Consider the following 72,089-nt stretch of genomic DNA (forward strand, 5'->3'; position numbering starts at 1 on the left):
CCCATCAAGTACGTCCCAAACCCATGGTTGGGAACTCACAATCACTAGCGAGAATTGCCCTCTCCCCGGCTAAAGGCCATAAAATATCCACTACCAGCATATATCGTTGATTCAAAATCAAACACCAAACTTTAAGATCAAGTAAAAGACCAAACTTTAAGATCAAGTGCTACCCGACTTCACAAAGTAAAATTTAGGCTTAAAGGAGAGAAAAATTAAAATCCTAACTTATAAAAAAACAAAATACCTTCTTCGGAAATTTAAATTGATCGTGTACCATGTCTTCATCTCCACCTCCTTCCTCCACCTTCTTGTTTAACCATTGATAAGACTTCTAATTAATTCATCATCATCAGAAATCTCGTCCTCATTGTGTCGCCCATCATTTTGCCCATCACCTCTTTCATTAGTGGGAGGTACGGGAGGAACCCGTTCGTCATTTAGATGGAGGTGTTGCATGACCATTTGCATCCGAGACCGCATTTGACACTCGAAGGATTTATGTCGCTCGTCCATCTGTTTGATTTGCTCATCTTTTCGTGCAAGTTGGTCTTTGACCAATTTAATCTCTTCATCCTTCTCTTCAAGCAAATGTCTCGGTTGGGTCATTTCGTCCTCCATACATGTCCTCTTTGAAGCGGTCATACTAGAGGACGAACTCCCAGCCGCTTTTCTTGTGCACACCCTTAACATGGATCCCAAGCCGTATATTGTCCCACCCATTGCCTTCATCCACAATGCACGTTCGTCAGATTCTGAAAGTTCATCCGCACTCCCACTTTCACCGCCACTAGCCGTACTCATTAATGACTCATCATATTTTTCCTACATCAACAAAATAGATATGAAAATTAAATAACCGCATATATCTAACTACCATAAACATTGAATGCATTCATGGTTTTCAAACCGTGTTTCCATAAAGTCAAAAGTACATAACCTTACATACCTTAATACATTTCGCTCGGTTGTTAGTCCATGTCTTATCTTTTTTTTGAAATGTTCGCTCAAATGTAGCGAAATACGTCGGCTCCATCCCCAATTCATGTGCCTACAAAATTAAAACACAAATGAGCAATTAAATTAACTTAAATTAACCGACCACATATTTATTAGAACTTACCATCCTTTTTCTATGCTTCGCAACGTTGATGGAGCCCCCAAGATACGTCGCGGACCCTTGAGAAGAACAAGAAGCTCGATTCTTCTTGTTCCGTTCACTCCTTCCCTTATTTTTTTCACTTTCCCAACTTGTCTTCATTTCCGCCCAATCGTCACCGGTGATAAAATCTGGCTTCACATTTTGTGTCTTTGCTCTATTCATCACATTGCGAATGTGATCACCAACTTTTTTCTTAAAAATTCTTCTAATTTCGTCCTCATCCGATTCCTCCCATCCGAACTTTCACCGTAATCAATGGGAAAACAACCGATTTCATTTATGTCGAACTTAGTTTGTGAGAAAACAAAAGAACAAAACTTACCTTGAACTCATTCCACCACAAATCCTTCACTTGTCTTGGAGCGGCACTATAACTAATCCACGACCCCCTCCAATAGTTATTCACAATTTTATTAAGTACCCGCACCACCCGCAGAGCGTCGTCGAATCTACAAACAAGGACAATGCAATTCACATCCATATGTAAAACCAAATAAATGGATGACCGTAAAAAAAAGTACTTACGAATCTCCAAATGGCCTTATCACGGTCTAGCTATCTTCTTCAGGTGTGCTTCCCCCATCATGTGAGTGTTCCACTGAAGAAGGTGGAACAGAAGCACGTGGAATTGAAGTAGATTCAAGTCGGATGGGTCCTTCAGCATGTAGTGGTTGAGAGTGAGAGGAAAGGGCTGGGGACGAGCCGGAGGAAAGGGCCGGGGACGAGCTAGGGGAAAAGGCCGGGGACGAGCTAGAGGAAGGCAAAGGTGAATGGGAAGCGCCTGGTCTTCCTTGTGAAGATGTGCCACGGATGTGACCTCCACGCTTATACCGACGATTAAAAAGGTTAGACAAACATAAAAAAAAATAAGAACATGTATTAAGGACACATAATGACGTACATCATGAAGCTTACCATTTTGTTTCGGAGAGTAAGTGAGAAGCGTAAGGAACTTGCTATCGCCTCTAATATATACGAAGCTCTGACACCAAAGGAACATATTGAAATCTTGTAGTCATTAGATTCGATGAACAATAAAGAGGAGCATATTACATGACATTATATACTTGCCTATCTTTTGTTTGGTTTTTACCAAACAAGCCCTTCAATCAAAGAGAGTCCTTGAATAGGGCTAACAATATCTCTCTCACATAGAATGAATACAATCCAATCGATAGTACCTTTGTTATTTAGTCATTATGTAAATAATTTAAAAAATTGAAAGAAATTATTTATCTCATAAGCTATAGATACCAAGATTGAAACCTGTGTTTTACCTCTTCAACGGTCAGATTTAGATGAACGTATATCACAATTGGCACTCCTATAAAGTAAGCGGCTCTTCCTTCCGATTCAATCTCTGACTCAAGACAGGCGGCTATGCAGCCAACACTCCCACAAACTTTTTTGGGGCACAAGGAAAAATCATTAAGTACTAGATAAATGTACAAAAGAATACAAGAACAAGCAGAAAATGATAACCATTTAGCAGACACATGGGAAAATGGAAGGAAAATTTGCTATACAAAAAATGACCATTATCACAAGATGAAGCGAAGGCAATTCAAAGCTGAGATGCTCATTGACCTTCTGTGCATGCTGCAACTAATTTTTCACGAAGCGGTGGTCCATTCTATGTATGTACAACTTCACTCTTTCATTGTAAACCATGCTTTAACACCGTCATTGATCGCATCAGCTTCAACAAATAGAATGTATCAAAAATTGCATTGGGCAAAAGCGCGGTGCTTTCGACTAAAAGGAATTCGTCTTTTAATGCAAAATTTGTAAATTTGAATCCCAATGTCTTTACAACATCATTCAATCAGCTCTTAGCGTAACAAATACCATTTTTATAAACTGCAAACATCACAATATTATAGATCTATAGAGCCAACAACAGTAGCATTATGGAACTTGGGACCAATTCTCGAGTCCTATTTAGAGCGCTTTGCATACCAAAATTGACAGAAAACCTATGAACAAGAGCAATTTCGAAAATGAAAATCCAAGAACGGAGATCTGTTTTTTTTTTTTTGTTAGTAGTCGCATGCTAATTCACGACACAAAATCGATATCACCGGACCAAAAGCTTTCACCTCAAGCTCGAACAATGCGGCGAATAGAAAGAAGAGCAACAGATCCGAATAACATAATGCCTATACATCCATCCCAACGTAGCCACCGGATCCGACTCAAGTGAGAACTCATCGTCACGCATGGATCCCAAAAAGAAGGGAAAGGATCGAAAAATTTTCAGGTTGAATGCCGCAACACGATACCTGGTTTTCGTGTGCAGCAGAGTGGACCCACAACACCAAAACCGAGCGGCGAGCAACGAAGGAGATCGAGCGGCGAGGGCGAGAGAGCTTGAAGGAGGTGACCCAAGGAGATGAGGTGAGGAGGCGAGGTGAGGGAGGCGGCGAGATGAGGGCCCGAGGGGAGGGTGGCAGCGACGAGGCGAAGATCGGCGTGGAGGGGACGGAGCGAGAGATAGACACGGGACAGAGAGGAGTTGGAGAGGAGACGCGCGACAACAGAGCAAACTCAGCAAAGAGAGATTGGAGAAGCTGGGAGAGTGACCTAATTGGGAATTAGCCCTCTTTTTTTTGCGACGAAATGCTATTTTCGTTGCAAAATTTGCCACGAAAATCGCCTTTCGTCGCAAAAATTTGACACGAAAAGAGCATTTTGTGGGAAATTTTGCGACGAGATAGATTTTTCGTCGGAAATTTTGCAACGAAAAAATTTTTCGTTGCCAATGTTGCGACGAAAATGATGTTCGTCGCAAATTTACTGCGACGAACATCATTTCGTTGCAATTTTCTGCGACGAAAATAGCCTTTCGTTGCAAACATTTGAGACGAAAATAGTTATTCGTGGGAAATTTTGCGACGACATAGAGTTTTCGTTGCCAATGTTGCCACGAAAATGATGTTTGTGGCAAATTTTTTTCCACGAAATTCAGATGTCGTTGCAAAATTTGCAACGAAATGCTATTCGTCGCAAATATTTGTGATGAAGTGTAATTCTCGTGGAAAAATTTGTGACAAACGGAAAAAACAAAAAAACCCTAGCCGCAAGTATAAATAAGGCCCAAAAAATTGCCCAACTCTCTGCGCACGAACTAAATCTCAATTTTTCTCCACTTTTGGGCCACACAAAAATATATCAAGTCCTTTACCCAAAAAAAATATATATATATCGAGTCAAGTGATGAACTGGACCAAATACATAAAATTCAAAACATATTTAACAACAACATCATAAAAGTCGTCACAAATGTGCGACGAATGTCCTATTAGTGAAAGTGTCAAAAATGCTAATCTTCATCTTTGTCTTCGTCTTCGTCTTCGACTTCATCTTCATCTTCGTCTTCATCTTCATCAAGACTATCATATTCAGCCTCTGTCTCGAAATCAGATTCTTCAACGCTTTCTACATTTGATTCGCGAATTTCTTTTGGATCCACATCTATCACAGCTCCGCATGGATCTCGTAAAGTCGGAATGTTATATTCTTCAACTTCAATAATGTTACAAACTTCCTCTTGTTGATACGTTGTATCCTTCCGGTGTTCTTCAATTTTTCTTCGTACTTTGGTTTGACATACAGCCCACCAATCGGCTTTGTCGCGTTTCAAACTAGGATACGGTGCATAATATACTTGAATTGCTTGTTGTGCCAAGACAAATGGTTCATATTTCATATGCTTTTTCTTGTGATTTACTTCAACCAAATTAAACTTCGTATGCACCTTCATTCCTCCGATGGGGTCGAACCACATGCACTTAAATAACATAACTCGCATTAATGGTCTAGGGTGCTCTATCTCTATGATTTCATCCAACAAGCCATAAAAATCATCTTTCGCACTACCACCATTAGATGACCGAACACACACACCACTATTCATTGTGGCTTTTCCCATTCCGTACTCTCGAGTGTGAAAATTGTACCCGTTTATGAAATATGCTGGCCAAGTTCGTACCATTCTTTTTGGACCCCATGATAAATGATACAGCAATCCTTGATCTTCGACTTGATCATGTGTCTTGTGAACCTGAAGTCACACACGCAAAGTCAATCATATTTTTTTAATTAATGATTTATAAAATATTAATAACTTGCTTTTTGTTCATAGACAACTTACATGTATTTTGAACCATGCTGTAAATTGTTCATCGCACAAACGGTCGAACTCATTTGGTGGTAGTCCATACATTGAAGTTCGAAAAATCCTATCAACAAATACCATATATATATATATATATATATATATATATATATATATATATATTAGCGAATGTTTGACACACAATAAATATATTTGCAAAAGTACACTTACTCGAAGTATGGCTCCACTTCGGACAGGTTCAAACAAAATATATGTATGAGCTGCCCGCCATTCTTCGTCTGTTAAGTAACGAGACTTACATGCGCCGCTTGATCGACCAAGATAATTGAAAATAGAGAATGATTTGCAATTGGGATCAATAGGCCCCTCATCATTTCTTCCCGCTCTCCGCCTCTTGCACCGCACGTGCGGCTCAAAATAGTATGATGCAAATGTTGTCACTTCTTCCATAATATATGCATTACAAATTGAAGCTTCAACACATGCCTTGTTCTTCGCTTTTCTTTTCAAATGATATAAGAACCTAGTTCCAATAAGGAAAAGTTCATCAAAACATAATAAGTGATAGAGTAATTTCAAATTTATTAAAAAATATATTTTACCTCTCAAATGGATACATCCAGCGAAATTGGACGGGACCTGCAATTTTGGCCTCAAAAGGCAAGTGAACTAAGAGATGCTCCATTGAATCAAAGAACGATGGAGGGAATATCCTTTCTAAGTTGCAAAGAATGATTGGAATATCTCCCTCCAGCTTCTCCATGTGTGATACTTTTAATACTGTTGAGCAAATATCATGAAGAAAATTACTTAACTCTGTGATGGCACCCCATACAAAGTTCGGTAGAAGTTCCTTGAAAGCTATTGGAATTAGTCTTTCCATAAATATGTGGCAATCATGGCTCTTCGGACCTGTCAATTTGCATTCATTGAAATCAACACATCTCCCGATGTTCGAAGCGTATCCATCGGGAAATCGTACTGATTTCAACCAGCGACAAACAACCCTTCTCTGCTCCCTGTCCAATGTGTAAATTGCTTTTGGTTTTGGTCCCCTACTGCTTGCATCCACATCTAGTGCTGGCCGATCACAAATGACTCTCATATCTTTTCTTGCATTCAAGTTGTCTTTTGTCTTTCCAGTGACATCCATCACAGTATTCATGACATTATCGAAAACATTCTTTTCTATATGAATGACGTCAAAATTATGACGAATAAGATGGGTCTTCCAATATGGTAAATCCCAAAATATACTGCGCTTAGTCCACTTATGTGCGCTTCCGTACGCAATAGTCGTGCCATAGGGGTTTTCAACAACCGTCGGAAAATCATGCACTCGCTCCCAAATTTGATCACCAATCAACCTCAATGGTGGAGGTGTTCTTTCAATCCTATTCTTGATAAAATCTTTCTTATTCCTTCGGAATGTATGATTTGTCGGCAAAAATTGTCTGTGACAATCAAAATAGCTGGCCTTCTTACCGTGCTTTAATCCGAATGACTTTGATCTCTCCATACATATCGGACATCCTAAGATCCCAGTTGTACTCCATCCAGATAACATCCCATAAGCTGGAAAGTCATTTATCGTCCAAAGAAGTGCAGCCTTCATTACAAATGTTTGATCAGTAGAAACATCATACGTAAGAACACCTTCATCCCACAGCTGTCGTAACTCCGCAATCAATGGTTGCATATAAACATCTATCAATTTTTTCGGATTTTGCGGGTCGGGCACAATCAACGTCAAAAACATATAAGGTATCTTCATGCACATACCAGGTGGCGGATTGTACGGAGTTAGGATAACTGGCAAACATGAATAACTTTTTCCCGATTTTCCAAATGGAGCAAATCCATCAGCACAGAGACCTAACCTAATGTTTCGAGACTCCATCGCAAACTCGGGATATGTTCTATCAAAATGTTTCCATGCTTCTGCATCCGAAGGATGACACATCAAACCCTCCTCGGTTTCATGATTTGCATGCCAATTCATGTGTTCAGCGATGGCTTTAGACACATAAAGCCTTTGCAATATGGGGATTAAGGGCAGATAAAACAATTACTTACATGGTCTACGCTTCTGATAACGACCCCGCCTCCCGCTAATCTTGTACCTTGGTTGGCCACGGAATTTGCAAGATTCGGCATTTTCATCATCCCCCCAATATAACATACAACCCGTACTACATACATCAATCCTTACCTCTGGAAGACCTAAGTCATCCATTAGCTTCTTCATGTCGTAAAAATCACCTAGCATGATATTATCGCGATGCATTGCTTCTCGCATTACGTCAACAAAAGAGTTGAAGCAATTCTCGGACACATTATGCTCCGCCTTGATGTTTAATAGTCTTTACATCACTGATAACCTAGTGTGGTTGTCACAACCTGCCCATAAAGGTTCATCTGCTGCTTTCAACACTTCACAAAACCGATTAGATGTAAAAGTTTCATTGTGCACATTCTCATCAAAACCTGTTACTTCCGCCTCTTCCATTTGTGATGCATAGCTATTACCCACTTGTTCAAATGTAAGAGCAAAACTAGTACTCTCATAGTTCAATTCTGAAACAAAATTCTGACCAGTTGCATCAATCACCATTCTCTGATATCGGTTCAATTGATTATAATAGCTACATTCCTCTCTAATTGAAAATTGGTCACTTGTTCCATATCCTTCATCAAATATAAATTGTTCACCATGGCAAGTCCAATTATAATAGTTCGGAGTAAACCCAAATCTACAAAGATGTTCTCTAACTTTGTTACACACATGAAATTTATTATTACTGCACCTTTTACATGGACACCTTAACTTATTTCCATCCATCAACTCAAATTTACCACTAGCAAACTCCAAAAACTGTTCCAACCCGGTACAAAACTCATCGGTCAATCCTTGACGTCCAGGTAAGTTCTTATTATACATTCAAGCCCTCTCTCTTTGCATGGTGTCTGTATAATAATTAAAAAATCTCTTAAAATATTTCAATACCATATCTACTATTTAATATTCTTAATTAAAATCGTGAAATTGTAAAAATTAAAATACACTCAGCCACGAAACAATTACTTCCAAATTGAAAAAAATGAAAAAAAAATACCATTTCAAGAAGCGACTAAAATATTTATAATGTAAGTGATCAATTTGATGAGATTGCAAGGTCCACGCGGATTGCGAGACCTTCAAATGGACACGTATCTTAAAAAATAAATTACTTCAGATTCATGAAGCTTATGACAATTGATAGAAGAAAATGATGAAATAAATAACAATTTATTCTACGATTACCATAAGATGCGAATTTAGCGACTACACCCTAAAGCCATTGTTAATTTTGTGACGAATATTATTTGTTGCTAATTAGCAACGAAACAAGCGATTCATAGCCAATTAGCGACAAAAAAATGTGTTCGTCGCTATGTAGCGACAACATTCAACTTTCATCCCAAATTTTACGACGAAACTCGGTTTTCGTCGTAAAACAAACCGAGCCTATTTTGCGACGACAAACCGTGCTCGTCGTGAAATTTGCGACGTATTTTATTTTCGTCGCAACGTTTTACAACGACATACATTTTTCCTCACAAAATTTGCGATGAAAGTCTATTTCGTCGCAAATTTTGCGACGAAAGTCTATTTCGTCACAAAACAACAAAGCATAGTTTGCGACGAAATTCAGTTTTCGTCGCAAATTCGCGGACAAATTTTCACCTAGCACCTACAAAAGAAGAAATTCATGCAAGTCCGAGACCCTATATGAACGTTTTTTCGGAAAAATGTCACAAATATTATCGCTAATCTTGCATTACTACACATACACGTTAACTTATGAGCTCAACTTTACTTCGCAATTTAAAAAAAAAAGTTGCAATGTCAACAAGGCTTACCCAAGTATCCGCTTCAATATTTTGTAGGAGAAAGTGCTCAATTTGATGAAAATCACAACATTCGCTTGGATTGCGAGATCTTCCAATAGACACGTATCTAAAAAAAAGACAAATAAAAATTACTCAACTTTCATGAAGCTTGTACCATTTGATAGAAGAAAATGATGAAATAAAGAATAATTTATTCTATGATTACCATAAGACACATATAAATGGACAAGCGAGAAGAGAGAAGGCAAAATGAAGAGAGGAGACAGCGGTCGAACAACAAGAGTGCAGACCGGAGAGAGAGAGAGACAATAGTGCGGTGAGAGAGAAGGTTAGGGAATTTTAAAGAGGGAAACTTTAATCAGACACAAATTTAGCCACGAAATATTGCAATTTGCGACGCAAAAGTGTCGGTGGGGTTTAGAAATGATTTTTAGCGACGAAAACTGAATTTTGTTGCAAAACAATCGAGCCCAATTGCGACGAAATTTTGTTTTCGTCGCAACTTTTGCGACGAAATTTATTTTTCGTCGCATTATTTCCCACAAATTAATATTCATCACAAATTTATTGCGACGAAATTCAGTTTTCGTCGCAAAATTTCCCACGAATTAATATTCGTCGCAAATTTATTGCGATGAAATTCAGTTTTCGTCGCAAATTTTCCCACGAATTAATATTCGTCCCAAATTTTGCAACGAAATTTAGTTTTCGTCGCAAATTTTCCCACGAATTCGTATTCGTCGCAAATTTTGCGACGAAATTTAGTTTTCGTCGCAAATTTTCCCACGAATTCGTATTCGTCGCAAAATTTTGCGACGAAATTAGTTTTCGTCGCTAAATCTGTGACGAAATTGTTTTTTTTGTCGCAAAATTTGTGACGAAAAAAAAATTTCGTCACAAATGAGCAATGAAATGTTCTTGTTGCTATTTTCGTTGCAAATTTGCAATGAAAACTCAATTCGTCGCAAAATCCGTCGCAAATTTGCGACAAATTTTTTCTGTCGCTAATTTTCGTTGCTAAATCAGTTTTTTTTTTTTTGTAGTGCAACTTTACATTCCCGCATTTTTCAATTCTCATACTTTAATCGTAGTTTTGGATACTTCCTCATCGATTAGATCCTAGCATCATATCTATCTATCATCTCACTTTTTGGCGATTAAATTTCGACAAAATGTTTTGTGCTTTGTTATGGATTAAATCCCAATGAAGCATATCAATTTATTGTGATCCATTGAGCCTCTTGTTCGGAATCGCCACGGAATCCACTTCTTCTTAATAAAATCGAAGAAACAACATTCAATCAAAGGTATTTCGTCAACAATCATTTCCATCGAAACATCTTTTTGGCATGCCTGGTGGGACAACTTGTGGCTTGATTTGAGGAAATTCAATGCCAAGAGCAAGGAATCATCTAGAGCCTAAAAATACCGCAAAAAACGATCTCAATGGCGGTGATAGGTTTGCGCACTCTGGATCTTCAGCCGTTAACCAAACGGTAGAAGAAGGCCGATACAAGTGTGGCGACCTCCCAATCCCACCACTTGCTTACTAACTACATGCTTTGTTTTAATATGATATTACATAATATAATGGCGCATGTGAAAGCTTAATAAACTAAAAACAATGAGACGACCATACAAGATACAAGTGTATGTAAAACAGATGGCAAGCATGACGCCTTAAGAGTATGGCCTTGCGGGTTTACTACCGGCACCTGTTATAAACAAACATTCATTCACTCATAACGGAGTCATCCAATTATACAATCTATATATATATATATATATATATATATATATATATGCTTGTGTACACCTTCCTTTTTAAAGTAAAAGGTACACTAGAAGGATTTCAAAAGGTAACATTCACTTTGGAGTACTATCCACAACCACCATCGATATGCTCCATCGCCATAACATATCATCCATAGAACTCCAGTACCTAGGTATCTCGAAAAGGGTCAACAACTAAATTGTGAGCCAAAGCTCAGCAAATAGAGTAGTAAACCAACCGACTAAATTATCTATCGAACCGCAAGATCATGGAGCCATTCACAAATTCACATGCGCCAAAGCAAAGTACACAAGGTACCATCGGTAGTATCGTTTATTCACAATTCACCCAAAGACACGGTCTAGCTACCCAATTTCACGCATTATCCATAGTATCAAGCAATTCCTACAACATAATACGTAGCTTGTCCCTAAGACTAGACGCCCGGACCTCTATGCAGTCCCCATCCACCAATTGTCTCAAGTTCTTCTCATTCAGAACATCTCAACTATTATAGTCGGTTGCCCTCGCCTCATGAACACAAAATCCAACAGAAAATTCATCATCCAAACCACAAAACCACACAAACAAGCCTCCCGGGCTTTAGGCCGTTTGCCCTTCATCCGATACAGCGCTCAATTCACCTCGTTTCGATGGCATATACAATGATAAACTCGTAGATCTCAATTACCCATCCCTCTAAGATACCAAATTAGCGAACTAATCTCACGTGCAAGGTCGTTTGCTTGGCCATGCAAGAATACTTCAATTCGACACTAAATTCAGCTCGGATTGCTCCATTTCACCTAAACTAGTTACGATAGGAAATCTAATGGTAAAGGTTACTAAACTACTTGCATTAGGATCATGTACGAAGAAACGAGAGTTGAATCGCCGTTCGAATAGGGTTAAGCCGACACTTTTCCTCCTTAGCGCACGCACAAGAGTGAGACCGATGGATGGAACAGATGAACAGCAATGAGGGTCCGAGCACGAGGCCTAGAGAAGTTCATGGCATCGTCGACCAAGCCGAGGAGTCGCCGGTGCAAGAGCGAGAGGGAAAGGAGTCGAGCGTCGCTTGGGCGGAGCGCATGGGGGAGCTCGGTGAGGGGGTTCCACGCAAATGAGACGGGAAAAATTTGGGGGGGGGAGAGTTGCTTAAGAGGGTTTCGCCCTCAAAGCGCAAACCAGACTTGCTCCGGGACCGATCACATATAATATCGCTCGATTAAAATTTTACCAACGGCCTAATAAAATCACCACGCCCAAATACCACGCTAATATTAATATAAAATCTGTCACTCCAAATAATACTAATCCCCCAAATCCACATTTGTGGCTAATCCGAGCTCGATAAGTACTAATCCGTTTGTAACTTTAGTTAAGCTGAAATTCAGGCCTTCACAACGAGGGCAGATTTTTCCCGATATCTTACTGAAGATCAATTGAGAGAAGTTGCACTAAATCATATGTTGGCCACCATGAGAAGGATGTTCGAGGAGCAACAAAATGAGCTGGCTAATCATGTAGTCAATCATCTTACTCGAGTGCTCAAACCCATGATCACATTGTGAAAGAACTTGGTTCAAGGCTAGGATCATCAAGTCAAACATTTCCAATGCAAGGAAGCTAGGTAGCAATTGGGTAAGTACCATCGATCTCCTCTTCTCATCTAAACAATATCAGTAATTTAGACCAAACAAAGCGTTAATCGAATTGGTTCAATTCAAGGTAATGCTACTGAAAATAACGATGTAATGGCAAATCAAAGTTTGGTAATGCCTATTGATGAAAATTCATTACCCATATTGCTTACGACCCCTGAAGTTGTGACTTGGCCTGTGGAGAATGAAATCCCTCTACCCGATGGGGGAGTATAGCCACAAAAAAATTGGTGTGGGTTAACCCACCGAACATCGGTGTAATGGTACTATCAAATATTGGTGTGGCTACACTACCAAATCTCAGTATGGTCAATCAATCAAATTTGGGATATATGCCAAACCGACCCCAAATCCCAATGAATAGCTAGGCTAGATCGCCTACTCCTCCTAGGGGATAGAATGCCCGGGTCCAACAGGGTCAACAATTTCAACAAATTCAAGACCCTCAAGAGAATCGATTATTGGTTGAGCCTACATCGGAGATTCTATTGCGGTGAATGGATATGGATGGGGTTATCCTTAGGCATATGTATAGGAAACCATATCTTGAATGGCTCAATAACCAGCCATTTTCAAGAGACTTTGAAATCGTTGAATTTGCCATTTTTACCAGCAAAGATGAACAATCGACTATGGAACATATTTATCGATTTTAGCCCAATGAAAAGAAGTAGAGACAAATGAGTTTTTAAGATTTATGTTATTTCCTTTGTCTTTATTGAAAAATTCTTTTGTCTAGTACACTGGCTTACCACCTAATTTGGTGTGCAATTTGGCGGAGATGGAACAACAATTTCATTCTTTTTTTTATCTATCGATACCGAGGTATCGATTGCTAATTTGGCTACACTCTATCAATACAATAGCGATTCAGTCGATCGGTTTACTACTGGATTCAAAAAGGCCGGACATAAATGCTTTACTTCACTCTCGGAGAAAAAGCCCGCACATTGGCTTTCAATGGATCGAAATTCATTCTAAGAAAAGTTCAAAGGCCAAAACTTTGCCGTTTTATTTGAATTGACAATGGGGGTGTCTAACTGTGAGAAACTACTTAAGGATAAAGATAGAGGGCCACAAGAATATTTTACACAAAATGTGGCTTTTGTGAAAAAAACGGGTTAGACGATGAATCTGATTAAGATAACATTCGGCAAAGGAAAATTGAATTTGCCTAGGACAAGAGGGATCATGTTGACGCTCGATTATTTAATATAAAAGAATCGAATGATAAACAAAAAATTCAACTTTTGTAAAGGGGCATTTGTTGACACCCAAAAATGACCAACTTTTGGTTGTTATCGGCACTTATCAAACTTAATCGATAAGATCAGAGTTTAGTCAATAATGAACAAAGTTATCGACAACTTAAGGGAATCAGTAACTCATTAGTGAAGTCATCGACAACACTACGTGAAGTTATTAACGAGAGCTTTGAAGTTTCTCATAAAGTTCTGATATCGACGGTAAGCAATCGGCAAGAGGACAACTGTTGGTTAGTTATGTCTTATTTGTTCAGAAAATAACTTCCAAGAACCAGCGAAAATGAGTTATTTGAAGATAACCGTTGGTTGGTTACGTTATCTATTCGTGCAATAACTTCTGGTAACCACCGAAAATGAGTTATTTGTTCTTTCTAATTTGGTAATCTCAATCAATGACAGAACTTAATAGTCTTTACTTTTATCTTTACTTTTTGCAATTTTTTTCCGCAACTTGACATTCTCGCATTTTTCAATTCCCGTACTTTAGCGGTAATTTCCAAAATATGGTGCTGATCAAACTTTGAAGATCGCACGTACTCCTTCATAGCACGAGGAGTATGTTTGATGAGGTGTTTTATGGATCCGATGGGTGAGAAAGATGAGGGTTTTGAAAAGGCTGAATAGGGATTTATAAGAGGAAGTTGGGTCTCCAAAATCTTACTATCTTCGGAATATGCTACTTCATAAAGATAATTGATCTTGGAAATCGTAGATCTACGAAGTTCTAGAGGAGGAGCTAGAGAAACGGGGAAGTAAGTCAGACTTGGGGTAGTAAGATCATAGGAAGATTCCATGGTAGGTAATACTTCTCTTCTCACGGATCCGCGAATTAGATTCGTAATCTTAACTTAAAGCGACGATAGTTGGCTCTGATACCATCAAATTTGCCAAAGAAAAAGAAAACTCTCCTTCATTTCCTTCTTTTCCTACCATTCTGTGCTTTACTCCATGTCCAACTGAATCAGTAAGCATAGAGTGTCCGGATCCCAAAGAACTTGTCCAATCTTTTGATTCTAATGGTCAACCTATCTACCATTACAAGGATTCTTCAGGACATTGCTTCTGGGATATTGATCGTGCATGTTCCTCTTGCACAAATCAAGAAGAAGACGAAGAAGACAGGCCTTCCTCAAGGAGAAAGAAGAAAAAGAAAGATTTATTATACCAAAGGTATCTTGACGGTGACCCTACTGTAGGACCTCTTGGTGAAGATGGCGGAAGATGGCAATACATGGTTCAATACCGCACACCCGAGCCTCCTCAAATTTTGGTTCCATCACCATGTGTTCCGGATGAACTACTCCCTCCACCACCACCACCAAAGAAACTAGTCACCTCTCCTTTTTACAAGCCGATCCAAAAATGGCTCAAGAAAAATCCATCATGTTCAATCGAACTCCCGAAGCCTTATACGGGTGCCCTTAAAACAGATTTACCCCCTGTGTTACCAAGCATTTGTATGTTTCAGCCTGAAAATTTTCCTCCACTCCGGCCAGCAAGAAATGAATCCAGCTCCTCAAACCTTCATTTCCCTCCCTTGGAAAAATTCTCGGACCCTCAGCAAAAATACTACCATGCTCCAAAAATACCAGCCCCTCATAATGTTGATGCACATGGCAGAAGAAAAGGTCCAACTCCATCAAAACTGTCTTGAACTCGGCAAACTGAAAATGCTTTGGCGCAAAATGTTGCGTTTGACACAGTCTCCACTTCCTTTGATGGTATCATCAATTAAATTTATCCATCACCTTAGTTTGTCATCGATTAAATTTAGGCAAAGTGTTTTGCGCTTCGTTGTCGATTAGATTTCGACAAAGCATATACGTTTCTTGTGATCCATTGAGCCTCATGTTCGGAATTGTCACGGAACCCATCTCTTCTTAATAAAAACCGAATAAATGACGTTCAGTAAAAGCTATTTCGTCAACCACCATTTTCGGCGAAACAATATCTGTGCAACTTTATTCATTGCAGTTCAAATTGGAGTTACAAGTTTTGGCGTCGGTAAAAATGCATACATCTCGATTTAAAAAGCGAACATCATTTTTTAGGTTAATTAGTTAAAAGAAATGAGAAGTTAAATTACCTCAAGTCATAGATCAAAAGTAGAATGTATTTGTTGTGAACATGATTCTACAGAACCCCATTGATTTGATGATAAAATGAGTTTTTTTTTTTTTTTGGGGTCCTAGAACACAGATATAGGGGAAAAAAAAAACAACGCGAAGAGTTCATTGTCTGGAAAATTTTTGGATATATTTCAGACAGTTGATGATAACATTTGCAGCTCTAACAATTGATTCTTATGGCTTATTTGGTTAAGTGGATAAATTGTACTTGCCCCATACATTCTTATCAATGAAAATTACTGTAAAACAAAGAGAAAGATTATTAAAACGACATATCCCATCAAAATAAAGATTTCTAAGAAGCGGCGAACAAATTCTTTTTCGTCGTGGAAATATTATTTCGAGAGAATTTTCAAAAAAGATTGCCATTTTTCGTATATTAGAGCACTGATATTCTCTCTGTATAAAGTGGTCGATGGTCATGTTTTTGGTCGACGACCAATGTAGACCGTACTTGGATTTTGCATGTCTAAACTGGTCAAGGGCTGTCCAATTGACAAGATTGAAGGTCAGCTCCATCACTTCGGACAGGTTTCGAAAGTAATTTTCTTATGGAGCCAACGATCCACAATCAAATAATCGAAACTTGAATCGTGTAAGCTCGGCCGATTAGGCTGCTCTTCTTGGAAGCCCTGTCCATCTAGGCCCGCTCAAGCCCAACATTTTTTGACCCAAAAAAAGCCCAACATTTTATTGCGTAATAGATATATCTCAAGAAATCTCATAACATCTCTCACTACATTTTATGGTACATGTAACTACGTATTTTATAATTGATGGAGATTTCGAAATATTTTCTGTTATACTTTTACTTTTGGTAGAAAATTTCTTATAAGTTCACTGCAAAAAGAATGGGCTTCTTTTTTAATAGAGTTACTAAGTAAAACTTATTGGAGTATAGTTCATACTCCTCGTCGATAGAAAAGTATGGAGTCTCGCTTTTAATGAGCGGGCGGGGTCCAAGGAAAACCTCCCCAGCGGGGGTCTTAGGGGGCCAGTACCCTCTGGACACTAGATCACTTTTATAGTTTGAGCTCATATTTTTTCAATGGTAATTTGGGTTTGAGCCTATAAATAACTACTGCAATCTCTTTCTCTTATAATTGAGAGATGTAAAAAGAGGTACGATGTGCTAATTGTAGTGGAATCATCTACTATACGCAATCCTAATTTAAGGGTGAACCAAGATAAAACCTTGCGCCTTAATTTTTCTTTCTCGCATTTACGCTTTACTTCGTTGTGATTATGCGCCGAATCTCAATAGAACTCACTTTTACTAATATAAATATACATACTTGATTTGGGGTGTCAGCTAGATTTTCGGAGTAACGTCACTATAACTTCTAGAGTTACAATCACTCTATAATAGGCTCTTGAAGAAATTAGGAATGTCTGAGGTGATCATAAGGTTAGGGGCTCTTGAAGGGCAAAATGAGCGTGCCAGATAAGCAATTTCTTCCTTGAGCACGATTCAGCCCGGCCCATTAATTTGTGGAAGAATATCTGATGATGTTTTTTATATTTTGTACGGGTTTAGACAAAATCTTTTAGATCCGGCACTAGGCCCATTAAGCCCAATAATAAGGTTTGGAACTCATAATTAAAGTGCTCTTGCAAAATATTTACATAGTCATAAAGAGCAACTTCTCTTTTCCGGATTATTATTGACCAAGCCCTTCTTTCTTGCTATGCTATGAAGAACACCCCGCCAGCTTTGCTTTCCGTCCCTTCAACGGCCTTCCTTGATGGGCAATGAACGGAAGGGCAATGTCTGAACACGAATGGCTCGAGACCGCCTCATTCGCCGCCGCTGTCGGGGAGGTTGTTCCAAATACTATAGGCATTTAATGATGACACATTTGACTTTCCAACGTTGAAAGCGGGGGGAGAGGAGGTTTAATGAATGGCGGATGTTGTCATGTGAATGTCAATGCCATTGGGCTGGGACCAAAATTTGACAATGTTGAGGATGTTGTACAAGCATGACACGCGCAGTGGCGTAAGATGTGATGTAACTTGGAGCTCCAAAGTCCAAACAGATTCGTCCTCCAAAGCTGCGTGGGCAATTCCCGGGACAACCATACATCAAAATCATCGCCCAACCCTTCTCATCAACCGTAAATAAAGTACGAGGTCGGGATTAATTTCCATTGAAGGTGGTGAAACTTAGGTGGTATTCAAGGACTGAATTTGGATTTAAGATACCTAAACTTAGGTCGTGAAAGTTAGGTGGTAGTCAAGATCGATCATCCTAGATGAATGACATTAGTGATAGAAATGTAAGTTACCCCCTCCCTCCCCCCCCAAAAAAAATGTGTCCATTAATGAAGTTGCCCTACAAAGTTATAACTTAAATACGATATACCTGCACTTAATGACTAGTTTCTTGATGTAGGATGATCCACTTTGTCTGAAGATCCACAGCATTAATTAGGTGTGAACCTGTTGGGGAGGGAATGCGGTAGAAGTCTTACACCTGCATAATGCAGGATTGATATGTGATATTGCATTGATAATGCATGTGGGTTCGATTCTTCTTTGTATTCACACTTTCCAGGTGCACTTACCAGTCTCTCATCACGTGTGAGTTTACCGTCGAGTCGAGTCGAGTCGCCTCCTCTTTATTTTAATATCGGATTCCTCATGCGGCGATGAATTTCCAACGACGGCATATCGGTGCAACACAGCTCGTTGCTTTAACCCATTGCCCCCGATACTTAATTTATTGAGAGGAAATGTCAATCCTCTTGCTTAATCCTTGTAATAAGTCCGTGTCTAGGCAATACATATCTTTTTATTATCTCTTCTTTCTCGATAGATTCAAGAGTGCGATTGTAATTAGCCGGCTATTCCGAGGGGAATTAGCACAACAATCCTCCATCATGAGCTTAGGAGCAGGAATTGAGCTCACAACCATTGATTCTCGAGTAGAAAGTAGAGTCACACCCCGGTCGTAAGGTCAATCCGAGATGGGTGTCTTCTTGTTACCCCGGGGTTGGCTCTAACTAGAGGTGGCAAAATGGATCTAGAATCCATAATTTTAACTCATACTTGATGATACTGTCATGTATGTGCTACCTAAAGTTTAAAAAACAGGCTTAAGTGTGTTATAAATGGGTTGCGAACTAACACATTTTTTAACTCATATGAAAAATAAAGAACTTTTTCGCCAGTCTTCTAGTAGCAAATAAAGCACCCAATGCGTCAAGTGGAGTTGGAGATGTCGGGACGGATTTAATAATTTTTTATCTTTCAAAATTTTATGAATTTTTTTTATAATTTTTTATTTTTTTCTCTGTTTTCCTTTTTTTTTTTTATACTACGAAGTCCACGAGGGCAGAACCCTCGCTCGGTGCGGGCAACGGTCGGCGGGCGACCCTTGCCAGACTTAGAAGAAGAAATAAGAAAAGAAAGACTATTTATAAGTGTTTTAGCAATATATGTCGTGTCCGGTACAAGTTAATGGATTATTCGTATTGCATAAAAGTAGGTCGATTTGGAACGAATCATTTTCAATCATACCCAAACCCCGACTCGCAACACCTGCTTGACGAGTTTAGTCTCTCGTTCCAACTAGAGCGGGTTATTCCATAATAAGATCTCCGATAGAATCATTCCAACCATGGAAATAGAAAAAGGGAAAGAGAGAGAGAGAGAGAGAGCGCACAATATTCCAACGGGCGAGACGGTGCGAGCGGACTGTCCAATCGCGATCCCACGAGACCTCGCGAACGCACGGAAGACAAAAACGCATCGTCCTTCTTTATTCCTCCCTCGAGACTTCTGCTTGGAAAGGCCAAGGAGTTGGGGGTCAAACCGCGATTTTTCGTTCACAACGGTCAACGATTTGGAATAATTCCACCACTTTCTTGTTCTTCTTCTCCTCCTCCTCCTCCTCCTCCATCGGCTATTATCAAAGAAACGAGGAAGGAAACAAAAAAAAAAAAAAGAGGCAGGACAGAATAAGTCAATCGGTCCGTCGCCGTCCTTTCAGATTCATGTGAGGAGATTGACTATTCAGTCGCGTTTTTAAATTGGGTTTTTGTTTTGTCATGGTGGTTCGGAACAATCTTACCACAAGGGTCAACACGTGTGCCATGGCGATGTTCCTGTTCATATTCCATTTTAGACTTTCCCATTCCCAAGAGCAAAAGAGAGGTTTTATATATTTTTTTTCCGGGCATGTTTGGTTTGGCTTCGGGGGCGTATTTTCGGGAAAATGCAAAGGTTATCGGGCTAATTTGAATTTTCCGAAATGCTAGTAGTGCCTTGGTAAAGTATATTTTGCAAATACATATTGGAAAAATTACACTTTGTGAAGCCTTTTTTTACTTTTATTGAAAAAACAAAAAATCAAAACCGGCGAAGGATTGTTGGCCGGCTAGCCTCCGCCAGTCGATTGTCGATGGTTGAGGCCTTCATTGGAATTAGGGTTTCTAAGGACATTTATGTAATTATGAACGTATAACGATGGTAAAGTTGTAGGGAAAAAAAAAAGTGTGTTTGCATACCGGAAATGCAGCATTCTAAAGTACCTCTACGCCTATTTTGGGCTAGGTTCCTTTAGAGGCTTTTGGAGATGCAATTGTATTTTCTCGAAGTCGAGCAAAAAACGAAGCACATCCTGTTTGTATTTGGCCAAACGACTTTAGAACCCCAAAGCCCATCTACAATTCTAAACCAAACAGGCTGTGCCCTTTTATATGATATGAATATTGACGTGTGGAAAATTGAATTTGAGAAATCAAAGCGATCCTTTCCTAAGTGAGAATTTAATGTCCGAAATCTTTTTAGGAAGGCTCTTATGGGATAGAAGATATTCACATTTTAATATTGAACACGTGGAAATTAAAACAAATTGTGAATTTATGTGCCTTTTTTTTTCCAGAGATAGTATTTGTAAAATAAGTGGCTAGGCATATTTGGAGAAAGCTCAACTTTGCCAGGAGATTGAAGTGCGAAAATGCATGATAGAGGAGACAATTAAGGGTTTTGAAAGATTTGAACTTAGAATCTCTTATTTTGATATAATGTAAAATTTTGTGGCACCCCTACTAATCATTTACTCTAAAAACTTAGTTGTTAGTTAGAGTCCGGTATGAGATATATATTGGGTTAATTAAGTACATATTTAGTCTTCCAAGTTTTAGCGTTTGTGCAATTTAGCCGTCTCACTTTTCTTTTGTGCAATCAAATCCTTTACGTACTTGTGCAATTCGATCCTTTAAGTTTTGTTTTTGAAATCAAATCTCTTAACTTTTGTGATTTGTCTGTAATCAAGCCCTCCAACTTTCTGGATTTGTGCAATTTGGTACTCTAAGTTTTGTTTTTGCAACCAAATCTCCTAATTTTCTTGATTTTGTGCCATCAAGTGCTTTGTTACCCACTATAACTAACATTGTGAAATATGATTTCAATTTTCGCATTTTTCCCCCTTTGTTTATGCTCATTTGGCGCCAAAATTAGCATGACGTGTCATTTTATGTTACATAAATTGTGCCACGGCATTAATCAAAATTGATGGTTATGTTATAGGGGTTGACGAAAGAATTTGACTATACAAATTGAGAAAGTTACAGGATTATATTGCACAAAATAAAACTTAGAGGACCAAATCGCAAAATTCTAGAAAGTTAGAACACTTAGCTTAATAAAATAAGATTGAGAGGACCAAGTCACACAAATACTAAAACTTCACGGACTAAATACGTACTTAATCCATATTATATACTATTCTCCGAGGAAATTTTATGGAATTTAATGTTGAAAATTCAAGGGTGAATTTTCTTCGAGTTCTAGATTAGCAAAGTAGAACATGTAAATCAACAGCGTGGATGAAAACCTGCAATTCTCGCACTTATTATGAACCATACATATCGAGAAAGTCATATGCGTCGACACTTACAATACCCTTTATAAAATCGAAAGCAATCCCATCTTTCGAATTTCGGGGACACGCGTCAATTCCGAATATCACGAGGGACGATCCCATATTGGACAAGAAGAATTCGAAACTACACTTGCGAGCATAAGTTCCTGTAGTTAAATCCATCCAACAAATATTGAACGAAGACTGCGTGCAAGGATCAAAGTGACGACGGTTCTCGAACGACGATAACGTAAACCCGACTTTCAAATGGGATTGCACTCTACAATCAAACCCTAATTCTCCAAATTGCCCCGACGATATCGCGAGGCCAGGGTGGTGGGAACCCGTCTAGGATCGACCATTATCATCTTCCCACTTCGTATGCGAACGTAGGAGCCGTGGGCTCACAAGCAAAACAATGGAAACGAAAAGTTTTGGGGGGGGCCGCTGTGGGTCCCCCCCAAACCTAAGTGTGAAAACGTAGGACCGGTGGGGCCCGACACGGATCGGGATTCCGCGGGTCTGTCCGAGGGCACGTGGGAAGATATGGCTGGCCCCGTCACACGTGGGGACCACGGAAAGAACACCGCGTGAAGGGATGGACGGCCCACAACTCGCTTCGATCTCGATGTCCCCCCACCACCCCCATGCAAAAAAAAATAAAATTATAAAAAAAATTGCTGCAAGCTTCCCCCACCGCCACCACCACGTACCGAAAAAAGGAAAGATTAAAGAAAGAAGGCCGAACAAAGCTCTCTTTCTCTTTTTCTTTTATTTCTTTCTTTTCTTGTCAACTTCACACGGTTTGAACCGAAACGACTAGAAGAAAGAAGGAAAGGAAAGCAAGCGTCGAAAAAAAAGAAAAGAAAAATAATGGCGTTTGGTTTGATTTGATTTGATTTTTTTTTGTCATAGATTTGATTTGATGTGATTAGTGATGCTCCAGGTATGATGATGCTTTTTTTTTTTTTTTTTTGGTCGAAAGGTATGATGGCTTTATGTATATATATAGGGGAAAATTTTTATCAATATTGAATGTTAAGTATAAGTAAGAATTTTTTTTTATGAAAATGAAGAAAAAAATTCGATTTTTATTACACATTTATAAAAAGATTAATGCGTCGCTTTTCGTCAAAACATATCACTTACATCTCTAATTTTTTTAGGTGCGTTTCCTATACCTTCGTCACGATGAAATTTGGTAACTACTTTCAAATTTGTCATTTTTCTTTTCGAAATAATATGATCGATTTTCTCACAGCCACGTCCTTGCTACCACCTATTACCCGAGCCTTCGGCTCTCACCATTCGTGGGACGGACCCTCGACCACGTAAGGCGATCGTGGAACTCATACTGGCCCCTAAATCTCTCCATCCTCGACTCTCTCTCTCTCTCTCTCTCTCTCTCTCTCATGCACACATGCATGCACACACATGTAAAATGGCGGTGTTTTGCCATGCCTTGCTGGTTTGGCTCGAGTCGCCCATGTCAACGCAATCTCATGTTTAGGCTAAAAAAGTTGAAAATTAAGCAACATGACATTGTTTCAAGTAAATTTATCCACATTAGATTGCTAACAGGATATGTAAGATCGTGGGCTATGATTGGATCGCCAATTTAACATTTTTTGGCGAGAATTGGTTGTAATGACTTGATTGTAGTGTCACTCATCAAGAGTTTATGACTAAATCGATTCAATTGAAACGTTTCAGAACTGAATTTAAATCCGTACAATAATTTCAGAACTAAAAATGCAATTTTCCCTTAAATGCGACTAGCATAATTCATTTAACTAAATGAATCAAAGTGAGGCCTTTCCAACCCAAATATGACCCAAACATTTCAAATGGCTTTTTGGAGATAAAATTAACTTTTATGGCTTCAGGGAAGTAAATAAGTAAGCAACGAAAAAGAATTATGTTCAAGATTCTGTAGATTTAATTTTGAAAGGATGTATTTAACGAGGAAATAGATTTGTCCTTCCTTAATGAATAGCTGTAGAAAAGATTGAATTACGAACTTAGTTCTTCTTGTTTCCAAGTCACGGGAAAATAATCTAGAAAAGATTTATAACCGTGACACCTTCATAATGTATCAAGAACGGTAAGTATCAATATTCAGTAGTAGTAAACAATAACAAATTTAAGTTAACTAGGTCAATGAAAGTCATATAATCATTCATCATATTCACACTATCCATTTATTAAAAAATCAGTCGGGTCAATTTCAAGTTAAAGAATTTGAATTCATACCAATCCAAAAAATTTGAAATCTAATCAAGTGCGACACATATTAAGTGCGTTAAGCAAGTTGACACGATTATTACACACTATGATTATGATTATCATAAATCTAAATTTGCTAATCTCCTGTCGTGTTTTTTTTTTATTGGATCAGAATTTACCACCCATAGATCTATTTATAAAATGAAGAAAAAAAGATCTATTTATAATTTTTTTTTTTTAAAATGTTACCAAGCAGGGATGAAACAGGGAATGGAATTTCTTTTGACTAAAATTAAACTGTTGCGCACTCGATCGCAATAGTGAGCGTCACTCGAGTGTCGATTCACGAACAACAAGCTACTGTTTAAATCCAAAGTACTATAAATGTGGACAAACGTTCATGCGTTCGACCGCGTATCTTATGAATATCCATAAATTACATGTGCAAAGAACAGAAACGATGATAAAATCGACTAGCAAAATCATTTTGCAAGAGGTGAAAATCCCGATCGCGTCTTTGAATACAATCCACTTATTCAAATATCCAACTTACTAAAAGTTCATCAAATCACTTAATGATTCATTTTGCAAGTGGTGAAAATCACTTAATGATTCATTTTGCAAGTGGTGAAAATCCCGATCGCGTCTTTGAATACAATCCACTTATTCAAAAATCCAACTTACTAAAAGTTCATCAAATCACTTAATGATTCATTTTCATACGAAGACCGCCATTACTCAAGACAAAATCCGCATGCCCCAGAAACCATTCTCTGAGATTTTTATAAGGTCAACCAATGTTTGCATTTGCAAAGGGTGACAATATCAGATTTTATATACCATAGCGGACAAGCAAATCACAATCCCAGTATGAACTAGTTCTTTTAGTAGGACCGATGATGATGTAATTGTTTCTCGAGATGCGATTTAGGGCGCGTTTGTTTCGGACAAAACTTCCCCGATAACGAAAAAATGGCTTTCCGAGAAATCATTCTTAAGGAAAGTGCATTCCCCTTTTCGAATCAGGGAAATTCATTTTTCGAACTTTAGGCTCCCGCATTTTCTTGGACCGTCAATTGGGTTTTCTACCGACCGATCGTTTTCGACAAATCGAATGCGAAAAAGTCCCAGAAAACTAATTCGCGAAGAATTCTTTCGTCCCCGGCCGTGGCCCGGTCGCAGAGAGAGGGTGGAAACCCCACCTCGCCCGCACCTCCAGAAGTTGCTCTCCCCGTAAGCACGACGTCACGTTTACGAAGTGGGAACAGATGGGCGTGCATGATGCACTCAAAAGGAGGGAAGAAGAGAGAGAGAGAGAGAGAGAGAGAGAGTTTCCGCGTAGACAGATGAAGACTGCTTGAAAAAAGGGTCGAGAGAGATAAGAAAGAGATCTGACCCTGGAAACCATTTTCTCTCTTCTCTTTTTGTTCTTTTTTTTATTTCTTTTCTTGGGCAAGATGGTTAATTAATTACAACCAACTGGATTAACCGCGCTTAATATTCCATAAGCTACTTTAAAACACAACACGCTAGACTGATTATATTCTTGGAAACGAATATAAATATGACGCGTCGTTTTTTGAAACTAGCGGGTCGTTCCGCCAAATTTCACGCCGGCCGACCGGATGACGAGCCGTTCGATCGAACCCCCATGATTTCCATCCATGTGCAATTTGGTGTTCACGTAGATTTTTTGTTAAACCCTATGGAAATATGCTTAATCAAATCATGTTTATGATGCATTTTGGCCACTAAGTAATGTTCCTTCTAATTTAACTTTTCCTCCACAGGAAATGGTAGAGAGAGAGAGAGAGAGAGAGAGAGAGAGAGAGAGAGAGAGATTTTTTGAGTCGCTGTCTGAAATCTGAACGAAAGATGAAGGCGCTCCTCTTGACACCTAAGCAGAGATTGAAACCCAAGCCCCAAGCCAAAGACCGAACGTTTTCTCCCCCTTTGACGTTTCACACCCGCCCTTTCACACTCGCCCCCCAACTCCTCCCCCGTATAAAATCTCTGTTTCCACGTCTCTTCTCATTCTTTTTATTTTTTTCTTCTGGTGCAAGGCATCTAGATCTTACCCTATTAATATGGAAGGTCACTTCTCGCATCATCATCATCCCCATCAGAGCCAACTCCGGCCGCTGCTGCAGCAGCAGCAGCAGATAGGCGTCGTCGGCGTCGAAGCCAGTGGCAGCGGCGGCGGCGATAGGTTCCCGCAATGGAGCGCCCAGGAGACGAAGGAGTTCCTGGCGATACGGGCCGAGCTCGACCGGAGCTTCATGGAGACGAAGCGGAACAAGCTCCTCTGGGGGGTCATATCGACCCGGATGAGGGAGAAGGGCTACAGCCGGAGTGCCGAGCAGTGCAAGTGCAAGTGGAAGAACCTCGTCACTCGATATAAGGTACGTCAGAGGAAGGACTCGGACTCTAGCTTGGGCCTCGCAGATGAATCCCTTTCGAGATTTGTCTGTACTAGTTATGTTCCTTTAGTTATCACCGAGTTCTAATATGATTCTTATCAAACAGTAAGCGTCCATAGCAGCAAGGTTTACATAGGTGTGCATCATTTGAGAAAGAAACATTTTTCTGATCCCCGAAAGACCGATCGTTAAATACCGAAACTCGAAATTAGCAGAGTACACCTGTTTACATATGGCGATAGTTCTTTATTGCAAATTATGGGTGCGCTTCTTCTCGTGGATGAAAATATAATCTGATTCATTCTTTAGGGTTGCGAGACGATGGAACCAGAAGCGATGAGGCAGCAATTCCCATTTTACAATGAGATGCAAGGAATTTTCACAGCGAGGATGCAAAGAATGCTGTGGGCTGAAGAAGAAGGAGTTGGCGGCGGCGCAGGAAGCACCTCGAAGAGCAAGAAAGCGTCTTTTTCCCAGTTGTCTTCCGACGACGACGTTGATGACGAGGACAGCGAGGGCGAGAAGGGGAAAAAGAAAAAGAAGGCCAAGGGCAACACCGGCATGAGCGGAAGCAGCAGCGGCGAAGTGAGGAAGATATTGGAGGAGTTCATGAAGCAGCAGGCACGGATGGAGATGGAGTGGAGGGAGGCGTACGAGGCGCGGGAGAGCGAGAGGAGGGCGAAGGAGATGGAGTGGAGGCAGACGATGGAGGCGCTCGAGAACGAGAGGATAATGATGGACCGGCGGTGGAGAGAGAGGGAAGAGCAGAGGAGGATGAGGGAGGAGGCTAGGGCTGAGAAGAGGGATGCTCTTATCACAGCACTTCTCAACAAGCTTAGAAGAGAAGATCACAGCATGTAACTCTCTCTCTTCTCTCTCTCTTCCTAATTACAGAGACAATGATGAAGAAGAAGCTTCCTCACGAGGTGTGTTCTTCCTGCTCCACAACTCTCAAATCTAGGAGATCTCAAACTGAACCGAAACATATGGCTTTGCATGCTGTCTCCTGTTGTTTTTGCCTTGCCTCAATGAGGCTCCTTTGTTTAGTACACAAGCTAGAGCTTCCATTTTCTCATCAAATCGGAGAAACTCTCTCTCTCTCTCTCTCTCTCTCTCTCATGCATTTGCATGTAGCCACTCAGTTCCTCCAGAAAATAGCTCCTTGAATGTCCTTATGTCGTTCAAATAGGCAAGTTTATAAGACGGAGGCAAATGACACTAAGTACAAAAGAAATAACTTGTTAAACCTACAAATTCGAATCTATATGGCCTAAGGTCTGTTTTGTGATAATATAAAAGAGAAAGGACGAGCTTGGCAACCAAGCAATGTATGCATTTTGTATTCTATCTTGAAATGTTCATAGTTGCCATAACATTATCTACATGGAGGTAGGAATAAAAATCACCACCTTAACCAATGTATGATCGATGTATAGATGCATGAAAAAAAAAAAAAAACTACTATCCGTTGTAGATGTTGATGCTTGTATTTGTTTCGGAATTGAGTTTTATGTCGTTTAGCACCAAAAATAGTTCTTGGAAAGAGAAAAATTGGAGACTTTACGAGGTGTATTGTTTCTTGCCTGCTAGGTTGGTCCTTTGGTTTCAAAAGTTTAGGACGAACAAGTGTCGTTGAATTATGTTTCACTAGAAAGGATCATGGTTCATTAGTGCCCTGCTCGCCAGGTCAGGTCTTGGTTCGAAAACTTTGAGAACCTTTAGCTGTATAGGTTTATGTAGTTTGATCACTGAAATCAGTTTTTCTCATCGTATGTTGCCTTAGTTTTGTTTTTGATCATGAATTGAGCGCATCCTTCATGTGAGCCTGTTTTTCTTGCGAGCATATCATGTGAACTTCATGTTGAAGATTGATTTTGGCCTTCGATTTTGAGACCACACGAGCATTTGGAAATGGGAACCAAGTAGATAGCTCATGTTACGGGTTTGCTGCACTACTTGCGCCTTGTACTGATTACGGAACAACCCCTCCATGGACTTAAACAAAACTACGAACCTTGAAAATGTCACTGGGGATCGCTTGTTCTAGATAATTAGTCTTCTAATTTCCGGCGTTTCTATGATTTCACCTACTTTTCTACACAGTTAAGTCTCTCCATCACGACTGTCATTGGCAACCTCGAATTACTGACATGGCATCTTTGGGTTGCCGCCTTATCGAGATAACGATGATCCACTACCCTTATTATCGACCAGACCGTAGTTGTTGGAGGGATTGAGCTAGGGCTCGCCACCCTTCACCAGTGTTCAGTGAATTGATGTGAGTTACAAAGTCTTGACGATGGTTGGGTAGCTACGGTGGAGCTGGGGTTAGTCGTCCGGAATCGTCATGGTGTTAACGAGAGGTCACATTGGCGAAGTGATAAAAATCGAGTTGAGCTAGGGTTTTCTAGCCTCACTAGTACCGTCCCCCAACTCAATGCGAGTCATCAACTCTCTCTCGGAGTCTCGGAATTATATGGAAACGTATCGCCTAGCTGCTGCTCTTCTTTTATCTTTGACAAAAGAAAAAACTTGCTCTTCATCTTCTGTTATTGACACTGGCGAGAGCTAGTTGATTCTTAGTTGAAGATTAGTTCGGGACGGAGCTAGGGTTTTGCTTCTTCTCGGCAGCCAACGACTTGCAACATGAGTCAAAGGCTTGACGCTGCATTAGCAATATAGGAGAAGAAAGAGGAAGAATAAAGAACGGAAGCATGGGAGTCGGTGAGGTGAGGTCCCCTATCCTCATCGTCGACAAATGGGAGGGTGGGTTGATCCTTAAGTGCAAATTTGTATGAGGGATTTAGCTAAGGGCTTGGCTACCCTCAACTAGTCCCCCTCCCCGACCGTTTCTATTTGTCTTGCTTGAGTTTATCCTTTTCGTTTTTAAAATTGTTTACATTTTGTTCTTGTGCTCCCACTTGGTTATATCATATTAGCAATTTGAAGATATTAGTGATGGAAGAAGGCTTTGCAAATATAAATCAACCAAGTAGGAAGGCCAGAATAGGCAATGAAATTTGGGGAAGAAATTGCAAGAACACAAAAAAAGCTGAGGTAATTGCCCCATCGGTCCTAAATCTACCGTATGGATGCTAGTTCAGTCATAAGTTTTTCAATTCTGCCAAGTGAGTCCTAAGTCTTTACGCGAAATTACAATATAGTCCTTCCAACCAATTGTCCGTCGGAAATAAGCGACGTGGCGATGTGCCACACAGGATAGTTGGCAATGAATGAACCGTTACGTTAGTGATTTTTGGTGAAAATTAACCGAAAAAACTATATTGAAAGTTACCGCAAATGTTTAGGACAGAATTGAAAAATCTAGGACTAAATTGGTATCCGTACAATAGATTTAGGAGATAAGCCAGTTAAATAAATTATTTTTTTTATATGAATGGAATGTTTAATGTTTTTCGAGTACCTAGCTAATCTCTATCCAGTGTGGTAATTATGGTAAACATGTATATGGTCTTCCGAGGATGATAGATATATTTTTTTTTGCTGGTTTATATTATACACTTCCCAATTCTTACTGGTGATCTAATTTATAAGGAAAAGTTAATCGAGAATGTATTGCACTCTCTCTTTGATATATGAAAGTGTGAGATAACTTCTAGGGTTTTTCATTATATGTAGGTGTAAAGTAACAGTCAATTTAGTCATACATCTGTACATGCCATCGGTTGGAAATTATTGGAGAGATATCTCTACGATTGTTTATGAATTCCTGCTTACTATCCAGCGATGTGAAGAAGATAAGGCTCAAAACTTTGCTTTACGAAAGTAAATTTAAGGGTATGGAATAAATGTATGTGCGTTAATTTCTCATATGAGAAAGTCTGGAATGTGCTTTAAGCTTTTATTTATTATGTTATTCGAATTTCTCATTATTTTCGGCCGTATTTTCTTTATTTTTTTGTCAAAGTGATTATGTTGTAAGTATATATTTTTCTTTCCGATGTAATATTGGCTTACACATATGGGATTTCCTTTTAGGTTAAGCAGGAACTATGTGTACTTGATTTATGTTAGGATTTGGTGCACAATCAGAACGAATTAAAGCGTAAAAGCAAAAAACAGAAATTAAGACATAAGATTTTATTCTAGTTTATCCTTAAACTAGAGTTATATCCAGTAAATGATTCCATTATAATTAGCATATTACATTTTGATTTACATCCTTCAATTACAAGACAAAGAGATAGTAGTAGCTAGCCATGGGCTAAAGTCCAAACTACCATTGAAAAAATATGATTTCAAACTAGAAAAGTCCTTCGGTGGCTCGAGGGCGTTGCCCTTGCGACCTTCACCGGGGTAGCCCCCCGGACCCCTGCCTGCTCACTAGATAGTGGGGCCTCCGTACCTTTCTGACTATGGGAAGTATGAACCACATCCCCGTAATTTAGCATTTGTTCTAATTATATCCAAAACTTCTTTTTTGTCTCATTGAAAACCCTCAACTTTTTATTTTATCTCAATTCTATCGGTCTAATACTAAAAAAAAACTCCCAACTTTAGCATCTGTCCTAATTATATTCAATTTTTCATGATCTCATAAAAAATTCCCAAGTTTTACTTTTGTCTCAATATAATCACCATTAGTTAATCCTACGTGGCATTTTCACATCGTTAATAAATTACACTTCAGCATAGCCGACATGAAAAAACACCACAACTCATTTTCCGTTGTCTACTTTCCCTACACACTACCGGAGATACAAAGCCCCTCAAGATGGCACGTGTCGGATTCTCCCGGGCACTCAGTAGCCCAAAGAGCAAAGAACGACTAGATGTGGATATATGATTATTTGGACGGATGATCTTAAATTTCATTGTCCATAAAACCTGCTGTTTCCGAATTTCGAAGATTTATCGGTAAGTTCGGCGAGAAAATTCGAGTCACGTAAGATTAACTAACGTTGATTAATTCGGACATATGTTAAAGTTGGGTTTTTCTTTTGAGCATTAGGCCAACAATTTCTACATAACATAGATCTTACAAAATAGTCGGATTCTCCAATATAACAATTAATGGAAAAACAAAGAATGGTTTCGGGGAAAAAAAAAATCAAATACGAAATATCCGGGATTCTAATGTCCCGACCGCGCTTTCGTAGCTTTTTGGTCTCCGTTGCTTCTAGACTTGGTCGTTACCAGTGTGAATACGCCGAGAAAAGTCAGCTTGTTCCTTCCGTCTTCGATGTTACGTTCTACTCATCCGCGTAGCGGAAAGGGTCTTCGCTAAACCCCTTCGAAAACACTTTTTCTTTACCTTTCTCGAGATCGAAAGCTTTTCTACCCTTAAATAATTAACTCTTCTCTCTCTTTTTGACCAATTCACTAAAGTGGAAAAAAATATCTAGGAACTTGGAGATTGAGATCAATGTACAGCGCAGCACGGCCATTGCTAATCAGAGCTACATTCACGATTTTTTTTTTTGTGCAATTAGGGGCGAGCATGAACCGAACTGGCCAGGTCTCGGGTTCCCACGGTTAACGGACCGGCTCCCTACTCCCATGAAAGCAGAATCGGTTCCTTACAATTCATTTCCCGATTCCCCGAGCGAAAATCGTGAAAATGGGTAACTAGGATCGAAAATGAGGGCTAATTGGGGACGGGCCGCGAAAATCACGAACTATTATTCTGCACTAGTAGATTGATCATGAAATAACAAGCTCTCGGGCTCTTATCTATGCAGCTCAATCGTTAACGATCACAGCTCTGGGATACAATGAGGTTATGAATCATTAAAAAGTAAAGTGCCTGCTCGTCCAATCAGCGACTATACTTGCTAAGACTTGAAAGTCTAGCATTTGGCCAGCGGTTTAGAGCACAAAGTGGCCATCGAAGCTCCATAGTATGAATCAAAGCCAAGTCAAGGTCAGCAGAATGCCATCGTTGACACTTTAAACAGGAGAAAAAAGCCATTTTGATTCTTCCGCTGCCACCCCAAGATGAAGATAAAAGTAATGAGCACCTCGTTTCGAACTCCTCATTATTTATTTTACTTTACATGTTCATCTTTTATGGATTGTTGCTATTGACAAATGAGGATTTGCCAAAAAAAATGAAAAGAAAAGAAATTGGCCGGTTTTTAGGGTAGACCTTGGAACTGATGGACATGGTAGATTTCATGTTCCAAAATAGTCATGATAGGTTCCATGTTCCAAAATATAAGAAACCGGTTCCGATAGGATAAGTTTAATGTGGAATTTGGATCGATCCTAGAACCGCTTTTTCATTTGAATCTTCCCTTGGAAGAAACGGGGGGCACGGACACGGTTTGAGGGTTTTGTGGACTGCATTATTAGATGAGAATCATTCATTTCGTTCCAGCTCATGCATATGAAAATGCCAACAAGGTGCAAGAGAGAGAGAGAGAGAGAGAGAGAGAGAGAGAGAGAGAGAGAGTGCGTGGGTACTAAGTTAATGTCCGGGAGCCCGTGAGTGAGTTCTGTCCAGCTCATGGGACTCGCGACGCGACGCATTTGCTGCAACCGCGTTGGTCTGGACCGGGACAAGTGCACCAAACGAACGACAAGGAATTTATGGAGACGTTGTACTTGTATGCAGGGCTCAGGCTCTGTGTGAATTATACATGGATCTGATCCTGCCTAGCCGTCGGTGGACCAACCCGGTGGGGCGGGTTGGGGCGGGGCAGTCTGATTTCTTTTATAAACCGTTCCGACCACAACTATCTCAAACTTCCCATTATCATTTACCGGCAAATCGGGCCTCGACTTATGTGTGGAAGTTGAATAGAAATGAGGCTGTTTTTGGGACATGTCGTATATTTCATTTTTCAGAGTGTCAAATAATGGGGCGCATTTTAACGCATAAAAAAAAAGCACGAGAGACGATGGGTGTGCTCTGGTACCGATGTCGGGATTCGCCAAATCTCATGCCAATGTCTCGAGATTCGGGATCGCTCCACGCGACGCTTGTGTATCCGCCGCGCTGGTCGAAAGTATGATCATGCGGCCATGCTCCGGGACCGACGCTGATATGTTCAATACCAAATGTGCCCCTTGATCTCGGAGAACGCTAGCTTGCAAGAGATTCTCTTTTTGTCGGCACCGACGAGCGCGGCCAATATCTCATTTTCTTCTCTTCAAGTGTGCCTTTCAAGGTCAACGACTCCCCCCCAACAACCGAGCACGCCTTTGGCAAACAAGTACAAAATGCATCGAGTGCGAAAGAGAAGTCTTTCTTCTCAAGCGACTGTTCCCTCCAGGGAACTTTGACATTGAGTGGGCTGGGCTTGGGTCAAGCCCATTATGGATGGCCCAAGTCCAAAAACCGACAAATGAGATGTGTCTTCAAAAAAAGACACCACGATTTTTAAGCCGAGTCAAATCATTGGCCCAATACCGATCCACAAAAAAAAAAAAATAAAAGTAAAAATAAAAAATGAAGCACCGACGAATCGAGCTGTCCTAACAAAAGTTACGGAACTTTACTTTGAAATAAAAGTTTTAGCACAAAAGCGAACTCTGTCAGAGATCTTTGAAATCCATAATATCTTTTTCTCGCCAAGCAACTTATGAGAGAACTACCAAAAAAGTTTTAAATTTATTATAATTATGCAAATTCAGTCTTTTTTTTTTTAATAATTGAGTCTTAAACCTTATGTAATTATATTAATTCAGTCTATTTTGCTGACTAACACTGTCTTGACAAATTTTTAGTTTGCGACCGGTAAGAGCCTACCGGCTGAGGACCGGTGGCAACCCTGGCCAAGCCGCAGCGACGGTTCGCTGCCCTTGCCCATTATCATACGTTAGTTTTGCGGGCTTCGAGGATTGCATTAATACAATGAGAAAATCTCCGCTTTGATGGACGAGTACCCTGACAGACTCGCCCGCGAGACACGAATTCCCATTTTTACCCTCCGCCGGCTCAAAAACAGCAAAAATATCCCCATCAATTTTCCTGATGCCAGCTTTGCCTTTGAGTAAAAAAAAACATCTGTTGTCTGATTTGAGAGATCTCCTTCCTAACTTATTAACATCTTTGCTAGTCGAAAACAACATAAAATTGCATTCATCAGAAGTGCGTTCGGATAGATTTTGATGGCAATTTTTGGGAACAAAAGAGTTTGAGCTTGAAACAACCTTAGATAATACTATACATATAATTGTTTTTCTTTTCTTTTTCTTGGGGGCCGTTTACCTATAATTAAAATTTTGTACCTAAATTCTATACGGTAGATATAAAAAGTGTTTCAGGAGGCGGGCAGGGACCCTTGCTTCCCCACTCCCCCAATTGCCTCCGTTACAATTTATAGTTTGCAGCCTTGATCGCAAATGATAATCTCAAAAGTATGCGAAAGTAATTTCATAGAGCAAATCACGCTCATTTTCCTTTTTTTTGGGTGGGAACGAAATCTTCATTTAGTATAAAAGCGGGGTACATAACTTCAAGACAAGATGCAAATCCCACATGGCGCAAACAAAACAAGTAAATCTGAAAAGTGAATTAACTTGGTATAGAGGCTCGCCCATTATTTAAAGACGGATCTATCATAGCATATGCTATGATGCTATGGAAAATCAAGCTAATTGCTCATTGATCGGTCGATGAAATTATTGCATACTCCACCACACACAAAACAAAGATGGAAGGAAGGAATAAAAATGGGATGGGTACAGTTAAACGATGAAAGGATACGTAAATAAATGTCAACCGCCTCTGAAAATGAGCGCTAGTACATGAGTGCCGACCATAAAATTAAATGAATCTGATACATTATAAATGGTGAGTGTTATATAAGTCCCACATGGGTGTCGCCAGATTTGACAGTCCATATTCAGCTCGACTTATGTACTATACTCACTGAATATCATGCCCCAAGACTAAACTCATCCCTGCTTATTAAGTAATGATAATGCACTCATACCTCCCCACACCTGGAGCGCCAAAGAAAGATAGAAGTGGAAGTTGAAACAAAGCTTCTTCCAAGTTATTCAAATAAAAGGAATTTGCAACGAATAGCGCACTCATTCCTAGACACACACACACGCACCTCGAGCCACTTTGCCTATTCGCTGAACTCGTATTGCTCGTACCTAGTTCTGCAATCAGCGAGCTGAATCTGAGCCCCGATCGCCTTGGGACACAGGATGAGGATCTGCTCTGCGGCATAGGTCATGCAGTTGGTGCAATCGTTGCGCGAGATCTGTCCATTGCAGGCGCCGTGGCCATAGCAGGACGGGCTTGGCGTGGGGCCATCAGCGCTGAAGTAGTAGTTGTACCCGTAGGTTGCTGTATAAGTCAGCACCTTATTGAGCACGTACTTTAGGGTCTTGTCGAAGAAATCCCCCGTCTCTGTAAGCTTGTCCATTGCATATATAGTACGCCATCTTTTTGTTGGGCTCGCTCGCCACGAGTATGATTATGTAGAGGAGCATAATCCCAGTTGCTGTTGCCATAGGTCTCATGAAAGTAGCCATAAAATAACGAATTCGCACCTGAAGCGTCCGCTTGGATATGTCGACACGGCGGCACAGGATTCACCATATAAAAGGAGTTAGTGCTATCCTTGTTCCTTCCGAACGCCCTTATCCTTTCTTTGGATTTGTCTAATCATGTCGAGTTTTATTCTATTTTGATGCTCAGTGATCCCAAGGGTAAACCGGGACAGCTATATGATGCTTTGAATCTTTCCCTGTTGAGCATATTCTGAACCATTCGGCTGGAGAATTTGGCTCTTTTTTTTGCCACGCTTGATGTGGAATCTTGGCAAATCCTCGGCCACCCTCTGCGTGTTTGAGATTTCCGCAATGTTCTAACTCGCGTTGTCTCTAAATCGAGTACCTTCTTCCAGGATATGTCGATACCTAAATTTTGACTACATTCTTTAATCATTTATTTTGCATAAAAATCAGGAGTTAAACTTTGACTCCTCCCAAAAATAAATTCAGCAGTCATATTTGTTGCATTTGCATCAATTTGGACAGGCGGCAGCGAATTGAGTTTAAGTTGATGAGCCGCAGGACTCGAATTCAGCACGAACAACGCCACTATTACTGTGAGGTCTAATGACCTTGGCCCCAAACGCAGCGGGTAGCGCGAACCATTCTTTTTCACCTTGGCCTTGTAGATGTAAGCCATGCGTTTGCCACGGAGCCACGCCACCTCCTCTTGGGTGTTCACTCCCCCAATCTGGATCAATGACGTGTTTGGGTACTGGTTGGACTTTCGACCTATTTCAACCACCGCATTGCAAGCACCGCTCAAGCTTAATTAAAAAAAGGAGAAAAAAAGTCTTTTAATTTAATTGTTTAATAATCAAAAAAAAGCCTAAATTGCGCCCAAAAATGCCCGATAAGCCCACGTATCATTAAAAATTTCGGTAAGCACGTACCCACATGCTCATTGCCCAAAATTTTAATTTGATTTAAGCAATTAGGCCCTTCGAGACTTAATTGACATTATATTTTGATCCCGGGGCCTATTTTGCGAAAACCAAAAATTATAACCCCAAGCTTGCAAGTCTTTGCGTATATAAACGACGTTATGCCTAGGGTTTAAATGAGGGACTTTCATTCAGAAATTTGGAGAGGATACACTTAAAAAATAAAGAAAAAGTGAGTAAGAAGCAAGAAAGCTCGAGTCTTTCTTGACCATGTCAACCTCCCCGAGGCCGGCGATTTTCTACCTTTGCTCAGCCCGACTCGACGGTGTCTTTGGTGTCTGTTGCTTCGCTCCTGCCTCAACTTGACAACCAGCCACGGACCTGATAGTGCTTGATCCTCACATTGACGTGCTGTGGCCATCTGTTGCTTCTTGGTCATCTTTGCCTCTCGACCTGGGAAAGATCACTGAAGGTTCCACTTGGCCCCTCCTATTCCATTGTTGCTCCAGTCACATTGTGTTGCTGTCCCTCACTTTGAAGGGGACAAAATTCACTGTTGGAGGCCCGGTGGTAAGAATCCAAGTCGTGCCCAGTATTTCCGTCAAGCCGATCGTGATCTCAAAAGCTTCAACAGCATCGCTGACTCGGAGCTATCCCATGTGCTGGGCTGATCCGCGGAGGTCCTGTGTTGTTCGATCCCAGGTGCTGGGCTTGCTCCACAATTTTGGCGCAAGGCCAAATTCGGGAAGGCAATATCGCAATCTAGGTATATTTCCAAATTTAATTTTTTGGAACATTGTGTGGTCAATTTTGCATAATTATGGATTTGATTGCATATTCCGATGACTTGATTTAGGGCATGTAATATTTAGTTGCCTAATTTGAAAGATTGCACGTAAAAAATTGAATTTCGGATATTATGAATATTTGGTTGCAAAGTTAATTGATTGAATTGCCATGTTTAGAAAATTGCATTGCAAGCTCGAAATATTTAATGACTTGAATTGGAAGATTGCATGTTAATTTTCAAAATCGAAAATCTGGAATATATCTAGATATCGTGTTTAGCTTGGAAAGATGGCATCATAAAGTGAACAAATTGGAAATTTTTTGATAATCTTGTGATAATTCGAAAATTTTTCTGAATATACTCAAAATACCAAAACCTTTTCAAAATGTGATCGATTAGGAAATTTCCTAATCCGCAATTGCATACATGGAAATAAGTCTATCTATTAGGCGGCCTATCTATCGACTTTAGATGAAATTATTTTCATAGCGGGTATTTCGAATTTTAGGGTTGATCTATTAGGCTTTAGATCGAAACTTAATTCGAAAGATTTTGCAATAATTTTCTTTTTCATTAAAAGATCTACAATTTTAATTTTAATTTATTCATAAAAACTGAAAATCGCCAAAAGATCATAAAAAAAGAAGAAAATTTGAAAAGTAAAAATCTATGTCTCATATCTGTAATTCATCTCACAAAATCTTAGAAAATATGAAAACAAGATTAGGAAGATATGGTTTCTTAAAAACTATGCTTTAGATAGGGTTTTCTAGAAATCCTATCTTATGGATTACATTCATTAAATAAGAACTTTTGAATCAATTCTTAACTTTTTTTAAAAGATGTAGATATAGGGTAAAAAGATTTTCCTAAAATTTTGGGAATTAATGCAAAATTAAATCCAAAAAACTTTATTAGGATCTTGAACCAATTCACCTTCATTTTTCATTAATTTTTAATTTCAAAAATACATGAAAAACACAAAAAAATTCACAAAAAGAAAACCCAAAAATTGTACCTTTGAATTTCAAGTTCAAAATTAATCAAAATTATCAAACTAAAATTAAAAAATTAATGTAACCAAGTCCCAAACTTAAAATCTCTGGTTCGTACAAATAAAATTATTTTCTCACACTATTTTATTTAGGTTTTTAATTAAGATATCAAAAAATGATTAGTGGCGGCCCCGAAAAATTTAAAATCTTTTGCAAGATAATCATTTGAACCATAGGTCATGATTTGTAAGAGCTTGGGAGAGTTCGAGCTAAGTTAATTAATCCAATTAATTAATTTGGCAATCCATTAACCTAAAATTGAAAAACCTTAATTGGAGGTCTCGATAGAGTATTAGGCCTTTTTTTCTTTCTCCATTTAGATCCCAATTTGAGAACTGCTTGGCTATACTTTAACTTTGGATTTGGCTTCATTATCATTGTCAATATCCATTTAGAGCTCTTTGGGGAACGAAAACCAACAAAAATCTAGCAATCAAAACGCCTAGCAAAAATAGACCTAGATCTACCGAACTAAGGTTACACCGAACGAGATCATCCAACAACATCGAGACCTTCAAATTTAGAGAAATGATGAAATGCGGGCTTACTTCTTGGGTTGATCCACAGGTCTTGCTTTGCAATTGTGAGGCTGATGAATCGCCTGGATTTGGTGAGCTTGGGGCTCGTCGGCCTTGGGCGAGGGCCGGCGAGCCCGAGATCATTGGGACCGAATGAGCCTCGAGTTTGCCGGCCCGCATCATGGCCGATCGTTGGGTTGCCGACTATTGCCGAAGTCCGCGATTGGCAAAGGAAGGAGCAGCAAGGTAGGAAGGAGGAAGAAGGAAAGGAAAAAAGAAAAAAAATTAAAAACTAGAACGTAATTTTTATTTGAAAAATAAAATAAAAAAAATTCAAATTTTGAAAAAAAAACAATTAAACAATCAAATGAAAGTTAAAAAATAAAAATAAAAACAAAGAAGATGTAAAAGATACATGTGGAAGGAAAGGTGAGGAAAATATGTTATTTTTCTCTTCTCAAAAAAAGGAAAACATTTTCCCCACTTTTGAGGAAGTTTTTTCCATGGGAGGAAAATATTTTTCGATACTAGCTTATTTTCCGTGAACCAAATGTTGGAAAATCTAGAAAATTTTTTTTGGGAAGTAATTTTCCACAAAACAAATGGAGCCTAAATGAAGAAATCATTATCTTATGAGAGTTGTCAATCTTTGATTCTAGCATCTGCATGAATCAACTTGTAAATTGATTGATATATCCAAATTCTTCTCCATTGATGGTGGGAAAAGTATCAAATTTTTTTAACCTATTGCATTAGTGTCAATTCAATCTTAAACCTTTTGATTAGACCAATTTAGTCCTAAAATTTTGTATTTGTGCCAATTAAGTCAATTCGATCAATTTTAGCTGGAAATCTCTAACGAATATGCTAATTATCCGACATGGCGTGGCTGTCATTGAAGTGGATATTTTCAATAAATTTTTTTAAAAAAATTAATTTTAATTGTTTTCCTATTCATTGTGGCCATTGTCGGCCATCATTGGCCGAGGGCGAGGGCCACCTCGCTCATGGCTAGTGAGGCCGCAAAGGCCCTCAAGTGGATCTAGCAAGGGCCGTCGGTGACCCTTGCTGGCCAAAATGAAGTATGCAAAAAAAAAAGAAAAAAACAATTAAAATTTCAATTTTTTAAAAAATATTAAAAGTATCCATGTCAGCATAGGCCGCATCACATAGGACGGTTGGCATCTACATCAACTATTTTCGGCTAAAGTTAGTTGGATGGACTGAATTGGTATCAATTAGAAGATGTTTAGGACTAAATTGATCCAATTGTAAAATTTATGATTGAATTGGCACAAACACAATATGTTTATAACTTTTTTGGTACTTTTATCTTAATTGATAAATCAGTACCTTTAATGTTATCAATCTAATAATACTCTTGTGTTCACATCTCAAGCGTGACTTGGCTATGTGTTAGTGGTTAGTACTCAGTGATCACTCATCGCAATGTGAGACCTACTTTAGGCTTGAACTCACTTGTGTTGGTTTCGGGTACAAGCACCCTTTTGTTGAAGGTTGTGCGAAGTGTTGATGTGCATGACACTAATTGAGGTAGTTTCATAGGCCTTTGTTTGACTTTTTGGATGCTCTCAACTTGCATTTTTCAGCGCTATCTTTTGTTTTTATCATAAGATTGTGATTGGATCCACAAATGTTAGGTAAAATGAAGAATCTTCTCTTTTGAGAATAATCCAAAATGGAAAGTGTTCAATTGAAACATGAAAACGTAATTGAATTGGTCATGTTACTCTTCGGGGCGGGGTGGAAGAAGGGAGGAGATTCTCGAACGAGGAAATGGACCCAACGACTTTTACTATTAAGCCCATTTTGGACTATTCGGCTAGAGAAATTGACTCTCTTTGGCCACATGTGATGTACAATCTGGGCAAATTGCCTATCTTTCGAGATTGTCGTGACGTTTGTAACTCATGTTGTCCATATGCTTTGAAACTTCCGCTTCGAGGGGGGAAATGCTGCTCTTTGTTTAAGAAAAAATCGGTGTGTAAGTGCAAATGAGCTAGTTGTCCTTGGAAGACGAACCCAAAAAGTATGACTTGGGGTTCTAAGAAACAAATTTGACAATTGGGATAAAATTTCTAACTGAGGACCTGAGGACCTTCTTCCAAATTATTGGGCCCATCTTTTTCCTTTCTTCTGGCATCCACTAAATTATAATGCATTACTTTAGGCTTGGCTTCATCATCTACATCCATCTAAAGTTGTTTGGTGTAAAAAAACTTAGTGATATTTCCTAGAGAAAATTCTAAATAAGGTTTCGAACCGCCTTCATTTTTCAAATAAGGGTATGAAATGGATTTTGTTTTAAATAAGAGTCTGAAGTGCTCAAATCCTCTCAAAGAAGAGCATGGCTGAAAGGCATTTTCATTTCTTATTTTTTTTAAATTTTTTTTTCCTTTTTTCTATTTTTCCTTTTTCTTTTTTCTCTTTTCTCTTTTTCCCCTCCCCTCTCTCTCCCACGTTACTTATGGCTTTCTGCTTTTGATTGATTTCTAGAATGCCTTCTACAACCAAGGCATTTCGCTCAGGGAAGCTGCAAGAGAACTCGCCGAGAAGAAAGACAATGAAGAACTCACAATTTGCCTAGTCAAGAGGTTCGTTCATCTAATTGCCATACCAACGTGTTTTCATCCATTTTTGGTTATTAATTGGTGAAAAGTTCAGGCATCAATAGGACCGCGAAGGGCATTGGACGCAGGACTACAAGAGGAGGATTCTAGCTTCGCTGGACCAGTGGGGGCTGAGTAGGGACAGTAGGAGAAGGAACCGCGATGAGAAGCCGATCGTAATGGAGGCTTCGTGGACGACGAAGATACCCAGAAGGCTCCAGAAAGCGACGAGAGCCCGGCGAAAGGAAGATCTTTGAGCAGAAAACCTGGGTCGAAGTAGAATTAGAGTCATGATCAAAATTAGTTCCAAAATGGTCAAAACCAGACACGAGTTTTGCGTGATTTGTACTAATTTTTAATCAAAAATATTCTGTAACTACAATCGAAACATGTTGTTCGACAGACAAAAGCGACATGACTAACCAATGCAACGGGCTGACAAAAGCAGGTGTGAATCAGAAGAGCATATGCCACAGAAATTATAGATAACCCATCAATCAGAAAGAACGTAGCGAAGTGATATTTTCTCATCGGCTGATAAAGATTATCATTGTTCGCATCATTTAATCTCATCACGTTCATGGGACCAAACAGAAGCCGCGGAATTCGCGAGCGCACCAAGGGAAATCGTCAAAACCCACGAAAAAGCTCAAAAGGAGGTTATTGCTTTGTTGGGTTAAGGACGCACATCAGCTTTTTGCGTTCAACCAAGACGGGATCAAGACAATATAATCTCGCAAGTTTGGCCTCACTGAACCTACGCCCCTCTCGGCCCAACTCGGATTCCTCTGCGTTAGCCTCCTCCAAGATTGCTGCGCGAATCTCTCTTTGCCGAATCTGGCAAGGGTTGCCCTCGTCCGCCCAGGTGAGGGTGAGCAGCGTCGGCTTAGTGTTGTCCGATGCCGGCCTAGGTGAGAGCTGCCCTTGCTCAAGCCGCCCTTGCTCGAGCCTGAGGCTGGCAATGGTTGGGGGAGGGGAAAAAGAAAAAGAGAAAAAAGAAAAGGAAAAAGGGAAAAATAGAAAAAAGGAAAAAAATAAAGACAAAAATGCCCTTCGGTTATATTCTTTTTTGAGACAATTTGAGCATTTTAGACTCTTATTCAAAATAAGAGCTACTTCAACCCCTTATTTGAAAAAATGATGGCATTTCAAATCTTTTTTGAAAATTTTCTTATTTCCTACTAAATTTTCCGCTATCACCAATCAATTTTTCTCTTTCCATTTCAACACCCAAAGTTATGAGATAAGGGTTGATTAACAATCAAAATTTAGTACTTTACCTGTTGCAAAATCGGTATCGCAGCGGAAATGGATCGTGACCTTTGCAATTTTATCGGGAGTTATAGAAATCGATAGAGAAATAAAACGAGAAACAATAAAGGACACAAGATATACGTGGTTCGGTCCGAATGTTGAAACCTACGTCCACGAGAGAGCCAACAACAAAATAATCCACTAATAAATCGGAGAATTACAATCACTTGCGCTCAAGTGTTTCCCAATCCTAGATTATACACCCGATACCCACAGTGTTTAATAACTCAACTCGATAGACTCGACGCGACGAACAAACCTCTCCGAGCTCTAGACTTTTGTTGTTCTCATGAGCTCTTGTTCTCTTGCCTCTCTCTTCATAGAGATCTTTGCTCCTTCTTATAGGATAGGTGAAGGAGACAAGAAAATATCATCATTAAATTTCTTCTTGAAAATAGTCCATGAAGATATCTTACCTTTCCGTTCCCACGTTCACCATAACCATGGGGAATCTAATGATGATGGTTGGTGGATGGGCACCCACAAGCAATAAGGAAAAGAAATGTATGTGCACTCTTTTGATCTTCACTTTCCTCTTGTCGGCCAAGTGTTGAAAAGCTAGCAAAGAGACAAGAGCATAAAGGCAAGAAGACAAATGGAGCCCTATCTTCATTGAGCATGCAATGCTAGGATTTCCATATCCTTCATTCTTTCTATTTGAAAATAAATCTTCTGATTTTGCTTGTCATCCCACATGAAGAGAAAGGATGCGTGTGGATAGAGCAGTAAATACTCCACGTGTGCCAAGTCTCGTAAACGGGCCTCAAACTCAAGACGCTATTAATAATTCTGCACCTTGGCTTGATGTTTGTGGCCAAGTCATTGTACTTAATTATTCATGCTAGCTCTCCCAGCACCTCGACGGGCGCTCATACTCTCGAGACACCGATTGGGTTCAAGCAGAGCTTGAACTTCGCCAAAGGAACCGATTTCATCATCATATCCGTCGGGTTCTCCACCGTTGCTATTTTCATAACAACAATAATGGCCTTCGTTATGATATCTTGGATGAAATGGTACCTGATGTTGATATGCTTAGTTCACTCATGATATATCGGATTATAAGCCGGATATATCGCACCTTGGTTATCACAATGTATAGTGATGCTTTTCTGCTTTAATTCAAGGTCCGAGAGCAAACCTCTCAGCCATATCGCCTCTTTCACCATAAAGGTCGGTGCCATGCACTCTATCTTAATTGAGAACAAAGCAACATGATCCTGTAAGGATGCCTTCCAACTTATCGCACCACTTGCTAGTGTAAACACATACCCTACCAACGATCTACGACCATCCAAGTCACCCGTATGATCGAATCCATATACCCTATGGTCTCATTGCCATTCCGGTCTCTTTGGTATATGATACCAACGTATGTTGTCTTCTTCAAATATTCGAGGATTTATTTCATAGCTTCCTAATATGTATTACATGGGCGTTTCATGTAACGATTGACAATGCTTATAGCTTGTCAAATGTCGGGCCTAGTGCATACTATAGCGCACATAATACTGCCCAATGCACTAGAATATGGAACATGGGACATATGCTCCTCATTCTTTTGAGTTTGCGGTGATAACTTATCAAAAAGTTTAAAATGTGCAGCTAAAGGTGTACTTACAAATTTTCTTGATCGCATGTTAAATCATACCACGATCTTCTCAATATATTTCCTTTGTGATAGAAGCAAAATACATGTAGCCTTATCATGCAAAATCTCCATACCCATTATCTTCTTAGTAGCACCTAAATCTTTCATTTCAAACTCAGCACTCAATTGCCACTTCAACACATCAATATCATATATTTGTTTAGCTACTATTAACATGTCATCAATATATAATAACAGATAAATCAAAGATCCATCCTCCAATCTCCTCAAATAAACACAGCTATCCATTTGACTTTTCGAATAGTCCTAACTAGCCATGAAAGCGTTAAAATGCTTATACCAATGTCTAGGAGACTATTTTAGCCCATACAAAGATTTCTTTAATAAGCAAACATGGTCCTCCTTGCCCTAAATAGAAAATCCCTCTAGTTGCCTCATATAAATTTGTTCCTCCAACTCACCATGAAGAAATGCCGTTTTCACATCTAGCTGCTCTAGCTCGAGATCTTATGCAGCAACTAAGGCAAGTAATGCACGAATACAAGTATTTCTTACCACAAAAGAGAACACCTCATTATAATTGATGTCTTCTTGTTGAGTATACCCCCTCGTAATGAGTCTTGCCTTGTGTTTTGTTGCCTCGAGACCGGGAATGCCCTCCTTCCCGTTGTAGACCCATTTGCACCAAACAATCTTCCGGCTTTTGGGTACTTTGACTAGCTCTTATGTTTGATTCTGATAGAGTGATTCTATTTCTTCACTCATAGCTTCTAGCCACTGCGATGACTTAGCACTAGCCATCGCTTTAGAGTATGATGAAGGCTCATATGTCTCCACTTCATTACCTACAATCAATGCATACGTAATATTAGAAAAACCATAACGTACCGGTGGTTTGATTTTCCTTTTTTGTTTGGTCGTGGCTATATTACGCTATGGCTCTGCTGGTTGGTCCGTATCACCATCTTCGGGAACCGTGGCCTTGTCCGCAATTTCTTCCTCTGTTACCCTTGAAGTCTCTAGAAGCTCCACCTCACTTCTGACACCATGATCTATTTGCTCTGCTAGTTGAGTCTCAAAACTCCTCCTTTGAAGCATTGCGGTTTCATTGAATATCACGTCTTTGTTGATTATATAATGGGGCGATATGGGATTAGCGCACCACAATTGGTAGCCTTTCAACCCTTCTACATAACCCATAAATATGTATTTCTTTGCCCTTGGCTCAATCTTACCATCCCTCGAATGAGTATGCGTAAGACTTGTGCTTTTGGAAGTATAAGTCCGCTTCTCAATCAATGCCTTAAAATTTTTAAACCGATCAAACATATCAGATTTGTGCTTCGAGAAGTATACCCATACCTTCTTCAAATAGTTGTCAATGAATGTCAGCATTTGTCCGACACCTCCTTTTGAAGGAAGTGGAGATGGTCCCCATACGTTTGAATGAATGTATTCGATTGGTTGCTTGGTTGAATGCATAGCCTTACCAAATTTAACTCGGTGCTTCCCGAAGATGTAGTGCTTACATAGGTCTAGTTTTTCTGTCTTCTGACCTTTCAACATCCTTTTTTCACTAAGCATTGTCATACCTGTCTCACTCATGTGCCCTAACTCCATATGTCATAACCGAGTTAAGTTTGAATTTGACTCACTCGATGAAACCGTAGCAGCTTCGGTCATGGTCTCTCCCAGTAGATGATAGAGAGAATTCGTTTTCTTCCCATTTCATCACTATCATAGCACCCCAAGAGATCTTTAGTACTCCACCTTCAGCGGTGTACTTGCACCCGATATCATCAAGTGTCCCTATAGAAATAAGGTTCTTTATAAGTTTCGATACATGCCTCACATCTATCGGCGTCCGCTCTACGCCATTATGCATCCGGATCCGAACCGTCCCTATCTCTACAACCATGCAGGCTGCGTTATTCCCCAATAGAACTCTACCACCATCTGTAGTTTGGTATATAGTAAACCAATTCCTATGAGGGGTTATGTGATAGAAGCATCCGGAATCTAGCACCCATTCGTCTCTTGACGAACTCATTGATACACATAGGACGACTTCGGCATCACTCGGTACTCGCTTAGTAACATTCGCCACATTGCTTGTGGCATTTTGCCCATTGCCTTTATTTCTTAGTTTTGGACAATCTCTCCGCATGTGCCCTTCCTCGTGACATTCAAAGCATTTCGCGCGACCTTTGAATTTTCTATGTTGCGATTTTGACCTGCTTCTACCTTTGCTGTTCTTGGGCTGTTGATGTTGATCTCTGCCTTGAATCACCAGTCCTCGTGTTCCATCTTGAGCTAGACTATTATCTCGCAACTTTTGCTGTCACTCCTTTGAAAATAGGGTAGATTTTACCTCTTCTGAGGTAATTGTAGTACGCCCTTGTAATAAGGAGTTGGTGAAGTGCTCCCATAATTTTGGTAGAGATGCTAACAACATCATGCCTTATTCTTCATCGACTAGAATCTTTCCAATATTCTTCAAGTCCATCATGAGTTTATTAAACTCATCTAGGTGAGATTTGATGGATGTACCTTCAGTGTATTGAAACTAAAACATTCTCTTTGGCATGTATAATCGATTATTCAAACCATTTGTAACATAGAAGGCCCAAAGTTTTGCCCACATCGCTGCGGCATCTTTTTCATCGGCTACCTCTATTAACACCTCATCCGATAGGTTCAACGGGATTATGCTCCGAGCCTTTCTCATTTGCTCGTCCTTGTCGGTATCTTTCATTGTTTCAACCAATTTGTCTTTGCCCTCCAATGCTGTGGCGAAACCTTAAGTTGTCGATAGTGTCTCCATTTTGACGCTCCATAACCTAAAGTTATTCTTCCCATTAAATTTATCAACTTCTACTCGGGCTCGAGACATAATTACAAAATCTTAGCTTTGATACCAATTGTTGCGAAATTGGTACCGCAGCGGAAGCGGATCATGACCTTTGTAATTATATGGGGAGTTATAGAAATTGACAAAAATAAAATGAGGAACAATAAATGACACAAGATATACGTGGTTTGGTCCGAATGTCAAACTTATGTCAATGGGAGAGCCAACAACAAAATGATGCACTAATAAATCGAAGAATTACATGATTACAATCACTTGCGCTCAAGTGTTTTCCAATCCTAGATTATACACCCGATACCCACAGTGTTTAATAACTCAACTAGATGGACTCGACGCGACGAACAAACCTATTCGAGCTCTAGACTCTCGTCGTCTCTTGAGCTCTTGTTCTCTTGCCTCTCTCTTCACAAAGGTCTTTGCTCCTTCTTATGAGATAGGTGAAGGAGACAAGAAAACATCATCATTAGATTTCTTCTTGAAGAAAGTCCATGAAGATATCTTATCTTTTGATTCCCACGTTCACCATAATCCATGGGGAATCTAATGATTGGAAGGTGGATGGTGGATGGGCACCAGCAAGCAATAAGGAAAAGAAATAAACATGCACTCTTCTAACCTTCACTTTCCTCTTGTTGGCCAAGTATTAAAAAGCTAGCAAAGAGTCAAGAGCATAAAGGCAAAGAGACAAGAGCATGAATGCAAGAAGACAAATGGAGCCCCATCTTCATTGAGCATGCATTTCTATAATGCTAGGATTTCTATAAACTTCATTATTTTTGTCTAAAAAAAAATCTTCTGATTCTGCATGTCATCCCGCATGAAGAGAAAGTATGTGTGTGGATTGAGCAGTAAATACTCCACATGTGACGGGTCTCGTAAACGGACTCAAACTCGAGACACAATTTTAACATTATTAACCTAACTTTTAGTCATGTTAGACATGTCTTATCACAATTGGTGGTGTCAACGATTTAGTTCAATTTGGATTTTCAAGAAAATTGAACCGTTAGGATGTACACTTTAACCAAATCGAATCTCACCCCAAATTAAAAATCTGGTTCAGTTTGATTTAGTTCGGTTCATTTTTAGTTTTATTTGATTTTATTTTTATTGGAGCAACAACGACCTCTTAGGGGAGGCCACGGGCCGATTTGGGCTCGGAACCAGCTCATTGACCGAGCCTGTCGGTTCCGTACTGGAATCGGCCCGAACCTCACGGGCCGGTTAAGGTTCGGACAAATTTAGAACCGGCCAATTAGTCGTTGGGCGTAAGCCCAACAGCTAGCCTAAAAGGAAAAGGGGGGGAAAGAGCCGTTGACCGTTGCATTTCAACGGATCCCTCCCTTTTATTTTTTTCTTAATTTATTAAAACTATCCTAAATCTCTATAAATGCCCCTTCTTCTCTTTCATCTTTTCTCACAAATTTTCTCAAATTTTCTCAATTCTCTCAATCCGCTCAATCTCGTTTCAATTCTTTCAATTTTCTAGATTCAATTTCTATTCGATTATCTAAAAAAAAATGGTAAGTGAAAGCGGATCTGGTGACAAGGGAAAGAGAGCGATGGGGCGGGGGGAATCCGATTATCCTCATCCCCATGAATATGTTCCTCGTGAATTTGCATGTTGGGTAGACGAGGATGATAATATCAACGTTATTCCCAACGTCGAGCACGTCCCAATACAATAAAGTCTTCATCCTCCTATCGATGTCTAAGAAACGTCGACAACACGGGAGCCGGAATGGGAGAGTACATCTAACATATGGAAACACTTCACGAAGGAATATTTATGGGAAAACAAGTATCGGGTAAAATATAAATATTGTGGGACAACATATAATTTTATAGGTGGAGGTGGCTATGGAACATTTAAATGGCATTTGAGGTCAAAACATGCAATGCAAGCGGGCATCGACACTAGCTAACAACAAATTTCTGGGTACGCCAATCCTAACACTCATTTATTTCGTTACAATGAAAAATTTTATAAAGAAACATTAGCTCAATATGCTTCCATTGATTGTTTACCATTTAATGTTGGTGAAAATTTGGTTTTAATTTTTTTATAAACACTGCATGTACTCAATAAGCAAAACCCATTTCAAGAAATACTCTTAAACGGGAAATTTTTGGGCTTTATAAAAAAGGAAAAAAAAGCTTTGAAAATTTTTTTTACGAATTTCAATGGATGTGTGCATATAGGTAGCGACATTTGGAGTGATTTTTGGCAAATTCATTCTTATATGTGTATCACATGTCATTGGATATGTGATGATTAGAATGTTCAAAAAGAGTTATTGCATTTTGATTTTTTGATGATAGGCAAATGGCCAATAATATTTATAGAGTAATTAGGCAAGTTTTAGAAGAATATAATTTGATTAATAAAATTTTTTAGTTGGTTTTTATAATGCCGCGGCAAATTCCGCTTCTATTCATAATTTAGAAAAAATTTGTAAACTCGCTTTTGGTGGATAATTTTTTCACATTAGATGTACTTGCCATGTTTTAAAATTATGTGTACAAAATGGTTTACGAACTCTTCATACTTTTCTCAACCCAATAAAGAAAGCAATTCAATTTTTATGGAAACATCCCCAAATTATGAAAGAATGAGGTAGATTTTGTTAAGCAAATAGAAGAACACCAAAAAAAATTTCAAAAGATGTTCCGACTTGTTGGCATTTTACCTACGAGTTGCTTAATCAATCTTTTGCTTATAAAGATTTATTATGTGCGTTTATTTCGAATAATTTTTTCGAAATTAATTTATTCCTACAAGATTGGGATATTTACAAAAAAAATTTAGATTTTTTAAAAGTTTTCAACGATGCAACTTATAGTTTATTTGGTGTTTATTATCCTGCTATACATTTATTTTAATATAGTATGTTAATATTGCTAGTGTTTTGAAGAATGTGAAAAAGATGATCAATTAGCTCCAACTATCATAACAATGCGAGGAAAATGGCTATTTTATTATACCAAAATTCCTCTTATTTGTTTAGGTGATTATCTGAATAACTATTATAAATGTTTACATTTGAACGAAACAATAAATGTTAGAATTATACAAGCAGTTATTAAAGATGCAATAGTAGAATATTATAGTGAATTTTGTAGTACATATAGTTTAGGTGATAGTGGATCTTCCCAACTTAGTGACGTACAAAGTGGGGAGGGTAGTAGAATTAGTAGAGGGTACAAAATGCTGATAAGTAGGTAAAAAAGACAAAAGGGAGCAAGAGATGGATTGCAATGTAGAAGCCAAATTCTTTGATGATAATGATGATGATGGAAATACCACCGCCACGACTATCGGAACGGGTAGCGATGATTGACGATGAGGTAAGTTGGGGTTATCAAAGGTAAAAGTACTACATGAGTTTTGATTCTTCTATATGCAAGAAGATATGTAGGCGCTTAATGATAATTCATTAAGTTCAAGCTCCTTCCTCCTCCCTTTTCCCACCCTCCAAATTTGATTACAATGTACAATTTGATGATAATTTATATTTGATAATTTATTATTTATTATTTCATAATTTATTATTTAAAAATTAAATATAAAAGTCAAAATCCAAACTAGCTAGGAACCGTCGGCTTCAAATTGGAATCGAAACCCGAACCTCCCCTTAAGGGGTCGGTTCCGGTTTAGGGGTGGCCACTAACCGGAGCCCCTGGTTCATGAATCGGAACCGGCCGGTTCCGAATCATGGTCACCTCTAGCAACTTTTCTTCTTCTCTCTCTCTGGCTACTTCTTCGAGATCTACTATTATCTCTTGGGCTTGCTCATTTTTTTTTCGAGATCTTCTTTCTTTTTTGTGCTTCTTCGATATCTTCTTTCTTTCTCTCCTTTTCAACGCTTCAAGATTTTCTTTTTGTTTGAAAAATAGACAGCTTTACTATTATAGTAGGAACCCTACACTTCGTTTGCATCTTTGCAACTTTTGCTCTCTCCGGAACTCCATGGCCATGCCTATCGCAGCCTTCACCATAATGCTCCCTCTCAAAGATCAGGTGGCCATTGTCACCGCCTCCTCCTATGGGATCAGCCACACAATCTCCCTTCACCTTGCCTCGCTTGGTACCAAGTACATCGTCAACAACACCTCCCCTGGCTCTTTTGCCCAGGCCATTGAAATCAACCATCTGCACTGAAAATTGATTCTCAATTTAGGGCTTGAGAGATGTATTATATTTGGATTTTCGATTTGGTTGTGAACCGAACCGAACCATATCGGAAAAAAGAACTGAAAATGTGGTTCAATTCTGACTCCTCTAGTCATAGTAATGAAAAATACATAGCCTCATCTTGATCACTAAATTGTGGGCTATAAATTTATAAATTAATTGGGGAGATCGGCAAGAGAGAGCTCAAGTGGGAACCCATCAACATATTCTGTTGAATCCACATTCACTCAAAAACTTAAGCCAATATGGTGTTCATACATATTCTGGCTTCATATATGTATAGACAACAATTATTGTGAATGGAAGTTCATACCTAAATAAGATAGATTCCAATATTTACATAGGCATATATATAGTGTCGAATGAGGATACCCATTAGCCTTGTAGTGCGATGGGCTCTATTGTGGGCGATATCGAGAGGGCTTGCTCATGTGGTGTTTGATGAAATGTTGATGGTTTCTTGCTTCATTGTTGTGGCGGCTCTCAAACAGCTCTCTATCACTCCGGCTTCCTCTTTAAACCTCTCTCCAATATCCTTGAATCCAATGAAAGATCTTAGGAGTTTTGATCCATCCGTGGGCTTTGAAGTGTTGAGAAAACATTCATCCGAATATTTTGATTTTGACAAAACTATCATTCTTTAGAAAGAATTTAGTTAATGCCTATAAACTTTTTATTCAGGAATGAACACGTAATTAAAATCTTATATTATTCCAAATTTTGTGTTCAAATTCAAGGTGTAGTTGTCACACTTTTGCTTCGGAGAGAGTTAAAGTCTCATATTCAGATGGAGGAAGATGTTTCCTTTGAAGACTTAATATCAAGAAGACTTATGTGACACGTCGGTTAGGACATTACTAAAGCTCAGAATCATTGTTCTAGTTTGTTCAGATTCAAAGAATATCTCCTTCTAAAGATTGTTTTTGAATTATGTTCAAATTCTACAATATTTTTTGGGCAGATTGTGAAGACCCACATTTGGCAAGTTTTCGATTTTGGCTGCATTATTTATGAAAGTTTGTAATCTTTGATTGACATGAATATTTTCCAATCAAATTAGGAGAATATCTTCAATTGGATATTACTTTCTAGGAATAAAATTTATTGGAGATATGAATTAACTCTACATATGAAAACTAAGGATTTAGTTATACATGCAACTGAATTTGAAAGGTTCGGACATTACTCCAATGGCTACTATATCTTCCCATATACAATCTCGTTCAATCACGGTTGATAACGTCAAATCAACAATTGAAGATCGATTCTTTGAAGACCTTTCCAATGGGTAGTTTGGAGGTAAATGAGTATAAAAGGAAGATCTATGGTGACCAGTAGAGAGGGATCAACACTTACAATTTCAAAGTGCTTGAGTTGTTCAGATTCACATTCTTGTTCTTGAGAATTGTAAGTCTTACCTTTGGAAGGTTTTGTAAGTATGATTGAGTGTGACATCTCTCATAACCTTTCAACATTCATATAGTGGAATCCAGCCAATCGACTATCGGCGTGGAAGAGTGGACGTGGGCTTGCTAAAGTCGAACCATTATAAACTTTGCATGCATTTCTCTATTACTCTAAATTCTCTTTAATGTGTTTAGATTTCTGCATGTCTTGTTGTTGAACTTTTTCAGCATGAGTTTTAAACTTGCTTTAAGTTTTGCAACTTATAAAATTGTTCAAAATCACCTATTCACCCCCTCTAGGTGATTTTGCTAGAGACAACACGAAGAAGCTGAGCTCATGTGTGGGATTCTCTAATAGTCCAACCACTAGTTCCTCCATCTCTTAATTGTTCTTTGGGGCTTCCCATCTCTTTCAAAAAGGAAGCATGAGGCGCATGACTCATAAGGGCCAAATAAGGAATAAAGAGGAGGCATGAGGCTTACGAGAATTAGGTTTGTATTAAAATAAATAAATAAATAAATAATATTTGGTTTTGTTTGGTTTGTACGGTCAAGTTCCTCCCTTGGAACAGGGAACCGGACCGTTCAAACACCGATTCCACTTTCAGAGACTTGGAACCGGACCAACCGATTTTTGGTTCGGCCGGTTCATCTTGCTCACCCCTTAATCGGTATAAAGTATAAGTACATGTAGTTTGAAAATTATGTCACACTGAAGGTTTTTCACTAATATGTTCAACTAAAGATGGCTTTGTATAACTATAGATGACAATTATTGTGAATGGAATTCTTACCTAAATAAGATAGATTGCCATATCATGTTGATAAACATCATATTTTCTTCCAAAATAAAATACTAAGATGGAAAATGATAAGACAAATAGAAGCACTACTATGCATAAGCTAAAATTTTAGAGAATGTAATGTTTAATGAAGACTTTATTAAGATGTGACCCCGCAATTTCAATTCACAATTTTATTTGCATCTTTGAATAATGTCATGCACATAAATTGGCAAAAGAACACCTCAAGTGCCAATATTTGTGTACGACACTCATTTTGGTGTCAATATTTTTTTTGGATCACTTAAGCACCATTTTTTTTTAAAACGATTATTTAAGTGTCACCTCCGGTGAGGTCACCAAAATTTCTTACCGTTGACATTAAAGTAATCCTTTTTTCTCCGAACTAGCACTTAAGTGATCCTAAAAAAAATATTGGCATCAAAATGAGCATCATACACAAATATTGGCACTTGAGGAGTCCTTATGCCTGCATAAATTGTATGTTAATCGTTAATAATTTTAAATTAAAATTCTCAATTTTTGAAATTTTGTAAATGAACCCTTTGTATGAGACCCAACAAGTATTTGGTCAAGAAAACTACTTTTTTTTTGTCTATATAGATTATAATTACATGTAGTTTGAAAACTAGGTCTCGCTAGAGGTTTTTCACTTAAATGTTCAATTAGTGATGGCTTCATATGTATATAGATAACAATTTTTGTGAATGGGAAATCTGACCTAAATAAGATAGATTGCCATATTTAAAAATGCACACACACACACACACACACACACACACACACACACATATATATATATAGCGTCAATGAAAAATCAAATTTTCTTCCCAAAAAAATACAGAGAAGAAAATGAGAAGATAAATAGCATTGCTATTACAAGCACGCTAAAATTTAAGAGAAGGTAATGTTTAATGATAACTTTACTAAGATGTGACCACGCAATTGCAGTTCATTATTTGATTGCATCTTTTCAAAAAATTGTGAAATTCTGAAGGAAAAAAATAAAGAAATAAATAGAACCTTTTCATATATTTGGTGGACGAAAATCCAAAGACGCCAGTTTTGCCTTTTATGAGTAAAAGACCATCTTTTCATCTGATTTGAGAGATCTCTTCCTAACTTACTAACATCTTTGCTAATTGAAAGCAACATAAAATTGCATTCATCTTAAGTTCATCGACATAGATTTTGATGGCAATTTTTTGGGGAAAAATGAGTTTGAGCTTGAAAAAATATAAGATAATACTTTAACATAGTAGATATTAGCAGTTGTTTTTTTTTTTTTTCATTTTCTTGGGGCCATTTACCTATAATTAAAATTTTGTACCTTTTTAACCCATTGTGTCCTTGCAAGTCTTGCGATACGTCTCATGTGATCCATTTAATATGACTTTTCTTGGGGTAAGTACAATGCAAGTGCTACAGCTTTTGTACGGAGATTACTTAAGTACCATAACTTTTTTTTCCCTTAATTGAATACCGAATCGGAGCAAAATGATTCACTTGAGTGCCACTTCCGATAAAACGTCCTACATGGATTTTTTAAATAATGTTTTATTTTGGCATGAAAATTAAAAAAAGAAGTACACGGTGGATATTCTAGTCCACCGTGTGTCCTTAAAGACAAAACAACGCCGTGGTTCAGGTTGTCTTTGATTTCGTGATGTAGATAATTCCTCGGTTCTATCATCAGCTCCGAGGAAGCCCTAATTCGCTGTTCCATCGTCGGCTTTGAGGAATCCCTAACCCTCGATTTCGTGCGTGGCCTGGGAAAAGTCCTCTTCATCCTGCCGGCCCCCTTTCCATCGGCAATCGTGCATGGCTCGAGCCTGTTCAGGTATAGATTTTGCGATTTGGAGGTCTTTTTTGTTGGGAATACTTATCGTCATGGTCGATTTTAGATGTTCGCTTAGGCGAGTCGGTTGCTTAGTTGTTCCATGACATTTTTTATGCTCAGATGCTTGTAGTGGTTCCCCTTTCTCATTTTTGTGGGAGCTTCATTGCAAGTTCTCTCTCTTTGGTTGCTTCGGCAGTTCAATGAGTGAAGCTACTTAAGCCCTTGGAGTTGTTCAAGATGTTGTAGTGTGAATTTCAATGCAATGATTTGTCATGTGATTCTCATGAGTAGTGGGTGTAGTTTACTGTTGTTGACTGGAATGTCCTTGGAAAACTAAATTGAAATTGTTGACTGAGTGAATAGCTTGTATGTTGTCCAACTTGTATCGGAGATTATACGTTTTCTTGTATGTTGTCCAACTTGTATTGGAGATTATGCGTTTTCTTGTCTAGTTTGGTTGTTGATGAAAACTGATGTCGAAATGGAAATTCATTGGTTTTCATGTAAATCTAGCAACTTTAAGTTGTCTAGGAGATAGTTCCTAAATCGGTCAAAGTTTACAATTTAGAAACCTCTTGATTCGGGTAAAAAAAAGTATAAAATCAATTCAATGACTTGTCTATGTCATTTTTGTTGGAAGAGAAACTTTGGGCCTTGGGGCTATGAGTCTCACTTGCATTTGGCTATTTGCTTGCTTTTGTGGGAATGTAGGAACTAGTGAAATTATTTATTTATGCGGATTAGAAGCCTAATTTAAGGCCAAACACTGCCATAAGCACGATTTTCTTTTCCTAAGAAGTAGAGTTAGCTAGATAGACCTCTTTGAGAGGTTCTCCCTTTGATGTTATGCCTGTGTAGTACATGAATTTAAGAGCTTAATAGGCAAGTCTAAATTGCTTTTTTGTCGGTCTTGGACGAGGGCTTTACAGGCCATCTTTAGAATGCCTACGATTCCTATAGGTTTTCTCCTTGATATGCCTATAGGCTTGTTATTTTTAGTGCAAGTAAATTTAGTTGGCTGGATGTTTTATGTGCTTGTCACTTAGCCCTACGCACATTCTTGTACAATTTTATTCTTTTAAGTTAGTGAAAAATGGTGCGCTTTTCAAAGAACTTAGACCTATTATGCTTTTTTCCTTTTTGTCTTTGTGGATCGGCTACAAGTCTCATCAGCTAAATTTTAAGGAAACAATGTTTGGAGGGTCCCTATTTTACAAAAAATATATTTTATCTTTGGTGTAGTGTTAACAATTGTCTTGCATTGTGGTCCCTGTTATAGAAATAATTGTTTTCTCTTTGGCGCGGTATTAACATGGGTAATACTTCTATTTGCCCGTCAAAGTTCTATACGATGGTAAGTTGGGGACAAAGAAACTGAATATGTTGGTGGAGATGTCATTGTTGTCCATATCGGTGTGAGTAGGCTGTCATATAAAGAGTTTCGGGGAAAGGTACACTAGAAGTGCCTAACTTGGCGTTTTAGTTCAATTTCAAAACGTTCACTTAAGTGCCATAACTTTCAAAAATCGTTGAGTGTATGCAAAATCGTTCACTTGAGTCAACTTTTTCGGCGTGCCCGTCATCTTTCCGACGTCTCATAATTTTTCTGTACTAAAACTTTTCCGGCGTCTAAATTTTTCTACTACCATGTCCTTGCCCGTCAACATGGCACTCAGTGAACATTTTTAAAGTTATCACTTAGTGAATATTTTGAAAGTTTGGCTCAAGTACAAAATATCACTTCTATGTACTTTTCCTGAAGGACATAGTACAACAGATGCGATGCAAAATAGGTAAATTATATTATCTAGCACTTGGTAAGAGTCTTAAGGATGGATTGAGATACATGCATGATAATAATTGTGTTAGGGATGTTGTTTACTATTTTCTTCATGGTCAAGAAATGTATGTATATGTTGAATATGATGGTGATGAACATGAGGGAACAATCTTGGGAGCTGGTGTCCAAATCTAGGGCTATGATGGACTTGTTTTAGAAGTAAATCTAAGAGCAAAGGACACTCGGGCTTTCCATAGAGCTCGTGTGTTAGAATTATGTGAGAACTTGAGAGAACTAGTGGCATAATTAATGGTGAAGATATACTGCCTAAAGAATCAAGTAGAATAAACTTGGGCTCTTGGCAAGTTTCATTTTCTAGTGATGAAGATGAGGAAGCATTATTGCATACACATTGCCCAAGTGATGTTGATAATGAAGACATTACACAAGCAAGAGAAGAAGTGAGGGCATATCGGCAAAGGAAGGAAGCGGAACTTGGGGTAGTGGATAAGGGCACTTCTGTGAATAGGGAAGATGGAGCTCCTATGAATGATGGTGATGATATAGAACATGAGGAAAGTGGTGAGGATGCTGGCGGTAGCTCGGACAACAATGACAATGAAGATGTTACACTTGAACGTACAAAAAGGTCAAGTAAGTACCCTTCTTATGATTCAACTGGTACAAGTCTTGCGTTTTGCTTATCGATGAAGGTTTGATAATACAAAATAATTGAGAGAGGCTATTATAAAGTATTCGATCACTCCGCAAATAAATTTTAAGTTCACTAGAAATACAAAGAGTTATATTAGAGTGAAGTGTGCACAAGATAATTGGCCATGGATGATATATGCTGCATTGTGTAGAAAAATTGGCTCATTCCCGATGCAGTGGAAGAGAGAACAGGAAAAGTTTTCCAAAGAAATATACTGAAATTGATAGAATAATTCTCTTGATTACATAGAATGGACGTCCTTTATATAGATAGGACTCCTAGGATATCATAAAATGAGATAATACTAAACAAACCTAATCAAATCAAAACAAAATTCAAATCGAATATTGCGATTATCTATATCGTAAGGTTTCCTAAAATAGAAAAATCACAGCCGAAAACCTATCTAAACGATCCCAAGAAATCACATGTCGGATGTTCTACATCAATCACACAACCCCACACGGTCTCAAAGCTGAAATACCCACAAGCTTGGCAACTCAAATCCACCCCCTTCCAACAAAAATGATCATCCCACATAATCGACTCACCCAAAATCCATAGACTCCAAATCAAGCAACAGATGAAACATGCAAACCCGTTTTCTAACGCATGCAAGACAAAGTTTGTCTAATCATAGTCAAATCGGTAAGCAAGCGGAGAAGTTAGAAGCTTCACTTATTTTAGAGTCGATGTACGAACATAAGTGGAATCGCATCACAAATGAGCTCGAATCCCTTTCCTCCTTCCTAGCATCGCGTGGATCATCGAGGCCGAAATGGGACGCGGAGAGCTTTGAGATGAGCATGAGGCCAAGGTTGAAGAGCAATGGTTGTCGGCGTTGCTGCCGGGGCGAGCTTGAACGAGCGGGGAGGCGCGGCGTTATGGGTGTGAGTCTTAGGCGGATTGAATGAGGTGAGGGGGGTGTCCACAAAGAGGGGCAATGGAAATGAGGGAAGAGAGAGCGATGGGAGTTTAAATAGGGGGTCGGTCATGGGTAATGAGGGGTGTTTCGTTCGTGCTTCAATTCTCGGACTAACTCAACCGGATCTAAAACTCATGCCGACGTTAAACATTCAAACCATTACACTGAACTTCAAAGTCATAGTTCACTTAGCTTCTTATAATCTCACATTCACAACATAAACTTCATTACCTAATCCATCTTATTCATTAAACAGAATGATGAAAATTGAGGCTAACACATCCAATAAGTAAAAACTCGAGACTTGAGATCTATGATCGTGAGAGGGCCCATTCTCGGCAAAAAGTCCTTTAGGTGTCTCTCAAGTGTCATTTCATTCCATTGTACTTAGATGTTTCCAAATAAGTCAAATATTATCTTTTAGGTTAACTTTTTGGTCAAACCTAAAAGGTCAACTCATGGTCAACATTTAATAAAATTCATTAAAATCATAAAAAGGCATCAATACTATCCTTACTTACATATTTAGGCTTTTAATTTTCATTTTTTCAGAGAAACTATCAAAGGTTAACTTTGATCCTCGATTAAAAAAATATCAAAATTCATTAATTTGATTCCTTTTTTAGCAATTGATCCAAGCACCATTGCAATTAAGGATTTCAAGCCCAATTTCAAGTTTCGAGACCGAACAGGCCGGCCACTATTCGAGCACAAATTTAGGGATGCGTTTAACCTTTCATAATAAGATCAAGGAGCACATTAAAATATTGTAAGGCCAAACTAATCCAATTTCAACATTAATTTGGGTACAATTAGAATACTTTGAGAAAATAAGCATAAAATGACAAATCAAAATCGATAGGGTTAGGACCCGACCAAAGTTCAACCCAATGGACCTAAACACAATTCGATACATTGGGTTGAACCAAATGAAATAGCCAAGCCCATAGAGTGATTGATAAGAAAATATGACAATTGGGAAGCCTCAAGATCAACCCGGTTTGACCTCGCCCAATTGGCTAAATTAAGCGACCACCTCCCCAACCCCTTTGGGACCTTCTTTGCACCGATGCGCCCTCTTTGGGCCTCTCTTGTTTGAACTCTTAAGTTATGGAATAATATTATCTTTCCGACAAAAACAAAAAAAGGGCCACCTCAGCCCATTTAAAAAACTTTCAATTTCTCAAAATTCCTAAAAATTAATTCCATGTCTCTAATACTTGTGAGCTGAAATCATGGCCATTTATCCCCCACTCAATCATAATCATAGATGACGTCGTGTCACTCATCCCTCCACATTTTCAAGAGCTAGTAGGATCTTTGCTATCCCACTAATGAATGAACCTCGGCCATTTGATCAAATGATGAAGCATAGAGCTGAGAATAACTCTAATTCAAAATATCATCCAATTTTCTGTTTGTTCTCCCCTTCCCTCCCTCACATTTTGGCCAAGCACTTGCTTTTTAAAATACTCTCAATTCACCAAAATTATCTCTAAAAACTCTCTCTCTCTCTCTCTCTCTCTCTCTCTCTCTCTCGGCCTTGATCGACGTCCCTCTTCCCCATCGAAAATCTCGCTTCGTCGGCCAATTTCCAGTGTCCATTCACCGAGGAAGTCACACAATCACCATCTTCGACGTGTCCTCGGACTACTCACTATGGTCACCGTTTTATACCGCCACCGGAAGTGTTTTAATTCTAATGATTATACTTGTTGTTCGCTGGAGATCAAAACAAAAGGTTAGATTGATACAAACTCTTAATATCAATTTCAAAGGATCATCTAAGGATCCTTGAGTCTATTATAGTATAAAATTAAAGTTACAACTTCAATCTATAATTGAATTTCAAGGTAGGATGTGATGAAACCGATTAGTCAATAGTTGCCAGAACATGTTCAATTTCTAAGAATCGAAATCAATTGCTAGTCTCGAACACTTTGGGATTTCAATTCTATGTTGGCTGGTTGTCTTTGGTAATAATTTATGCCCATTTTAGCATAGATTGGTTAATTGAGTTTGATTTCAAGAGATTAGATGAAAATCCTTAGAAATTAAGTTCAACTCAAGTTCAATTGGAGTTAAGGATGCTCAATCCTTTAGGAAACTCATGCTAGCCAAGGCCTATGGGAGTAAATTTGATGTTCAATGAAGTGTTTATCAATTCATGATACTTGAGTGATTATAATGAGCGTTTGAAATTGCTTTTTGTTAATTTATTAGGACTCTTAAAAGTAGTTGGATGATGTTTATGATCGTATGAAGGCTAGTTGGAATGTTCACATGGTTGAGTTTAAAGATGTTGTAATTCTGGAAAAATGCTAAGAACATAGGTTGAGGTAATTGAGGCTCCGTTTCTTTCGTAGAAAACAATTTCCAAGAAAATGTTTTTCGGATTTTCTAATGTTTGGCTTGCAAAAAATAAAGTCAGTGTAGGAATACATTTTCCCCATCTTTCCTTCATCCTCTCTTTCACACTTCCTTTCTTTATAATTATTTTTTTACTTTCTTTTCGTTTTTATTTATTTTTAAAATTCAAAAATTTTAATTTTTTTCTTTGCTTATTTTTTCTTTTTCTTTTCTCTCCTTCTTCCTTTTTCATCCTTTCTCCACCCGTTGCTCCTTCCGAAAAAAAAAAAAAAAAAAAAAAAAAAAAAAAAAAAAAAAAAAAAAAAAAAAAAAAAAAAAAAAAAAAAAAAAACGCGAACCCGGCATATACGTATCCGAGTCTTCATCCGAATCTACATCCTCGACTTCATTAAATGAGTCCCCTTACTTCCATTCGGTTTCATCGGCCTGCTTGTGGAACCATCTCCATAGTTTCAGTTTAGGACTTTCCTTCAAGCACTACCATTCTTGGGCTCATCTTTCTTTTGACCTGGGATTTATTCCAAAGACGACATCCTTACAATGGTCTTTGATTATGGATTCCATTATAGCCCTTGATCCCTTCCTTGTATCACAAATATGTTTTATACTTATTGTCAACTACTGTTTCTCCTTGGTACATGAATATATGCATCAAGAACACCCAAACATGAGCTGTTTCTTCAACGCTGCCTTATATGGCGATGAAATTGTGACCGTTCTTCAAATAACAAGCCGTGGCTACTTCCCAAATTCTGGCTCCAACACCCGATTCAATGCATTCGCTTTTCTATGAGTGACCAATTTAACCTTTCGCCACCCCAATCGTTGGGGCATATATGGAGTCGTCTTCGCCTTGCAATACAATTATCCACACAAAATTGCTCGTACTTATCCGAATAAAATTCACCCCCATTTTTTCAAAAAAAAAAATTTTTATCTTCACCCAATTTTTTTTTAAAAAAAAAAAAATAAAAAAAAAAAAAAATACATCGATTTACTCTTCTAAATAAATCAACTATATCTCAAAAAATAATCTAAAAAAAAAAAAAAAAACAAAAACCCCAAAAAAAAGAAAATAAAAAAAAAAAAAAAAACGGCTATAATCGGCCAGAACCTCGGCTACTCTTGGTGTGTTGGAAGCTAACTCGGTTCTATTTTCCATGGGAGAGGTTAGAAACCCATAGAGCATTTAAACTCCTTCCACCGACTCCACACATGGACATATCATGTCCATCTTCCTTGGCCTTTTAAACAAACCCGCTACCAACAATCACTGTTTCCTCAACTTATATAATGTCCGTAACGGACTTCTCATGCAATCACAATAGAACCTCGAGTCATCTTGCACGAATCCTTATCACACTAAAATACCCCGAATCAGCCATCGCGCGATAAAATTTCTACTCATCAAGGGTATGTGCATCACGTAATAGTCTTCACGTGCCATTACTCATCCTCCTTCACTTTGCCGTCCGACACTGTGATATCATCTCCGAGCATGACATCCCCACCATTATATTGTTCATATTCACAAAACCAGTCTATAGGCGTCTGTGTATGAAGCACCGTATCGATCACGATACACCATACATGCAACCAAATACATATCTCTTCACACCTCCTTTTCAGGATTCTGGCTTCCTAGCTTGTCTCTTTACCCCACACTTCCCCCCCCTTTCTTTTTTCCCCCCTCCCAAAAAAAAAAAAAAAAAAACAAAAAATAAAAATTAAAAAAAAAAAAACAACAAAAAAAAAAAAAAAAAAAAAAAAAAAACAAAAAAAAAAAAAAAAAAAAAAACAAAAAAAAAAAAAAAAAAAAAAAAAAAAACATTGATACGAGTTGACTAATCACAATGTTAAAGCTCGCCCTCATCATCCAAGATTATACCTCTTTTTTCTCAAAAATAGCTTATTAACCAACGACTTACTTTGAGACTCTATTTTGCCCAAATCCTTGGCTTATTCCTCATACGTTCGTGAATCATCTGAGACAAAGCCGAATCAAACCCTTTGCTTTCGATCAATCCGATCTAGTCTTCAATCTCCTTTGGATCCGCCCTTTTGGAAGACATCTCGTCATCCTTCCCCACTTTATGCATCCATAGTCGGGATGATGTGCGACCAAGATCTCATCATAGATCCTCCATCTTCATCTTCCAGTATATAATCCCATAGATTTTAAATGACCTCGACATTTGATAAATCCTAATCTCTCGAAAAAAAGAAAGATAAATTATTAAAAAATTCAATCCTACCAGATTTAATAGAAAAATTGGATTTTTTTTAAGAAAAAACAAAAAAATGAAAAGAAAAAATAGAAATGCAAAAATTTATTAAAAGGAGTCCATGGAGAAAAATCAAATCCGATTTTCCATACCAAATGATGGAAGATATTTTCCAAGTCTTTTTCATTGTTTAGCAAAATACCAGAAAACATTGTTAGTTTCCTGAAAAATAACTTTCCGAAAATATTTTCCGAAATCTCGCATTTTCCGTTAAACAAACGGAGCCTGAATGTTTGTAGATTTTCTGAAAAATTGTAATCTGATCTAACATTGCTGTTTTCTTAGGATTTCTCGAAAAAATCGATAAGGAATTAGAAAAACTTGTCTTCCAATGAATTGTAGCTAAGATTCGTAGCTTTCAATCAATATAAAGATAACAAAATTTAAACACCATTAGGTCAGTGAAACTTGAGTTCGAAGCTACCAAAGAAATTAGGTGCCAGGTCAAGAAAAACTGTTCCTGTGTAGGCTGAACGTGTTCTGCAATTAATCAACTTTTAGCGGAATATTTTACAAAATTTCGAATGATAAAAGTTGTAGTGGAGATCTTGAACTGAAATTTACCCAAATTTCATTAAAATTTCATGTAAATTAGATTGGTCATTTTGATTGGTTACGTCAATATCGGAATTGGTGCTCTGGAACTGTTTTAGATTGAGTCCTCGGGGTAAATTGCAAAATTAGAGTTGAATATCGCATCTTGACCTAATTGTTTTTAAAATTTGGCACCATTTGAGGTTCGTTTGATATTTTTCAGGTATTTTTTAATAACCAGGCCGTTATTAGGGAAAGTGACCTTAATAAAAATTGAAGTATACATCCTAAGCTTTCACTAGCAATTGGAATTATTGAATTGAACGTCACTAAGGTTTTCAATTGGTTAAAACTTAATTGGTCGAAATTAGGGGAAAAACAAAGAAATTGTCTTTCTGGTCAACTGATGATTTATATGACTAATTAGCATAAATGCATGTGTAATTGACCTTGTGTTTGATTTGGTGAATGATGGCTTAGGAATTGGGAATTAGAGTTTAATTAGGCGCTTATTGACTTAGCCAACCGTTTGATGAACGTTCAAGTGGGGGTTATTAATCATTTAAGCTATAATTAATAAACCTCAAACTTTATGAGGGCGATGGGCAATCGAATCATGTGGTTGACATCAAACTCCCGAACCAAACCCTAATTTCTCGATTGATGATTGATCGGCTGAGCTTGCTAATTACGTTTGGAATTGTCAATATCGACAAGTGATAAACTAAAGGAAAAATCCACTGAAAGATATCACTTCATATTATTTACAAAACTTTTGACATGAAAAGTTGACATGAAATGATCTAAACGGCTATTTTAAAGTAAGCGTTGGTGCTTGAGTGAGTGTTTATCAGCTATCGCTCCATCAAGCCGATCCTTTTCATCCTCTAACACCTCAAAATTGTTAACACTTCAATTTTGGCAACCTATATAGTTATTCATGTATAAAAATTAGGAATCAACCTCGATTCCTAAACAAAAAATTAGTTAAATTGCATATAGATATTATGAACCCGAATCAGTTACATGGATTGGGCCTGCACTAGAATGCAAATACGACCAGGTCTTGGAAGGGAGGTTGGTCGAATTTGATGAAAGGAAAATGCCTTAATTAGTTTAAGTTGAGCTTAATTCAGCCTATTAAATCTTAATTAATGAATGGCCTCGGATAATTAGAACCCATTATATCAATGAGGCCGAGATTAATGCCCGTGACATTGAGTTTAGACCTAAGCTACTACTATATAAACATTATTAGGTCTTCACAACACGTGGGGGGCTTCACAATACGGTCAAAGAGAGAAAAGCAGAGAGAGGAAAAAAAGTGAGGGGCACGGTTGCAACAGAGAGAAACCGCCAAAAGAGACTAGGGAGACGAATTCATGAAAAACAAATGTACCAAAAGAGCATAAGAGAAGTCTAGTGTAATCAGGTTCCCAAACTCATAATCTCTGGTTCGTAAGAGTGTCTTTCTGAGCTTTACTTATGTATCTAATTAACCTACCAAAAATAATTAGTGGTGATTCTGAATTATAATTCATTTGCATGTTAAATACTTGAACCATAAGTTGCGAATTGGTAAGGGCTAGGGAAAGCTTGAGCTAGGTAATCTTGGGGCGTGAATAATAACTATTCTATTTCTGGGAGCAATTTATGGCTAGAGATAGATTTTTCTAGTTCTATTTCCAAAACAAGTTTCTGAGCAAAGGAACGCATTTAATAACGACACAAAATTTATATTCCCAAGATAGAAATTCATTTAATAATAGCATAAAATTTTGTAATTGTGCAAAAGGCTAGGGTTGCATCGAGAGGAGCAGCTACGATTGTGGCAACTGGCAAACGACTATTCGAATTTGTGGTGTGCAAAGCACACGGAGCCACGTGCTAGTCGAATTTGGAATTCACGCGAGGAAGGTTGAGTTGCAACGCAAACCAAATCCATGTATTAATGGTGATAACCTACTTAAAACTAGAAAAACGATTCTAATAGCCCTCACTCATTAAGATGTTTGCAACTCTTGTACTCAGCATAGAGCTTGTTTGATAACAATTCTATTCTTGGGAACAATTTCTGAGCAAAAATACATTTTTCTAATTCTGTTCTTGAAAACAAAAAAGTAGATTTTTTTCTTCTTGTTTATGTTCCAAATTTGTTCTATGACTACTTATCTGTTTCCAGGAATAGAAAAATTAATTGATGCTACCAAATGGATTTTTGTTCTTTTTCTGTTCTCGAGAGCAAAATAATAAGAATCGGAGAAATATAAGCGTTACCAAACTAGGCTGTACTAATTAGGAAAAAAAATATAGAGAGAAGACTGATAATGGCCACTGATAATCGATTTGGGCCTTGATGATATTAATTTGTGAAAGAAATTTTGATGGACAAGGCTCCACCATGGCCAGAGTTATCATAAATAAGAGTATTCTTCGATGAAGGCCCAAGTAAAGGCCGAGCTTCCAATCGATGTTGACATTAGAACAGTTAGTAAGAACCATAGAACTAAAATGTCGTCACACTGGCAATAATGTCTTGTCAAGCCAACGATAATGGTGACATTCGTAGGGCCTCGTTTTCCTCCGGTGGACTCGGAAGTACTTCTATATTCAACCACTCTTGTTGTTGTTGTTGTTATTGTTGTTGTTGATGCTGCTGCTGATGCTGTTGTGTTTGGGTTGATGTTGGACATGCGAAGTTCGTGGTCGTCGGAGTCGAGGAGATCTTTCTTGACTTATAGAGAGCAAGCCTTGAGGAACAGCATTTCTACAACATTTTGAGCTTCACTTGCGAGGATGAGCCTCGTCATATGGTCCTTCAATCTCTTGCTCGTGAAATCGGATGCTGATCCTCAAGGTTTGCGCTCTATACTTCAAGAAACGAGCTCCGCAACTCAAACGACCTCGAACTTTGCACGACCAACATCAATAACAACACGAACGCAGCAACAACAACAGCAGAAAGGGTGTCCATTGATGAAGGCTCCTCATTATGATCCTTCGACCTCTTGCCCGTGAATTTGGACGAGAGATTGAGAGTTTCAGTGTGGGCTACTTTGGGTGCCTCCTCGGCAAGCGCCGTTTTCTGCAAAGGCTGCTCAAATGTATGAATCGTTAGGGCTTCGTAAATCATTGAAAGATGATGATTCGCTCTTCTTCATTTGTACATAGAAAACATTGAGATGGTAAACTGAGTAAGAGCTTAATCTTATACCTGACAAACCGCATTGGATGGAGCTCTTTCGTCCTCTGGACCTACCCCAATTTTGCGACCTCTCCGTTTCCTGTTACGAGTGTAACAAAAGATGATCTTTGAGGATCACTAAAGATCCGTTTGTTTCGTGAAAATAAATAATTTGAAAATTATTCATATGAATGAACGAAAAGTATGAGCATAAATTGTTGTTGATAATATAAATATTTTTTCCTTATCTAATCATTTCAAGAGATACAAGCAATTATTTTCGAAAAATATTTTTTAAATCATTCACTTTTTGCGAAATAAACGGAACCAGAAGATTTTATCTCACAGGAAATTGCAAGAAGGGATTTTTTTATGGAAAAGCCAAAGAATGAAAAGAAGGATTGTTACTTCAGTGCAAGCTGTCTTTTCTGATAGAATTGGCGTCACGGGGGATTGTTTATATAGACCACTTAGCCTCGACCTTGATGTCAAAACTGGCAAATGAATTGTTGCCCAATCATCGCAAGAAAGGAATAGTTAAAACGACTTAGTAAGGAAATTAATCATGTAGCTCCTGCACTGGAAAATTGGAAGGGTTAGGTAAATCTTTCAGAGATGGAAGGGTTAGGTAAATCATAAAAATTGCAAAATCTTCACAATTGGAAGGGTTAGGTAAATCGCTGCAATTCAAAAATGGAAGGGCTAGGCGTGATATATCTTACCATATAGTTTATTATTTCTTTTGAAGAACTCTCGAGGAGTAACCGATTACTTCAGAAGAAGTCCAGAGACATCAATTTACTAAGCACTATTTTAGGTGCAACCTAAGAACAAGGAAAAGATATGACAGAGTCTGACAAAGGGTATATTGTCCGAACTACCCTGAGACGAATCAAAATTATCAACTAGTGCACATTAAGATTGTAGGCTTCTCACTGGTTACAAATCTCTAAGTTTACAATTCTTCAAGTTTTGAAACAATATGATGAAATATAAATGTAACAAAAACATGCAAGAGCATGAAAGCATACCAATTACCTCAAAGGGTTTTGGAGGCCTAAAGCCCCTTGGGAAAACTGAACCAAACTCAGCCAATTACCTAACAGAGAGAGCGGGATCGCACTAATTTCGACCTAAATCTTTCAAAAGCTGTTCTTTTGGTATAATATGATCTTAAAAATTTGTCGTAGAGGAATCAATATGCCTTAAATACTATCAAAAATAGTTTTCTGAAAATAAGTGGAAAACTTTAGAGAGATAGACTGTTTGCGCCAAAATTTGATACTTTAGGATAACAAGATACAACCTTTTAAAATTTGTTATTAAAAGTGCAATAACCACTTGGATGAGCACACCCCAAGTGCCATAAGTTTCATTTGGCACTCACTTAAGTTTTATGATTATTTTTTTATTTATTTGAGTTGAGTTGAGTGCCCCGTCTATTGAAAATCATTCACTTGATAATTTCAATGATTCGTGCTCAGGGCTTTTTAAATAAATTTTGAGCTCGACGTGGCCGTAGTAAAGAAATTAAGCCCAAAGGGAAAAATGGAGAAGACAACGTGGCAAATGAAGCTAAGAAACGACACTCTTCGTCTCTCTCCTCTCTCTCACGATCCAATCAATATTAACGTGGAAATGAAAACTAAAGGAGAAGGGAATGAACAAGACCCTCAACTTGGCTGAGGATGGGAAGCTCTTCGTGGCCTTGCTGTAAGTAATCAGTCATGAAATCGACCATCCTGTGTGCATTCTCTCTTAGTTGATTAACGTCCATTGGCTTCAACCATTCCTTAATCAAAGCAAAGAGAAAACGATTCATTAGTATCACTAACCTGCCTGCTCTCTTCATCGTACCTACAAACTCGAAATGCGCATACTCCTAGATATGTACTAAGCCATGCAATCGTGATTTATATGACTGTGAACCGCTTTTAATGCTCTTACTCTCCATTGCAAATTTTATAAGGTAATTTTGCCCCAATTCCTGAGATCGGGATTAGGGTTTGCGGTGTGCTTCCTCAAGCACATCGTCGTGCCTTTGGTCGATATAGGGTCGCCCAGAAAGTTGATCCCTCTCAGGTTTGTGTCTGTAAATGCGTGGCTCTTAGGCCAGCTGTTTGTACCCCTTCCCTACTAGGGACCAGGAGTGGACGGGAGTGACGACAGTGATGGTAACGTGGAGTAGCAGATAGCAGAGGAGTGGGTTGTGTAGGGAGGCTTTTGGGAGTTGGTGACACGATAGCTATTTTTTGACTAACGCCATGTGGTGGTCGACATGGACGATGGAGCACACCGAAGTTGATAGCATCCTTTGATGGGAAGCAGTTACCCTTTTGATGTTGTTTCCCCTTATTTAGTTTTGTTTTACTTTGACGATGTATATAAACTACTTATTATCTATAAAAGTAAATATTTTCCAGAATTTCTCTTGAGCGACCTTACTATATGAATGCTACAAGTTAAGAACCCTAGGAGTAAAACCATACCCTTAGGTGTCATGCCTGCCTCTTGCTTACATACACTTGTATTTTTGTTCATTCTTCTGCTTGCGCCCTATTATATATAATAAAATATTAGAACAAGACACGACGAGAGCATGGATTAAGGTCGGGGGTCCCGACAAAGTTGGTATCGGAGCATGGATTAAGGATGTCCCGTGACAAGAGTTGGCATCGGAGCGGGTCAGTGGAGTAATAAGGTGTTCTAGTGGATGAAGTGCTTGGTAGGCATGTATGCATTTAAAATTTACACGTGCATGTGCTTGTGATTGTCGGGGATAGGTAGTAGCATAGGCTACTCGTTAGATAAAATTTTCGTTGATCGCTACCTAGGATTGATGATTTTGGTGGTTGTTTATGGTTATAGTACAATGATCAACAGGTGGATTGAACGATAAATTCAGATGGCGGCGATTTTCTTGTAGGCTTGAATCGTTGGAATTCGATGGTTAGTTTTGTATTTTTGATTTTGGAGTGTGGATACTGAAGTTAAGAGCTTTAAGGGTTGTCTGAAGGAGGGGACAAGGACAAGAATTTCTTAAGGAGTAGAGAATTGTGAACGCCGGAATTTCTGCAAGTTGGATTATTAAGCAAATAGCCAATTTGAACTTGGACTATTAGGGACTATGATTTAGGACTTGAATCTTTAGCGTGATGGATATCGAACCAAAACGTGACGTCGGATGTTAGCATTAGTTAAGAATAGTATGGTTTTGGCTCACATATGAGTTGCGTCGAAAATGGACCGTGAAGCCCTCCACCCCTTGCTCCACCGCCTCACTCCCCCTCCCTCACTATAAAAGGGCCATTTTCTCTCTCCCCCATCTCATTCCTCTCCTTCCCCTCTTCGTGGATGCTCTTTTTCCCCTAACTCTCTCTTTTTCTCTCTTGCTTCCTCCGCATGTATCTCCCTCTCACCCTCATCATTCGCCCCCAATGTCCGATGATCTAGTATGTGACACCCCAAAACTTAGGGCCAAACCAAGTTTAGGACTTGGACTATTTATAGATAGAAGCCAAGGGTTGAAATAAGCCACTAAAGAAGAGAGATCGCCTTCAACATGGATCATGGCTTAGTATATCAATTAGCTATGCTATTGATTGAGAGTCGACTATGTGGTGACCTTAAATCAAGCATGGATCGATTGTGATTGATCTTATCTAGTTGTGAAACGACTACAAGATCCTGCAGTCGACCAAGGAATTGATCCATGGAATGATTTGCAAACTAGCATGGATCGATATCCAAGCTGGCCATGGATTCGAGGAATGTCGATTCGTACTAGAACTCCATACCAGCCACACGCTAGTCAAGGAATGATCACCCTAGGCTGTGTGACATGATGTTGGAAGATTACAAGTCGAGATGAACCAATCTCGTATCAATTTTTATTGATCATAAGAGGTGATCTCGATAGTGTTTGATTATAATCGGTTTAGTAGCGGGTGATTCCAACCCTAAACTAAGACAAATTGGGTGGCACTTGACCCAATTGGCAACGAGACACAATCTTGAGCGTTGTCGCGACCTAAAAAATAGACAAGTTAATTTTCGGGCTAATGGATTATCGGGTTAATTAATTAACTAACCTAACTCGGACTCTCCCAAGTCCATACCAAATCGCAACTTAAGGTTCAAATAATTAACATGCAATGTGATTTGAATTTGGAGTCGCCACTAATCATTTGGAGTAGGTTGATTAGAAACCTAAATAAAATAGCGGGAGAAAACTATCTTATTTTTTGTCGAACGCAGGATTTTGATTTTCGGGGATTTGGTTTATGCGCCCTTACGGTACCATTTTCATGAAAAATATTTGATTTGGCAATTTTGATGGATTTTACTTGAAATTCAAAG

The 72,089-nt window shown here is 38.6% G+C and overlaps 2 protein-coding genes and 1 long non-coding RNA gene across 3 annotated transcripts; 2 read left to right on the forward strand and 1 right to left on the reverse strand.

The window, feature by feature from the left end:
- Positions 1-898: 898 nt before the first annotated feature.
- Positions 899-1,826, reverse strand: LOC125312632. Its single transcript, XM_048271336.1, has 4 exons — positions 1,785-1,826; positions 1,688-1,713; positions 1,485-1,611; positions 899-1,051 (listed from the first exon to the last, which is right to left on the reverse strand). Exons 1-4 carry the CDS (start codon positions 1,824-1,826, stop codon positions 926-928), a joined length of 321 nt encoding a protein of 106 aa, XP_048127293.1. The 3' UTR covers positions 899-925.
- A 152-nt stretch (positions 1,827-1,978) lies between these two features.
- LOC125312690 lies at positions 1,979-25,451 on the forward strand. The gene is made up of 3 exons (XR_007196780.1): positions 1,979-2,083; positions 9,342-9,344; positions 25,437-25,451. It is a non-coding gene; the product is annotated as an uncharacterized LOC125312690 (long non-coding RNA).
- A 703-nt stretch (positions 25,452-26,154) lies between these two features.
- LOC115745776 (trihelix transcription factor GT-3b-like) lies at positions 26,155-27,647 on the forward strand. The gene is made up of 2 exons (XM_030681367.2): positions 26,155-26,523; positions 26,851-27,647. Exons 1-2 carry the CDS (start codon positions 26,209-26,211, stop codon positions 27,400-27,402), a joined length of 867 nt encoding a protein of 288 aa, XP_030537227.1. The 5' UTR covers positions 26,155-26,208; the 3' UTR covers positions 27,403-27,647.
- Positions 27,648-72,089: the final 44,442 nt, after the last annotated feature.

This window comes from Rhodamnia argentea, chromosome 10 (genome assembly GCF_020921035.1).
Source record: "Rhodamnia argentea isolate NSW1041297 chromosome 10, ASM2092103v1, whole genome shotgun sequence".
Taxonomy (NCBI): Eukaryota; Viridiplantae; Streptophyta; class Magnoliopsida; order Myrtales; family Myrtaceae; genus Rhodamnia; species Rhodamnia argentea.

What these genes read in the sequence shown, in the direction of transcription:
- LOC115745776 (XM_030681367.2), top strand. Translation starts at nt 26,209, where the DNA reads ATGGAAGGTCACTTCTCGCATCATCATCATCCCCATCAGAGCCAACTC. An exon ending in ACCTCGTCACTCGATATAAG is followed by an intron (nt 26,524 to 26,850) that starts GTACGTCAGAGG and finishes TTCATTCTTTAG; the next exon opens with GGTTGCGAGACGATGGAACC.
- LOC125312632 (XM_048271336.1), bottom strand. Translation starts at nt 1,826, where the DNA reads ATGCTGAAGGACCCATCCGACTTGAATCTACTTCAATTCCAC. An exon ending in TGAATCTACTTCAATTCCAC is followed by an intron (nt 1,714 to 1,784) that starts GTGCTTCTGTTC and finishes GAAGATAGCTAG; the next exon opens with ACCGTGATAAGGCCATTTGG. An exon ending in TGTGGTGGAATGAGTTCAAG is followed by an intron (nt 1,052 to 1,484) that starts GTAAGTTTTGTT and finishes TTAATTTTGTAG; the next exon opens with GCACATGAATTGGGGATGGA.